We start from the raw sequence: 70,371 nt of genomic DNA on the forward strand, positions 1-70,371 counted from the left end.
ACAACATGTAATAATACTGTAGGAGGTTATAATTGCACATGTGCAACTGGCTACATTTCCAACAATGGAAAAGAACTATTGAATTCAGGACAAGGAGTTCAGTGTACTGGTAAGAAAGTTTTAGACCTTACAAATTTATTGGCCATCTAGTGCTTCTGCTTTTGCTTAATGACCCAGAATTGACATTGGACAGTGTTATGATTAAATATTTAATTTTATTATTAACTTTTTATGAGAAGTTTTAAGTTACTAAATGAACATTTCGTGCTAATTCAAAGCACAAAATGCTGTGTATTAGTGGTGGGGATTTTCCAGTGACTTGCTGCAGTTTACATTAATAGGGCGCGCGTTAAACAGACGAAACAGAGAGGTGAGCGAGACAATATTCAGCACAAAAACATTCATTGTGCTGAAATATCTGTTGTTTAACATTCATATTTAGGTTTAAAAGTGAACACGACGTGCAAGTAATTTATGAGAGTAGGAACTGTGAAGGGACAGCAGTGTGTAATTGTCAGAATATAAATATCAGTTGCTTTTATAGGATAAAAAATGACTGACTGTGATTAAAGAGCATGTGATGTGTGTTCCTACTGTGATTTTATTCATCTTTATTATCTTTATTGTTTCAGTATTCACTATATAACTTACAGTCATTAACACATTTATTAAAACTAATTTATATAAGGTTTTTAACCAGTTTTGTAAGGCTTGTGCCACTGCTGCTCTTAACTAACAATGTTGGTAATTAACTAAATCATTTTTTTAGCTTTCTGTATTGGTTAGATCTCCAATATGCTTAAGTTTTTTCGTAACAGCTTTAAGATATTTTTAATGCTATAATATATAATTATTGCTGTTATCTGTGGAAGAAAGGCAGAAATAATTGTCAAGTACATTATAGTGTTTTTTATTCAGATACCTAATTAGTCGAAAAGTACATAAACAATGCCAGAAAGCATGTGAGCTGTTATCAAAGGAAAAGGCCATTTTTGTTATTATGTTAATAAATACTATTTAGTTGTTTCAGTTTGTTATTTGTCCAAAAATTACAATAAAATTTTTATTATATTTTTTGACAGATTCCTAAAATATTTCTGTCTTACGACAGGTGGTCTAATAAATTAAGTACTGTATGTTTTCATAGCATTCAGCTGGCACATTTGTTTTAAGGACATCGGGCAGAATGTGCAATGGTGTGTTTTTGTCAGTAAAATTAAAATAAAGAAAATAGGGTGTTTAATCCGATTAATCGAAAAAATAATCAGCAATCTAATCGATTATAAAAATAATGGTTAGTTGCAGCCCTAGTTCATCTCATTTCAGACATCAATGAATGTGAATGGCAGTGTTGAATGTGGTCCTAATACAACATGTGTTAATACTGAAGGAGGTTATTACTGCACATGTGAAGCTGGCTTTTTGACCATCTGTTTGATTGCAGTCTTAGGTCAGAGTTTTCAGTTGACATGTTTTTTTTTATTATCTGTCCCTAAATTACAGACAGAGATGAATGCAGTGATCCCAGTTTTTGTGGAAAACATGCATCATGTCATAACACTGCTGGAGGTTTCTACTGCATCTGTGAAGCTGGATTCAGACTAAAGTCAGGAGGAACTAACTTCACTGATACAAGTGAACTCTGTGAGAGTAGGACTAATTCAAGTTTAGGTTCGTTTTTGAGAAATCTAAATGCTGTTTTGATGTTGTTGAAGGTGTATGTGATGTTGATAAATCTATATGTGGAGCAGAAGACTGCAAAAACAGTAAAAACGGTCATGAATTTTGTTTATAGTTTTGTTTTGTTTGTTTTTTAGATCTTATGTCTGACGTATTATTAACTGTGATAAAAGCATCCCAGGTACAGCATAACTTTTACTGGATTACTGTTACAGAATACTTCTGTCATTCATAATTACCCAGAATTCTGATTTCTCTTTTCTGTTTTAGCCATTTCCAGAGTTCACAAATCTGGCCTCTTTGATGACCAACATCAGTCAGATACTGAATCAGAGTGAACCTGTCAGAATGAAGGACTTTACAAAACTAGACGGAAAAAGATTTTTGCAGGTGAAAAATCAGTCCGATTTGTAAATTAGTTTTATTGCAAAAATACACAAGTTTGGCTAAATATATAACCTTGTGAAAAAAGCACATCAATTAAAAAAATAATAATAATTTACATTATTTTATACAATAATATTTGCAGATTATATAATATTAATTTTAAAAGAAGTCCACTTAAGTGTACCTACAGAGGTTTTCATGACTGTTTCTTAACACACTTAAGCAAAAAAAAGTGCACTTTGTGATGTTTAATTAAATTTTCTATTGTCAGAAAAATGAACAAAGACATAAAAATATGACATTAGAGTTTACCATAAATGCACTTAAGTTCAATAAACTCAGATGAGTGCTTATACTTAAACACTGCCTCGATCCACAAATCTCTCTCATTTTCCCCACTCATACAGGCATTTCAGAATGCTCTCGATGATCTGCTTCGTGGTGGCTTCAGTGCTGATAGTGCTAAGGTCTCAGCGTTGTTTAGTATTGTGGAAAGCATGCTAAAACTGATAGGACATCAGCAGTCAGAAGGCCTGACCAGGAGAGAAAGCGCTACAACTGGTAAGACCAAAATATTACATGTCAGTATCATACATCCACTTCACTGAATTCAGTCTTACATTTGTAATGTGTTTTTTTTTTTTTCATTTCAGATGTGGAGCTGTTAGTAATGAGGGGCAATTCTCCACCTGAGGGTGATTTCATGATGAAAACTAGTGGAGCACAATTAACCTCCCACTGGGAAACAGCAACAGGAAATACATACCTCGGTATATATTCCTAATTTATTTAACAGAGTAAATAATAATAATAATAATAAAAGTAACTTTTTTATTATTCGACAGTATAATACATTTTTTACTGTCTTTGTGCATCATCCAGGCTTCACGACTACAGCTCTGCTCAGCTACAAAGGTCTGGAGGAATCACTCAATGGCTTTTTTGACCATTTAGAGACACAGAAAAATGAAACTTTCAAGATCAATTCAAAAGTAGTGACCGCCACTGTTAGCAACAAAGAGACAAACAATCTAACGACACCAGTTAATTTCACATTTTATCACTTGGAGGTATGGAACAATTCTCTCAATGCACCACATATAATGTGTTTCATCATTATGATACACTATCAATTAACAATTCTTCACGTAGATTTCCCCCAAGGAAAAGAATGAGAAGCAAAGGCCTGTGTGTGTGTTTTGGGATCCTGAGCTGGACGGGGGCGCGTGGTCAACGCGGGGCTGCACTACAGTGAGCTTCAGTCCCGATCGGACCAACTGCTCCTGTAATCACCTCAGCAGCTTTGCTGTACTTATGGCTCTCTATGATATTGGGGTTTGTATTCTTACTTCTGTCACCAAAACTTGAGCACATCATAAAAGTTCAACTATTAAGACAAAATTATTTTTTTTTTAAGATAAATATTATGGGCCAGTTTGGGACAATTTAGCATTTCTACGGGTGATTTACTAACGCGCAAATTACAGAACACAGATGCAACATCTCATTTACATATCAACCAATACAATAAGTGCAGTAAAAACATAAAGAAGCCCTAAAGAAGACATAAAGAAGCCATAGTTCGTTGAAAAGAAACGGAGACCAAAAATGAAGGGTTTTGCAAGAAATTTGACGGAGCTGGTATTGCGTAACTCCAAGTTGAGGATCCCAAGTGGTCTTTTATTTCCTGAAGTACCAGTAATACTATTAATACTACTATTAAAAATTCTAGTAATTAAATATTTGCTTAGTTATCTCCCTCTAATTTGTTGTAGATCATTATGCTAGCTCAGATGTTTAACATTAGTCTCATCATGTTCCTTCATGCGCAAATGCTGCCTTGCAAAGTCACTAACTCGCTACCTAAGCTTGCAGACGCAGCCAATGATATAATATAGGAGGATAGCCATTCAGGATTGTGGGCGAGGGTCAAAGGTCACACCCTGAAAAACTGCAATGACTTTTAATGATATGTGCAGTGCAACAGAGGAATAAAATGCATGCAGCAAAAGACAGAAGAATACTTAACGTGCTCAAACAAATCTTTTAAGGAGACTCTTTGTTTTCTCTTTAAATAGGATGTGTACGAGCTGCGTGTGATCACACTGGTGGGACTGTCGCTTTCTCTGATCTGCTTCCTCATCTGCATTGTCACGTTTTATTTCGTGCGATCCATCCAGAGCACACGCAACACCATCCACCTGCACCTGTGCATCAGCCTCTTCATCGCCTACTTTGTGTTCCTCGTGGGCATCTCCCGCACAGAGAATAAGGTGAACTGCAGCTTCACACAGGGTCAGGTTTGTCCGGGTCTGATAATAAACATCCTGAGTGTTCATCACTTCCTGTCCTTCAGGTGGGCTGTTCAGTCGTTGCAGGTATTCTGCACTACTTCTTCCTGGCTTCCTTCTGCTGGATGTGTCTGGAAGGAGTGCAGCTCTTCCGCATGGTGGTGCTGGTCTTCAACACAACGCTGAGACCCGTCTATATGTTTGCCGCTGGTTATGGAGTTCCTGCTGTAATCGTGGCCATTTCAGCCTCAGTGAACGCAAGTGGATATGGCACCGAAGAGTAGTGAGTTTTAGACATTACTGATGTCTTTGCAGATGCTAATTAGAATTTCAGGCTGGTTTCTGATGATATTAAGATGTTTTTCTTTATCTGTAGCTGTTGGCTCAACATTAAAGATGGCTTCATCTGGAGCTTTTATGGGCCAGTTTGTGTCATAATTATTGTAAGTACCTTTTAACATGGCACTTTCCACAAATTTGTACTTTTAAACAACATAGTGTATGCTATTTTTGGAAAGTGCCACATTAACAACCATCAAAAATCTCATAAAAGAAATCTAAAGAATGACAGATGTTGTTTAAACTTAACGTTTTGTCTGTTCGTTCCAGGTGAATGTACTATTCTTCCTCATAACAATATCGAAGCTGGCAGAAAAGTTTTCCTCCCTCAACCCAGACTTAGACAGTCTGCACAAAATCAAGTGAGAAACGTTATTAAGCCCTCGCTACCAATCCAAGTTTGAAATAATTATGATTTTGTTCATGTTTTTGAATGACGTGTCTTATGCACTTATGCTTTTAGTATTTGAAGCAGGTCTTTATCTCCACCTACAGGGCATTTACGATTACTGCAATCGCTCAGCTGTGCATCCTTGGCATCATGTGGGTGTTTGGCTGTTTTCAGTTTAATGAAAACACTGTGGTAATGTCATACATCTTCACCATACTAAGCAGCCTGCAGGGGGTGCTGATGTTCATCATGCACTGCTGGCTCGCAAAACAAGTGAGTCCTGTTTATCTCCTTACAAAGATGTGGTGACAAAAATTGCCAATTCAGCATATTAACTTATTACCACAAAACACAAGATGCATCTTTTTAAATACAAATGCAAACTAATCTAAAACAAAAACACACACACCAACAATGTTTCTATTTTTGGGGTGATTTCTGCTATATAAAGATGTGAGATCTTTCAGAGAGTATTTGCATTAGTTGACTTCAAAGTTCATAAACACAGACTAAAAGCCGCTAAACTCTCTTAAACACATTTGTTATGATCATATTTTCATGAACGTAACAATGCACTTGCTGTTGTGTGTGACTAATGTCTCTGTGATTTCCTGACAGGTGAGAGAGGAGTATGCCAAATTCCTGTCCTGTATCTGCACACCACACAAGAGGAAATATTCAGAGTTCACCTCAAACCAATCAAGCAAACCGCAGGTAAACTGAGTCTCAAAGAGGAGCCGGTCAGCTCTTGCTAAGTGAATGTGTGCATGCTAAAGGAATAGGAAAATTCACCCTCAGGCTGTCCAAGACGCAGATGAGTTTGTTTCTTCATGGGAACATTACATCACTTCCTCACCAATGGATCCTTTGAAGTGAACGGGTGCCTTGAAAGAAAACAAATTCATCATTAAAAGTGTTTTACCATTGTTTCTGCCTAATATATCCTCTGTCCATAATATTACTTTCTATTGTGGACTGGTATTTTGGCGTGTAATGACACTGTTTAAGTTCAAATGCCTTAATGATGAATTTGTTTGGTACAAACATGCAGCTTTTCACTTTGCAAGATGCTAACTAATAAATCAGAGTGGAATGGATTATTGTGATGTTTTTATCAGCTGTTTAGACTCTCATTCTGACGGCACCCATTCACTCCATAGGATCCATAGGTTAGCAAGTAATGTAATGCTAAATTCTTCCAAATCTGTTCTGATGAAGAAACAAACTCATTTATTTATATCCTGGGTGGTCTGAGGGGGGATACTTTTTCAATAAACTTTCTTTTTTGGCTGAACTATTCCTTTAAGATTTTGAGATTATTAAATGTGTTTACTTGCTGCTTTGACATGATCCTCAATCAGGTCATGAGTTGAAGTGTACTCATTACAATAATTACACGGATGTCAGAGATCACATACTAACTGCACGCTCAGAAGGAAAATAGCTTTTCTCATTTGCAAGTTTCTAAATGCTTAAGAAGAGAGGTGATGAACACTGAAGCAAACTGAGCTGTGTGTTTTCCAATAATAATTATAGTTGTGACTGTGAATATAAATGAGCTAAACAAATCATCTGACTGCCTGCACTCTTTTCACAGGCCTCCAGGAGCGATACTCACACTGGTGAATCACACATTTAAGAGGTTATTTCCACAAGACCATTCAATTTTCCATCTGTTTGCAAGTTGGAGTGTCACATTATTTCTCTATCTGCTTACTGTGAAAATATTCATACATTGTATTTGGGGAATTCTGCTTTTAGGGGACCCTTTCCTTCCATCATTTTATAAAGAAAATGTTAACATTTTTAAATGCTTTTAAAGATATCTTTATTTTTCCAGGACATATTTTAAAAGCATCTCTTGTTCTTTTGCAATTGCTCCTTAAACTCAAGAAAATGATGCAGTTTGACGAAAAAGCACAACCTCATTTAAAATCGATACATGACCAATTATGTCCTTTTTTTGTGAGAGTTGTTCATGAAAGCCTTGTTTTTTTTTCAGTTAAATAGTTAAACTGAGCACTGTTCTTCAGAAAAATCTTTCAATTTATCCCGTTCAAAAAGATTTAATACATTGTGTTTCCTCCTAGAGGAATTTTACTGTTATTATTATTTTATGTCTTAAGCTGAAATTATTTATTTTAAATTCAATAAAACTTAATATTGTGTAATATTTTTCTAATTTAAGATTAATGTTTTCTATTTACATATAATAAGCCGTTATGAAGCTGTATTTTCAGCATCATTCCTCCAGTCTTCAGTGTCACATGATCCTCAGAAATCATTCTAGTATGATGATTTGATGATCAAGAAACATGTTTTATCATTGTCAATACTGAAAACTGGTGCTTGCTGCTTCATAGATTTGTTTTCAGGACTCTTTGATAAACAGATATTTCGAAAGAAATATATACGTTTTAACATTTTAATTATAAATGTCTTTACTGTCACTTATGGAAAATATAATGTGTCCTAGCAGAATAAAAGCATTACTTTCCTTGTTTTTTAATATGTTTTCATCAGTAGTGTAAATAACATCCTAAGAATGTTTCATAACATGCTTTTAAAAGTTTTTATTGACTTTTTATTTAAAAAAAAAAATGATGTACAATTTACATAAAAAAAAAGAGGTTTGATTGAGGTTTGTCCCATGATGTTCATACTTCTGAAAATGCTTTTGTTTTCCATATCATTATTCTCCATAAACTGGTTCCTGGTTTGTTCTGAATATTTAGTTACGGTGAAGCTGAGTGATACATTTTGCACATGAAGCCTTCATTTTCTGCACTTTTTCTTACAGTCGCTATTTAATGCTTATTGTGGTTTTTTGATGTTGCAGAGTTTTTCATATTAAAATGTTTACTTTCATTCCCCTCACGTCTCAGATGTCTGCTGCTTCTTTAAATTAGAGTCAGAACCTGCTTTGATATGCTAAATTTGTGAAAGTGCTTGCAGTCCTATTGTGGTTCGGCTGAATCTACTGGTACTAGTGAAACAGGATATCAAAGATTGAAATATGAGTTAAGACATGAACTGGTTGATGTGGCTTTTGTTCTGTAGGCTTCAAAACAAACGAGGGCTGAGTTCAAACAGAGATAAATCAATTTATCCAGATTGTACAGCAATGGGAGATTTATATTGCTATTTCCTCCACAGTGCAAAAAGAAAACAATACTGGTTTCACATTAATTTAAACAGTACAGTAGCTTATATATTATTATTCACACTGGGATGCAGATAGCAGTAGCTTTTTTATACCCATATTTAGTATGCAAGTGCAATTTGCATGCTATCATTTTGTATAATTTTGTAATGATAAGGATAATGAATCAAATATGTGACCCACTTTTTGAAAACTCAGCTAAAGTATTTTGTGTGTGTGTGTGATTTACTGTTTCTACAACAACAACAAAAATCATCCTTCATAAGATTCTGTGAAAATGTAGCCTTCATATCTTTAATATTGACTGAGTACGGCCATCCTAAAGATTGAAGTTATGGTGAAATTAATGGTTGAAATCCAACTTTGATGCTTGTTATCTCATAATAAGAATTTGAGACTTTAGCCTGGATTTCACAGAGACGGTCACATACAGTATGTAGCTTTCAAATAAAAAATACCGGTACTAGTTAAGTTTGCAAACACACTGTTAATGGCTGACATCTTACTGTCCAGGTCACTTTCTGGTCACTAACTCAGAGGAACCATGCCATTTATCATAAATTTCAACGGTCATTCATAAAAATGTTCTGTTCCACTGAATATAGAAAGAAACACGATATAAATTAAGTTCTGCTTCAGTAGTCATTGTGTATTAACACTTCTGCTGCAGGGGAATCATAAACCAGATCGTGACATTATTATGATTCACACAGAGACACAGAGCAATGGAAAATAAATAACAGAGAATTGGATTGAACTTTGCGGACCTCTAATGACTCTGTTACAAAGAAAACAAACAGAGAAACAGAGACATTTGAACAGGTAGAGGTTTATCTTAATTATATTTGTTCTCTCTCACTTCCATTATGAACTTCATAATTGCTTTAAGGGACGATGTGCCGACTATCTGTGGAGATTCACTTACTCAAAAAGAAGCTCAAGGATGACCAGGTTTAAAAGAGTTTTTATCTTATTTACTCCCAAAACATTACATAGCAGCTACCACACTTACTCCTGGTTTTAAATAAATAACAGTAATAAGTTCATGAGGTCATGAGAAATCGAAGAAGAGGTTCAAAGTGGGCCCACAGTAAGTGGTCCAAGATTGCTGCCATGTTCTTCAATAGTTTATTAGAAAAATACTTTTTTTAAATAAACATAATTGCTTTGGTTTGGGTGTGTGTAATTCACATTGTAGATCATGTATCATCAAGTTATAAAATCTCCAGACCAAAAAGAGAAAACCGGAGGTGGTCTGGGTAAGGTTGGCTAGTGGATCCATTTGTGGTTCGATTTCCTCATGATTTACAAAAGCAATGACTTCTCTGTACACTTTGTATGGACCAACATAACGGTAATGCTCGAGGTTGAATTAAGCTGTTTACTAGTTGTATGTTTTTAGGTATGTACTTTATTATTATTATTATTATATTATTATTATTTACTGCTATAATTACAGACATTTCAGTCTCTTGTTACTTTTTTTAAAACTAAATAAACAAATAAACCAACTGTTAAAGCTGCGGTAGGGAACTTTTGACGCTCTAGCGCAGTAATTCTTAAAGTGAAAAGATGACCTAAAACTCTCCTCTTTGGAGCCAGACATTCAGAAACTGATGTGTGATAAGCAGCACCACCCATCTATCTATAATAATCCTTAACATTTACCAATTGTAACCATACCAGCTCTTAAAATCTGTCCCCTCCACTGGAAGCTTCAGGTCTTGATGCTGCATCATATAGTGCAACATTGTACCAATAAACTGGTACTTGTCGCTCAGATGTTGTTGTTGTTGTCATTATATTTAGAAATAATTGTTGCCTACTGATGAATGCATGAAAACAATTGCATGAAAAAACTACTTTTTATTGGTAACACTTTAAAATAAGCTCATTGGTTAACACATTGGTTAATATTACTTAATGTATTAACTAACAAAAACTAACAATGAACAGTAGATTAACAATAGTTCACAGTGCGTTAACTAATGTTAAAAAAACAACTATTGATCTTAATAGTACATTAGTACATGGTGAAATTAACATTAACATCTATAAATTAATTCTTAGTTCATGTTAACTAATACAGTTATCTACTATTAACTAATGAAACTTATTGTAAAGTTTTACCTTTTAATTAATAAAAGAGAATAAGGTAACAGAGTGTGGATCTCCCCTTTATATTTTGTTTTGCCACTAAGTATTAGCTATTCATTATCAAGTTTAGATTTAGATTGCCTTAAAATTGACATTCTGCCATGATTTAATCACCCTCATGCTGTTGCATATGGTATTATTATTTCCACTTAAAACACAAAAGGGAAAAAGTAACAGTGTTTATAACATTTTCTACACAAGGGCAATTCATAATGACCACATATGTCAAACTCCAGATGGAGAGGAAGTAGACATCCACACAATTTATGAAGTATATTTAAAGTATTCTGGGTTCAGTTACAGGCATAGTTTTTAATGCAATACTAAATTGTATGTATTTATAAATATTCATGATTTTCACCATTACACTTAGTTGTAAATAAGTAATCGCACATATAAACTATAAGATTATGGAAATGTATGACTAGGAGTAACAGTTACAATCCAACAGTGGACTGATTAAGTAAATCATGAGCTCATTTTTTTTATCACTTCATCTTTTTTAATGTTGCTGTGTACATTAATTAAAATGATGTAAACTGTCTTGTGGGAAAACTAACCTAATGAAATGCATGATTTATGCATATAACTGAAATGCATGACAATTAAACACTACTGTACTGTTTACAAGTCATTTCCAGATATTTGGGATTTCTGCCACTGATCCAAATTTCTGAAGGAACTGTTCCTTCATCAACCTCGTCCCATCTGCTTGGCAGAGAGTAAACACACTCTCCCCTCTCTCATCAGACCAAAAAGTCTCCTGGCCAAGATTTAGGAGCTCGTCATACCCCTCAGTACCTGTGACAATCATATGCGGTGGTGCCTCTTCAATTATTTTATTTTTTTATATCTTCCTCCTGGCAGTTCTCAGTTTTCACTCCATGGGAGCCAATCTTGGAAAAAGATAAATAATAAGTTGGTCTAGGTGTTGTTAAATCATTTAAATTTTATGTTAAATACAAATCAAAGTATATTTTGACGTGCTTTTAAATCCAAGTTTACAATTGTTTAGTTTAGTAGTTAAGAAAGCTATTGTAATGCAATTTTGGACGGACAGATAGACAGACAGAACCTTTAAAAGGGTTTCATTTTATTAATTGTTTTGATTTGGTAAAAAATTGTGCTGCATCTGTAATTTAGACATAAGATCTCCATTAAACAATCATTTTGCAATAAAAGAATTGGCAACAAAGCAAATAAAACAACTCTTCTATAATGACAGTTTAATTTCCTTTTTTTTACCAGGGTATAGAAATAATAACCAAACACCATTTTTCTGTTTTTTATCTTTACGTTTTTTAACAATTATTTGTATATATTTGTCTATGAAATTTCAATCCCCCTTTTTTACCAAAGTAACAGCTATGAATCTTCTGCTATGCATAATGACTAATGCATGACAAGGTATCTGAGACTATTCCTCCATTCTTCAGATTCAGATGTCTATGCTAACGAGCTCTCCTCATCAGATCGTCAAACAGGTTTTATATGTTTAATTCAGAAGGATGAAAAGGCATGCCATGACCTCTTTAAAAGTTGAAGACTAGGCCCACTTTGCACATACTTACAACATTTCTGAAGAACACTGTACGTTTTTGTCGTCTTACCCATGAAAGCCTTTGTATTTTTTGTCCAGCTGGACTCTAGAATGTTAAAGAGAAAAACAAAGTATACAGAAGAAAATGAATTAAGCAAAAATAAGCTTTGCCAGTCTGTAAAGATAAAAGACAGAATATCTGATGTTCCTTCTGCAACACATTCAAGCGATAAATTCTTTACTCTGGCATCAAAGCCCTTAAGAGTAATCTCATCTACAGATCAGGCAAAACAGAAGAGACTAAAACTAGCAGAAGTTTCCAATCCATGTATATGTGATGATACACTGTCTAATATAATTTCATTATAACAACAAAAAAAAACATTACATACCATTATCCAGTTTGTCTGTTTCGACTGAGTCCATTGTGGCTGATGTCTTTTTGTAGGATGATGCCTTTTTTTGTCTGAGTCAGTTTTACGTCTGAGTTTGTTTCGTCTGAGTCCGTTTTGTCTGAGTCTGTTTCGTCTGATGACTTTTTGTCTGAGTCCGTTTCGTGTGAGTCCGTTTCATCTGATGCCTTTTTGTCTGAGTCCGTTTCGTCTGAGTTTGTTTCGTCTAATGACTTTTTGTCTGAGTCTGTTTCGTCTAATGCCTTTTTGTCTGAGTCAGTTTCGTCTGAGTCTGTTTCGTCTAATGACTTTTTGTCTGAGTCTGTGTCGTCTGATGACTTTTTTGTCTGAGTTTGTTTCATCTGAGTCCGTTTTGTCTGAGTCTGTTTCGTCTGATGACTTTTTGTCTGAGTCCGTTTCATCTGAGTCTGTTTCGTCTGATGACTTTTTTGTCTGAGTCTGTTTCGTCTAATGCCTTTTTGTCTGAGTCTGTTTCGTCTAATGCCTTTTTGTCTGAGTCAGTTTCGTCTGAGTCTGTTTCGTCTAATGACTTTTTGTCTGAGTCTGTGTCGTCTGATGACTTTTTTGTCTGAGTTTGTTTCATCTGAGTCCGTTTTGTCTGATTCTGTTTCATCTGATGACTTTTTGTCTGAGTCCGTTTCATCTGAGTCTGTTTTGTCTGAGTCTGTTTCGTCTGATGACTTTTTGTCTGAGTCCGTTTCATCTGAGTCTGTTTCGTCTGATGACTTTTTTGTCTGAGTCTGTTTCGTCTAATGCCTTTTTGTCTGAGTCTGTTTCGTCTAATGCCTTTTTGTCTGAGTCAGTTTCGTCTGAGTCTGTTTCGTCTAATGACTTTTTGTCTGAGTCTGTGTCGTCTGATGACTTTTTTGTCTGAGTTTGTTTCATCTGAGTCCGTTTTGTCTGAGTCTGTTTCGTCTGATGACTTTTTTGTCTGAGTCTGTTTCGTCTAATGCCTTTTTGTCTGAGTCTGTTTCGTCTAATGCCTTTTTGTCTGAGTCAGTTTCGTCTGAGTCTGTTTCGTCTAATGACTTTTTGTCTGAATCTGTTTCGTCTGATGACTTTTTTGTCTGAGTTTGTTTTGTCTGAGTCCGTTTTATCTGAGTCTGTTTCGTCTGATGACTTTTTGTCTGAGTCCATTTCATCTGAATCTGTTTCGTCTGATGACTTTTTTGTCTGAGTCTGTTTCGTCTGAGTCCGTTTCATCTGATGCCTTTTTGTCTGAGTCTGTTTCGTCTAATGCCTTTTTGTCTGAGTCTGTTTCGTCTGAGTCTGTTTCGTCTAATGACTTTTTGTCTTAGTCTGTTTCGTCTGATTACTTTTTTGTCTGAGTCTGTTTCGTCTGAGTCCATTTTATCTAATGCCTTTTTCTCTGAGTCCGTTTTACCTGAGTCTGTTTCGTCTGATGCCTTTTTGTCTGAGTCACTTTCATCTGATGCCTTTTGTCTAAGTCTGTTTTGTCTGATGTCTTTTCGTCTGATGATGCCTTTTTGTCTGAGTACACTTTATTGTGGACACCAAAAGGACTGGTGTCATTTTCAGCTGGTTGTCTTTCTGGCTTTGAAAACACCTTTTACATTAAGTTTTGATTCGCTTAGCCGCATTCACACTGCCATTTTTAACACCAAACCTAAAGATCCTTAATAAAAGGCTTTTATAACATATAATGTGACAAAGTTTACCAAAACATCCATTACAGTGCTGTGTGCTGGGCTAAATGTGCTTGTTGTTTGTGCATACTTACGATGGTATTTTGTAGTAGCTGAAAACTCACAAAGAACTTAGAAACTGATTAGGAGGCAGTAAAAACAATGGCAGGAATTTCCCCGCTGCACACAAATGAAGATCTGCTAAATGTACTAAACTATAATGGACCACATTGTGACAGGTATGCTTGAAAACTCTTCCCTTTTTAGAGACATTTTCAGGGTTGCCTCACACATTTTTTGTTTGTTTGTTCATTTTGAATCTTTAGGTTTGGTCTTAAAAATGCCAGAGGAAACACTACGCGAACCAGGACTAAAATGCTTCATTTCCTTTTTTGGTTCTGAAATGACACACAAATCAAACCTGCCAAGTCTTCTAGGTTTTGATGTCAATAGTCCAGCACTGTACTACAATTTATTTGTTAAATATGTCTCTACATGTTCTAGCACACTGTAGTAATAAAAACCGAATAATACTGGAGATTTTCTAGAAACAATTTAGAGATTTAATTAGGGTGAATAAATGTACCAAACATTTAATTATACTATTTGCTTAAGTAAAAACATTCAATATATTGTATGTTTTAATTAAAAATTATTTACTGTAACATATAAATTTACTTGAAATCTATATTATTACAAAATTCATACAGATTTATTTTATACGAATCCATTTCCTTTTACACAAATATATATAAATTTAATTATTCAGCAATATTTGTATGCCGTGTTTTATATCACACAACCTGTCCATGTTGCCCAAAGCCAAGTTTTTTTTCCAGTGACAGATGGAATAAATAGGTATATATATATATAATGCACATTAAGCATTGTTTTGCTAACGTGACCCAATAAGAACAGACATGCTGCATATTTTTTCCCAGACGAAATACTCAAGCATTTGAAGAAAAAAAAACAAAAAAAAACAGCAACTATTTCTATTTCAATCACTTTTAATATACTGTGGATATTAAGTTTGAAACCTAACTCTAGGTGTCATTAAGTATAACAATATACAGTATGTATTTTCTGGAAAAGGAGCAATGTACCATTTATCTCATAAGGGAATACAGACATATTTAAATCATATTAACACTGAGCCGAGGGAAATTACTCTCATTGTGTTTCTCTATATAGGCAAATCAAAACCACAGGTTCTCCATGATGTGGACAAAGACTTTTAATATCTTGTTCTCTCTGGACAAAAATTGGATTGCAGCTTAGTGATTGACAGCGGGAGTTTATATATTTAATTTGTTCAAAAATATATAATGTACACCATAATGACACATCCAACACCTGACAGTTAAGCTGTGACTCAAAGTTACTTTATATGCAACCTCAGCATTGAAAATCTTGAGGAATGTGTTCCTTTAAAAGAAAAGGTTTGAAGAAGGTGGAGAGAGGAGAGATAGAAAACAAGGGATGAAGGTGTCAGAGAGAGAGAGAGGGGGCTGTATTGCTCAGCGGCTGTAGATTGATAAGGGGTAAAGCTGCCTGGAGCACATGAGAGAAGTGCTGCCTCTGCTGATACGCACAGGAGAAACAGACACAGGGACGCTGGGTGAGTCAAACAGACATTTCTTCATTGTTTTAGCACTTCATTTCATATGACAGAGCATTTTGGTGAGGTTTTTGAATAAAGCAGAATAAAAATTTTTTACGTATGATACATTATCGGTTTCATAATCACCAGTATTTTTCTACAGCTGTCACTATGGCTTAATGCCATCAACACCAATTACACTGATTAAATGAGAGCCAAATCCATTCAATTGGACTTAAAGTTGATTTATTTGAACACAGCGATCATCCAGATATCTTGTTATTGTATAAATCAAAGTATAAAGGATTTTATTCATTCTAATTTATTACTAACAATATAAGAAAAAAAATCATGTAAAAAATGTTATATGGCTCTTCCAGTGTTTAGTGGCCAAAAGATATTGGGATAAAATTGAGAAAGCAATGTCAAAACATACTGAGGTCACCTCAAAATGAGTTTAAAACTGTAAAATGCAGTGGCAATGTACCGTCTCCAAAACGAAACTAAACCATAGCCATTTCAAATGAGCTAAATGTTCTTGAAATTCCTCTTAGTCGGATGGGCTCTCAGTGACCTGTTATACTGGCTTCCTGCTGAGGCTCTTTAAAGCCCTCACACTTCTCAAAAAGAAAATTGTTGCTCTTTGTTGGTCATCTGATATCAATCATCCCTCACTGAAGTCACTGTGATCGGCTCAATGTTGCCCGAGATAAGGAGAATGAAGATTTAAAAGGAGCAAAAGATTTAAAAATGAAATGTATGATTGCACAGAGGGAGAACAAGGTGTAGGGGACAGTAAGAAAAATCACAATTTGCCAAGTTAGAACGGGTGCACTGATTACTCCATTATAGCCGCACAGCAGTTTCAATTCAGTGCATTGTGGAACAGCATGTCATTATTGTGTTAAAAAAAGAGACTGCCCTCTCAACTCTCCCAAGTCCATTTTTTAGAGTACACCTCCATGCGATATTATCCCATCTGTCTGTCTGAAAGAACAAAACATCATTTCTGGGTTTCTGATGACTGTCAGTAACTGTTGGGTAAATGTGCACCGCATTTTCAGAGTAAGGGGAATGCTGTGACAGTCATTTTGTCACAGTAAAGTTGTAGGTACATTGGCAAAATGCTACCAAATTACTGTGGAAAAATGCTCTACAAGGAGGGAGAATCTCCGCTCCCCCTAGATTATACATCCAGGGTGTAATTAGAAATAGTAATATAAATAGTATCAAGGTTTATAATGTTTAATGCATTTGACGCTGTGAAATTATGTCAAAACAGAAAGAAAAAATGTGCTCAACAAGACTTTAGGGCTTTTTGTGCCTGTAACATTGTGTATGCAATGAAAAATGTTTTTTGCACTTTACACTAAGGTTTAATTTCCACAACTTTAACATGAACTACCAATATAAAATACTTTTAAAGCACATCTTAGATCTTATTAATCCAAAGTTGCATCTGTTCATATTATTTGTTGGACCTGAGCTAACATTAACCAATCCAAACTCATGTTAACTAATGGACCTTAGTAAAGTGTATCCCTTAAATATTTTCAAAATGTTAGCATTTAAAAAATGTAATGTCTGGTTTTGTCATCTAATGCTTTGTTTTTTTTAAACCTCTGCTATTAAGCTGGTTATAAATCAAAAGGTTATCATGCTGATTTGGTCATTTTAAACTATATTATATCACAATTTTACAAGTCAGAACAGCTAGAAATTGGCCCTTGAGATAAAAACAATTTCATTCAGTGAGGCAGCATATATTAAAGGTGCCAGTGTTCTCCTCAAGTATGACTGCAGTAATGAATATTAATGTAGACTTCAGCAGTGAATACAGAGTCTGAATTGCTTTTTTTGAATGATTCTGCTTACAGAAATAGTAGATGAAACCCTTCTTGCTGACACACAGTTGAAAGCATCCCTGAAGAAGCATCCCTGAAGAGAAACGTTCATCGCCGCTTGCTGTGACCAAACTCACCTGTAAGGATTTCCTCACTGTCACAGCATGGAGAATCGTTTCACCTCTTCCTTCCCTGTTTCATGCCAGAACTCTAGAGACTACAATCTCACAACCATCTGTCCTGACAACCAAACTGTAAACTCAACATCTCCAGCTCTGCTTAACCCTCCAGCATTTGGGATGTCCTACTTCACCATGACCCTTGGGGCGCTGTCTAACCTAATTGCATTAGCGATCCTTGCCCATTCCTACGCCCGCTTACGCCGGCGAGCCAAAGTACCGTTTCTACTGCTGGCTTCAGTCCTGCTGGTAAACGACCTGGCTGGTCATGTGATCACAGGGGCTTTGGCGCTTCACCTCCATCTCGGGAGGGTGAAACATCACAGGGTGGCAGTAATAGTGGAGCCGCCACAGGTCTACTGCAAATTATTTGGCGGTTGCATGGTGTTTTTTGGCCTTTGCCCTCTGCTGCTTGGTAGTGCGATGGCTGTGGAGCGCTGCATAGGTATAACACAACCTCTCCTGCACCCAACGATTGTCACCATGACACGCGTCCGCCTCACCGTGCTGCTGATCACCTTCACCGCCCTCGTTTTGGCAGGACTCCCTCTGCTAAACGTGGGCGATTACAAACCACAGTTCCCTGGCACTTGGTGTTTCTTACCTGTTAACAGTCTGCTCTCCATCACTGATGCAAACCTCGCTTTGGCTTTTTCCACACTGGGGCTTGTAACATTGACTGTCTCTGTTGTGTCCAATACTATAAGTGGGCTGAAGTTGTTCCAGGCAAGGTTTAAGGACCGATGTGTTAAGTCAAGCATCACCCGGAGACATGGATCATACTCATCTTCGCCTCTGCACTCCCTGGATGTGGAGATGATGACGCAGTTGGCCGCGATAACAGTGGTCTCCTGTGTTTGTTGGAGTCCATTTCTTGTAAGTGCACAGTCAAAAGTAAATGAGAATCTATGAAATTTAGGTTAAAAATGGCACGGTATACTGTCCATGTCCAGAAAGGTAATAAAAACATCATCAGAGTAGTCCATGCATGTGACATCAGAAGGTCAGTCAGAATTTGTTGAAGCATTGAAAAAAACATTTTGGTCCAAAAATTACACTTTATTCAGCATTGTCTTCTCTTCCGGGTCTGTTGTGAGCGCGTTCACAACACTGCAATGAAGTGATGTCCGGTTTGCGAACGAATCATTCGATTTAACCAGGTTTTCATGAACCGGTTGAATTGTTTGAAACGGTTCGCGTCTCCAATAAGCATTAATCGACACATTACTTAAACTTTTTTAACGTGGCTGACACTCCCTCTGAGTTAAAATAAACGAATATGATACAACCGGTTCTTGACTCGAGAACGAGTCAATCGTTCGTTTGTTATCTGGCTCAGCTCAGTGTTCATCTTCAGTTCTCTCTTCACATCAGTTCAGTCTGTGTACTGTTTGAGTAAATGAATTACTCCGGGATATTTGTTTGTTTAAACTCAGTGTTAGCCACATTAAAAAAGTTATCAGCTTAAGTCATTTGTTGATTAATGCTTATTGGAGACGCGAACCGTTTCAAACGATTCAGTTCGATTTGGTGAACTGGTTCAATCAGTTCACTAAGAAGCACCGGTTAAATTGTATGATTCAGTCATGAACCGGACATCACTTCACTGCAGTGTTGTGAACGCGCTCACAACAGACAGAGAAGAGAAGAGAAGACAATGCTGAATAAAGTCAGAGTTTTTGTTATTTTTGGACCAAAATTTATTTTCGATGTTTCAACAAATTCTAACTGACCCTCTGACGTCACATGGACTACTTTGATGATGTTTTTCTTACCTTTCTGGACATGGACAGTATACCATACACACAGCTTCAATGGAGGGACCTTAGAGCTCTCGGACTAAATCTAAAATATCTTAAACTGTGTTCCGAAGATAAATGGAGGTCTTACGGGTTTGAAACGACATTAGGGTGAGTTATTAATGACATAAATTTAATTTTGGGGTGAACTAACCCTTTAACTTATATTTACAATTTTGAAAAAAAAAAAAAAATTCATTAATTGACATTACAGTATGTTGACTGATAAAACACAGCCCTGTTGGGGAAAAAAACAGCAGAAGCATGGCAGCTGGTTTAAGCTGGTCCTAGTTGGTCTTGAGCTGGTCCTGGGCAGGAACTAGTTGCTTAGGACCAGCTTAAACCAGGTCATGTCCAATTAAAGACCAGCTCAAACCAGCTACCCTGCTAAAAACCATGGTCAGAATTAGTGGCACCCTTGGTAAATATGATCAAAGAAGAATTTTTTTAACAAATATCATAAATATAAATCCTTTTACTGAACTAAAAGACTTGAAAATAGGGGAAAATCTCATTATGACAAATGTTTTTCTCAAATACAAGTTGGACACAATTATTGGAACCCCTAGAAATTCTTATGAGTAAAATATCTGTGAAGTATATTCCCATTCATATTTACAATTCTGAGCAATCCAGGGTGATTATGAACATGAAATTATCCAGACATGGCTTCCTGTTTCACAGGAATATACATAGGAGGGAAACCAAAGTCGAAATTCTCTTGATCATCCATCATAATGAGAAAAAACAATTAATATATTTCTGATGTGCAGCAAAAGATAACTGAACAATCAACATAAAATGTTACAAATCTGCCTGGAAGAGGACGTGTGTCTATATCTGTCAGGGTTTTGGTAAGGGAGGAACTCAGGTGCAGACAGGAATCGGGTACACACAGGATTTATTTGACAAAAAGGGAAAACAAAAACCCACGAGGGGGAAAACAATACCTAGGGTAAGGACTAAATAACCAAACAAGACAGGGCTGACCAGATAAAGACACTAAACACTAACTATAAACAAACACTCACGGTATACAGGCTACAATCACAGTCACAAGCGTGGAACACATCTGAGAAACACATAAGAATCACATAAGTAGTACAATGAACCGACGCAAGACAGAGCACACTAGGAGATCTAAATAGGGGAACTAATCAGGCTTCCAGACGCTCCTCAAGGGAACATCAAACACGAGACATGACTGACATGACGGACTGGGACACCGACACAAACCAACAAGACATGACAAATAATAACAAAGGCAGACATGAATACACGACGGCAGGGTTAGGGTGACAAATCAAAAAAAACAAACAGGGAAGGGGAGGAGGCGGGACCACAAAGTTCATGGGGGACAGACCAGGGTGAGTGGGTGGGGCAGGAGTTTTAGGAGGACAGGACGAAGGCTGACGACGGGGGGTACGGGCAGGTCTGGGTGGTGAGGGGCGGGGAGGGGTCTCGGGACAACTGACAGGGGACATGACAGGAGCAGACAAGGGACGCGGGGCAACAACATCTACTGGACACGGGGCAACATCTACTGGACACGGGGCGACAACATCTACTGGACACGGGGGGACAACATCTACTGGACACGGGGGGACAACATCTACTGGACACGGGGGGACAACATCTACTGGACACGGGGGACAACATCTACTGGACACGGGGGGACAACATCTACTGGACACGGGGGGACAACATCTACTGGACACATGACTACATCAGCAGGACACGGGGCTACACTCACGGGACACGGGGAGACGACATCTACGGGACATGGGACCACATTAACGGGACCACATTAACGGGACACATGACTACATCAGCAAGACACGGGGCAACACTCACGGGACACGGGGAGACGACATCTACGGGACACGGGGCCACATCAACAGGACACGGGGCCACATCAACAGGACACGGGGAGACAACGGCTGGACACTTAGGACTTCTGGGGACAGGGTCAGGGGACAAAACAGGACTGACGGGGACTTCTAGGATTTGGACAAGACGGGACAAATAATCAGAGAAGGCTTTAGCAGCCAGGACAATTGGCATCTCCTTACGAGATGAGACAGACTGTACAAGAGTCTTTGCTGCAGAGTCGGCCGCGGCTCTCTCCTCCGCTCTCACGACTGCAGACTTGAATACGGCTTTCTTCTTTGCCGGCTCGGGCACGCCAGCGCTGCTCGCTGCTGGCTCGGGCACGCTCACCGCTGCTGGCTCGGGCACGCCAGCTCTCGACGCTGCTGGCTCGGGCACGCCAGCTCTCTCCGCTGCTGGCTCGGGCACGCCAGCTCTCGACGCTGCTGGCTCGGGCACGCCAGCTCTCGACGCTGCTGGCTCGGGCACGCCAGCTCTCGACGCTGCTGGCTCGGGCACGCCAGCTCTCGACGCTGCTGGCTCGGGCACGCCAGCTCTCGACGCTGCTGGCTCGGGCACGCCAGCTCTCGACGCTGCTGGCTCGGGCACGCCAGCTCTCGACGCTGCTGGCTCGGGCACGCCAGCTCTCGACGCTGCTGGCACGGGCACGCCAGCTCTCGACGCTGCTGGCACGGGCACGCCAGCTCTCGACGCTGCTGGCACGGGCACGCCAGCTCTCGACGCTGCTGGCACGGGCACGCCAGCTCTCGACGCTGCTGGCACGGGCATCCAGCATTGCCTCCTGTCCGCTGAGTTCCATTCGGGTCGGTTCATTCTGTCAGGGTTTTGGTAAGGGAGGAACTCAGGTGCAGACAGGAATCGGGTACACACAGGATTTATTTGACAAAAAGGGAAAACAAAAACCCACGAGGGGGAAAACAATACCTAGGGTAAGAACTAAATAACCAAACAAGACAGGGCTGACCAGATAAAGACACTAAACACTAACTATAAACAAACACTCACGGTATACAGGCTACAATCACAGCCACAAGCGTGGAACACATCTGAGAAACACATAAGAATCACATAAGTAGTACAATGAACCGACGCAAGACAGAGCACACTAGGAGATCTAAATAGGGGAACTAATCAAGACACGACAGGTGGCACAGATGGGACAATCAAGACACGACTAGGTTAACAAGGGGGGCGGGGCAAGGGAACGAGACAACACAAGCACATGGCCCAAAGGCAAGGCCATGTGCTTGTACACAAAACACGGGTCTGTCATGATCCTGCCTCAAGACTAGGAAAAATCAAGGACACGAGGGCAGAATCATGACATATATCATCCTAATGCATGGCGAGAAGGAGAGTTTGAGTGGCTAAAGACTCTCCAAGGATCACAGCTGGAGAATTGCAGAAAATAGTTGAGTCTCAAGGTCAGAAAACCCTATATAAAAATAACCACATGTTGTCTGGGAGGATTTCAAGAAAAGAAAATGCTCTCACCCAAAAACAATCCCTAGCATATTCTGTTGTCAGACACGACTGGAACTTCAAATGTTACTGGCTTCTATGTCAGAAGTAAAAAATTTGCTTTTTAGCAACAAACACTCAAGGTGGGTTTGGTGCACACAGGGATAAAAAGTATGGGGTACTTTTTATCGCTGTGTGCACCAAACCCACCTTGAGTGTTTGTTGCTAAAAAGCAAATTTTTGTGTACAATGAAATATAGCTGTATTTTTTATGTTGTGGGCCCATATTTCTACCGGAGGTCCTGGATATCAAGTTTAGATGCTTGGTATATTTGATTCTATCAAATACCAACAGATAAAAAATCAAAAAGAGATTCTTTATTTCATAATGGGCCATGTTTGGATCTTCTAACCGGACAATTATCCAAAAACAAACCTTACAAGCTTTACGGAAAATGAGAGGAGTGAACTGAAGAGGAGAAGCATCTCTTGTCAGGTGTTCTCTAACCTCATCAGGCATTATAGGAGAAAACTCAGAGCTGTTACTATACCAAATGGAGGTTTCAAACAGCATTGAATAAAAGAGGGCCGTTAATTGTGTCCAATGTGTAATAGAGAAAAACGTTTATGTCATAATGATATTTCCCCCCATTTAAAATTCTTATTCTCCAATGAAAGGTTAGATTTAGGTGAATGTTTTAAATAAAAGATTAAAATGATTAACAATGCAGATTTATTTTCACAGCCTTCTTTGATCGTATTTACCAAGGATGCCAATAAACTAATTCTGACCATGACTGTACCTGCATATGCTGGTTTATTCAACAGAGAGTTATTAATCATGGTAACACATGAAAGTAAAACAAAACAACCAACATTGATTTAACAACATAAGATGTAATATAAACCCTAATGTACATAATTGATGATAAAAAATAAATAAATGAATAAAAAAGAGAGGAAAGAGATAAATGTAGTCAAATGTCAAGTCAAGTGTCACACAGGGAATTTGGTTAATGTCAATTTAGGTTGTTTCACTCTAAATTATATGATTACTTGTTCTTTTGTCTTTCCCACATTAAAAAATACTAAGTAATTTATAGGAAATACTAGCGGTATTAGAGTGTTTTTGAACCACACTAAAGTGTATTATACTGAACATATTATAGTATACAACACTTTGTAAAATGTATGCTACAGCATACTGTAGTATTAACTATAGTGAACTGATAAACTGTAATAAATACTGTAGTATACATTAGTTTTTACTACAGTAAACTGTAGGGTAATATAGTCTAATATACCCTATAGTTGTAGAAAACTTGGGTACAGTATTGGGTAGAGTAATTTGTTTATAGATGTTATCTTACCACAGCAACTATAGAATTAACACAACAACTTCAATTCATTCAAGTAATTTACTATAGTATGGTTAAAAAACACTACAGTGCTTACTAAAGTATTTTGTCTTGTGGTTCACCATTTACCAACCATATTGTGCGAAGCAGAAGTAGGCCTAAGCTATTTTCTGTGCAAATTCCAGACTTCTCACTAAATTAATGTAAAACTATTTGTGTTACAGAACATTATATATTCATTAAAATATAGTGCTGTAAAACAATAAATCCGTATTAATCGCATCCAAAATAAAAGGTTTTGATATTAAATACTTTTAAATGTAATTTAAATTATATAAATATATACTTGACCATATTGTGTGAAGCAGAAGTAGACCTAAGCTATTTTCTGAGCATATTCCAGACTTCTCACTAGGTTAATGTAAAACTATGTGTTACAGAACAATTCATTAAAATATAGTGCTGTAAAACAATAAATCCTTATTAATCACATCCAAAATAAAAGGTTTTGATATTAAAAACTTTTAAATGTAATATTAATTATATAAATATATACTTGTAAAATATATACTGTATAGGTGTGTATTTATTAGTGCTGTCAATCGATTAAAAAAAATTAACTAATTAATCGCACAATTTTTTAAAATTAATCGCGATTAATCGCGATTAATCGCAATTAAAAGACTGAAACTTTTTGGATATGTAAATGTAAAATGTAAATAATTAATGTAAACTCAAGACAAAGAAACTATTTAAATTCAAAATATGATTGTTTATTGGAATTTTTGTTTAACTTGTAACACAGATTTTCTCATGTAAACAACATACCTGCAATAAACCATCAATATCCTCCAAATTAACTGTTGGCTTGAAAGCCATATTTATTACAGAAATAAAAACACAGGCATGTAAGTACCATTTGAATTTCAAAACAATCAATGCCAATAATAGACAAAAATGATTTCCATGTTGAATTCTAAGTGGACTGCAAAAAAATTCCAAAGTATAGTCATTGCCAGTGCTTTAAGTGGGCCGGTATGCACTGGTACTCAGTACGGCCACTTCCAAATATAGCTCTTGAGCGTACCGCCACCTCTCCATGCGCCCAGAACGTGCTTGTAGCATACCGGTACGCTCATTTGGACATCTGTTTTAATAGAGGTTTTAATCTTTTTGCCGATTTTCAGAGCGCCCTTCACAATGCTTCCTAATTCATCCCACCCAGAGCAGAAACTACATTACCCATTCACCCTTAAGTTATACAAGTGAATAGCGCATGTGTCGCTTTTCCCACTGTTAAGTGTCAACAACCGGAGAAGGTGTGTGAAACTCGTTGTGAGTTATACTAAAGCAAAATCTTGAGTATTTATTGTCTGATAAACATTAAAAACTGTCTGCGGAGGTTGAGTCGTCCTGCAGCCCCCGCTGGCTGTTCAAGTTCTAAAAAAATACCGTAGACGGCAAGGCACAAATTTAGATATTCATTTATCTAATTAATCTAAAGTCTATGCACAAAGACAATATGATCTTTTTGTCCCCTTTTTGTTTTAAAGCTTGATGAAGAGTGAGAGCGCAAGTTGCTGCAGCTGCGAGGAGGACAGTGATGCACGCGTACATGAGTGATTGACAGTTCGCGGCACTGTGTACAAAAAATACTCCGCTACACAATTATTTCTTTATTTTCGTTTAAGCTTATTAACGTTAGCGTTACAGAAAGGTCTGATTTACACACTGTTACAGTCATTGTTTTTTTTTTTTAAACAATGACATTTGAGTTCATGATTTTAATGTTTCTTGTGGCAGACTGAAGAGTAGTAATCCGGCAGAGTTTTATACTGAAACTTTCCGTCTAAAAGTCCTTCCTTGATCTTATCCATATTTCTTTGCACGTTGAACACACATAGGCCACAACTGGAAATAACAAAAACTGCAACCGCGTTAATTGCGTTATTTTTTTTTAACGCGTTAAATATTTCAACTTAACCGAATGCGTTAACGCGCTAATTTTGACAGCACTAGTATTTATATATACATAATAAATATACACAGTACACACGCATTATGTAGGCTATACAAAAACTTTTACTTTGGATGTAATAATCGTGATTAATCGTTTGACAGCACTATTAAAAGAATATGATTGAAAAAATACCAGTCTGATTAAACGAGCTACAACTAACAAAAGCAAACGACACCGAATACAGGAACATTAACAAGTTAAAAGGTTTATAATAGTCTTTTGCTGTTAAAAAAATACAGGCTACTATCCCTTTTCACATTGTGAGGCGTTGTGTATTTAATAAACACTTAGGCCTATGTGTCACTTCATTTGTGATTTTCTAGACTGTTTGACCGTCTTCCTCTTCGTTTCACAGATTTACATCCTCATATCCGTTAGCAGGTTTTATGAAGGGATCCGAAGGCCGAGGCGTCCGTGTGAGAAGATGCTTCTCTTGGCTCTTCGCTTGGCGAGCTGGAACCAGATTCTGGACCCGTGGGTCTACATCCTCCTCCGGAGAGCGGTTCTGCGCAGACTGCTTCAGCTTCTGCAGCCGGACAGACTCGTGTTTACACACAGCGGCTCCTACGCAGACTCACACAGGAAGAAAATTAGTTTACACTGATCACACACCTGTTTACACTCATTTCAAATATGTTTACATGTGGTCACTCACCAAAAATATATGAAAGGAAGCATTTAAAGAATTTGCTAAAAAAAAAAAACTGTTTGAAAATTATTGTTTTTCCTTGTAAAAGAAGCAATCTTTTAGTATCTCTTAAAACATTATTCAATAAAAGGTTCCTTGAGAGAGAACACTTTCATCACTGTTTAAGTACATCTTTAAAAAGTTATTTTTGTAATAATGTCAGATTTTTGTTCTTATTTAAGGTACTTTTGATATCATTTTAGGAATTATTTATTAATAAAAACGTGTTATTCTTTTAAAGTAGCTATAATATTTATTATTTTCAACTTGGTCACTTATTTAGTAAGAAATATGCTGAAGTGTACTTCTTTTTCACAAGGGTTGAGTTTACAGTTTACAAAAATGTGTATAGTAACCACCATAATAGTTATAACAAAATAAAGAAAATAAATGTAAAAAGAAAAAAAACTAATCCCATTCATCTCAGTGGTGAAGTATGCTACAACCTTGGCTTCATTGGCATTTATGGAACATCTGCAATTTTATAATCCCTCAAATGCCCCACAAATGTCCTCTACATTATGTTTCTTTTATTATAATTTTCTTATGCTACTTTAAAAAAAAAAGTTTACAATATATTTACAATATAATTATAATTATATCTATATATGGTTTAGTTTTCTACGTTGGTACTTAGCGAATGATTACTCTTTAACGGGTGCAATTACTTGAGCAGTAAATCTGTTATTTATTGTCACAAAAGTTTGTGCATGAAAGTTACAGTGCTGTCGATGTCTCTATGTCTACTTATCAACCTGTTAAATGCATTCTGTTGATAAAAAAAACACTTGATGTCTTGATTTTCTTTATTTTCTTTTTTTAATAAAGTTTAAAAACAATGTCGCGTGTGTGTTTCACGTTAAGTATAAATAAAAAAATTGCAAACAACATGATAAACCGCGAACTACCCGTTCATGAATGACTCGACGAGCTCCACGCTTTTATTGTGAAACACCCTTTCCTTTCCTTTCAGCCATTTTGAACAGCTTTCTCACCAACTCCGGCTTCATGTTGCTCCAGACAGCCAGTGCTTGTTCGTAAACACATATTTTGTCAAAAAGTTGCTGCATAGGAAGTAAAGAGACTTGAAGAATAGTGTATTTCTGAATGTAACTGACTATCGCAGCGAGTCACTCCCACCCCCACCGCTCGGGGTACTTTCACAGGGGTCAGTAGTTTGGACAAAACTGTGGTCAGTCAACCTCTAACTGCACTGCAAGGTCGTCTCATGTCTCCACTGATCAGGGCTGACTGAACTGTATCTCTCTCTACCATAGGTAAGCTCTCATGACTGTGTTATTGCGTTATGATCCCACCATAAACAATCTGTAGACACACATGTCCTCTGAATACTGAAGTGGAGCCCAGCTGTGTTTGTGATTGAAAAGTGATGTACAGCATGGACCTGTTTCAGGATGCACTATGTGGCGAGTGGCTCCCTGTCCTTCGGTTCCCTGGGCCTGCTCCGTCTGTTTGGGGCATCCTGGTCCTGGAGCCTCGCAGCAAGTTTGGGTGTTTACTTAGGAACAGGAGGCTGGCGGTACCTGTATGTGGTGGTTCGTACGGCTAAAAGGGACATCAAGTGAGTGACTGATATTTTGGATTTACAAATTGTTCCCTGCTGGGATAAACAACAACAAGCTAAACTGGTTGCATGGTTTTATCTGGTCTTCAAGCGTGGTCAGAAATGGTTTACAGGCTGGTTTTATAAGGGATCTATCCACTTCTTTAGCCATCAGGCTGGGTGACTACTACGGACAAAACCTGACTGGCACGTTTTTGCTGGTAGACCAGTTTAAACAAGCAAATACCAGACGACTAGCATATGCTGGTTTTAGCTGTTTGTTGTTGTTTGATTGTTTGTTCCATGAAACTTTGAAATTAAACCTAGACATGCAATCAAATTTGACCCTATCCATTTTTTTAATGCATGTCACTGGTCTTATTGTAAACAGTTCATCCGTGCATAATAATGTTCTCTTCCTGTTGCAACATCCGTTTCGTGCCAACTTTAAGTGGTTGGCAAATCAGAGCAGGTTTGGTTATGAAACCAAAGAATCGCTGCCTGTGTGTGTTCACATTAACATAATCCCGGTGAACCTGTTGTGAAATAAGCATGGGGAAATCTTTCCTCCTCATACAAAATTCTCAGTCTGGATTTCGGGTCCAAAATTTAGCAATTATTAATTGAGACTTCAGAGCTATGAAAGATGTGAATATTAAACAAGTGCATAGCAACATAAATGACTAGTGATTCACTGTATTATTTTCAGCCTGCTTGAATAACCGATTTCTCCTCCTCTTGTCCCATCAGCGGTCTTTATGTGCTGATGAGGGTTAAACTGGCATTATGGCATCATATTCGAAACCGAAACACCATACCGTCCATCTTCGCACAAACCGTGGCTCGGCACCCAGACAAGCCTGCGCTCGTGTATGAAGCCACTGGTGAAACGTGGACTTTCTCCCAGTTAGATCAGATCTCCAATGCTGTGTCCCACTGGGCACTGAGCCAGGGCTGGGCCGCAGGAGACGTGGTGGCGCTCTTCATGGAGAGCCGGCCGCTCCAGGTGGCGCTCTGGCTGGGCCTGGCCAAAGTAGGCGTAGAAGCCGCGCTCATCAACTTTAACCTCCGACGGGATTCGCTCCTACACTGCTTGGGGGTGTCAGCATCCCGAGCGCTGGTTTTCGGAGCAGAGCTAGTAGACGGTGAGCCTATGACCTTCTCTCTAACTTTTACCTGGATCATGCAACTAATTAATTCCACGTGCCTCTCTGTGTGCATGCAGCTGTGTCTGAAGTGAGCTCCTCTTTGAGCGAGAGCATGGTGCGGTTCAGCACGGGAGACCTCAGACCGGACCAGATGGACGCTCTGAAATGTCACCCCCTTGACTCCATTCTGGCGTCTGCCCCTCGAAACCCACCAGTCTGTGCCGTGTCCAAGGGCTTCAACGGTGAGTTCAACAGCATTACAAGGTTTTAGCTGTAGAGCAGAGTTGACGAACACATGGGTCATGGGTCGGATACGGCTTGTGGAGGAGTCTTTTTAAATTTTTTTATTAAAAGGGTCATGAATTGATATATCAAATTTTCCTCAAAAACATATTATCGAAAGTAACTCAAAACTTCCTTGTTAGTCCAAAAACAGCTTTTATTGAAGCCAAGCAGACTCATTTCTTACTACAAGGATTTAATTATGCAGTCAATATTGATACAGATCAACGCATCTCCCTCTCTTGCACGTGTTTGGATCACAACAGGTCACTTGGAATAAATATAGATTTATATATAGATTTTCCAAATGTTGTGCAGCATTTAGGCATGGAAGAACACTGTCTTTGCATGCCTTGAACACAAGCTTTGCAAACACACTTTTATTAATAAAAAAAGGGACAGGACTGTAATGCTGCAACACATAAGTATGAGTATGAGAAGTATGAGAGCTGTGATAAATTGTTTTGATATGTAAGGTATTGATAAGTAAAATAAATGCATTTTGGTTTATTCATCATGCAAGATCAAGCCATTAACTGAATATTCATATTTACATTGTACTTAAGTCAAACTGATAAGTAGTAAAATAACTAAACCTTAAAAACCATATAGACATTTTTAAAAACAAAAAAAATGGCAAAACACATCAAAGTTACTAATACTTCAAATAAAATGAAAATGCAAGCAGAAAATGTAAAATTAAAATTTAGTTCAAAATATTAACAAAATACATTTCATGTGTCAATGCTGTTAAAATAACAACAATAGCTGATATTGACTTGAGCTGTCAATCACTTCAGTTCAGTGACAGTTCTGCTCTCACCAAAACTCCTGTTATAATCACTGAAACCATCTCCAAAAGTAATCTCATATTTACATTACATTGTGTTCAAACCAGTTTCAAAAACAGGGTAAAAAGGCTATTTATTTTCCAATTATGACTGTGTTTGATGTGCCAATGTGGACCTCAGGGAATATTATAAAAAAATGTTATCAATTCATGACCTCTGTAAATGGGTATAATGTATTAAAAATTAAAAATTTTAGCTACGGAAACACAGATAAACTGTAAAAAAAATTCTGTTGCATGTAAACCCAAATCTTTTTATCCTACAAGAACACCAAGTTATTCCCCTTTTAAAAAGCAGCATGCACAATTAAAATGAGTTTGACACTCGTACTGTAGAGCTTCAAGTGAATGGATCAGGTGGCATTATCATCGTCTCTTGTGAGCACATTACTTTGACTATCAGAGCACTGGAGTGTTACATTTATTCCATGTCTTGTGCTTTTACCATCTCTGCTGCTGCAGTTTTGTAGCAAAATGTCTGTTGTGGGCCATTATTTAAGATTTTATGAAGGTAAGTTAGAAACTTCTAGACAGTTAGTGTAAAGCCATTACAATGGACAGATGGTATTAGGACCATGTAAAAACTGTGTCCGCTTATCCTGGTGGCTAGTTGTGTTTATTTTCAGTTATTAGTATGTAAAGTGTATTTTTGATGTCCTCCCTTCCGTGAGAAAGTATTCCAGTTCTCCGAGACTGCATTTGCCCTCTATTCATTACAAAATATGGTGGATTACCTATTGCTCAAGTCGTAATAAGACCACTTCAGAATGTGCTGCTGGCAGAGTTGTTGGTTTCTTTGCATATAAGCCCAAATCAGTGACAAAGTTTGAGTAGCATATTAATTAGATTTTTAATCTGCAAGTCACAGAGATCTGTTAACTCAGATAAATGTATCCACTGTTCTGAAGTGGTCCTCAATTCTGTCAACAGCTCCTTCGATGATACAAGAAAATAATCTAATTGAAGATAAGTGTCTGCGTGAGAAAAGGCAAGCGTCAGAAAAAACAGAGACAGAAATATCTGAATGCCAGCATAGCATAAATTTAGAATGTTTCAGATTTTCAAAATCTCAGAATAGAACATTTAGAATGTTTCAGAATTTAAAAATCTTAGTATGGCATAATTGCACTGTGTTCTGTTCAGCATAGCCAATGCAAAATTCAATATGGATATGTAAATCGTGCACTAGATATGAGTATTTCAGTAGTTGATACTAATAGCAGTAAAATTTCACGTTGTTTTTGTTTTTATTATAATAAGTCAATTAGAAGTAAATTAGGTAATAAGTCAATATTATTCAGCCAGACTGCTAATAGTTAAGACATGTTGATACATTTAATTCTGTGAGTATAAAACAATGGAAATTACTGAATTAAGCAAATATATTATGAAATGTTCATCATATGTTTACCCTATTAAACGTATAGTGAACTATATCCTGCGCACTACACTGTAAGCAGTAAAACAGTAATCTAAGCATCACCTATGTCTCATCACTGATTTATATTTACATTACATCTGCATTTATTCATTTTTATCATTTTTTTCCCCCTTTCTGTCACAGATCGTTTGTTCTATATCTACACGTCTGGCACCACAGGACTCCCTAAAGCTGCTATAGTGGTGCACAGCCGGTAACCTGCTCACAGACACGTCACATTCATAAATCTCAGAGAGGAATACTATTAGGCTCATTTTTGAGTTTTCATAAACTTCTTCTGTTTCCAAGATATTACAGGATTGCTGCCTTTGGGTACCATTCTTTTCGAATGCGGCCAGATGACATCATCTATGACTGTTTACCCCTCTACCATTCAGCAGGTATATTGTACATATGACAGACAGCTGCTGACATTATAAGCTTTCAATGAATATGTCATGAGCTGTTGGTTTCAAACTGTTGCAGATTGTACAAACAGCTCAACGCATGCTGTGCGTCTGTTGAATTGACTCTTTTACAGGTAATATTATGGGGGTGGGCCAGTGTCTGATTCAGGGTATAACTGTGGTGGTCAAGAAGAAGTTCTCTGCAAGCCGCTTCTGGGAAGACTGCATCAAATATAACTGCACTGTAAGTCACTTTTATTATGGTAATTAATAACAAATATGAATGCCCTAGATTATGAATATGATCATTTTAAGCATTTTGTAACATTTTCACTATTTACATATAGTTAAAAAAAATCTTTATACCATTTCCAACAAAGATTTGAGAAATGAGAAATTTATATTTGGGACCCTGTACAACAAAACCAGTCATTAAGGGTATATTTTTCTGTATTGAGAAAGATTCAGAAAGCCGAATAAATAAGCTTGACTAATGATTTGTTAGAATATGATGATATATGGTTGAGATACAACTATATGAAGATCTGGAATCTGAGGTAAAAAAAAAAAAAATCAAAATGTTGAGAAAATTGCCTTTAAAGTTGAACAAATTAAGTTCTTAGCAATACATATTACTCATAAAAATTTAAGTTTTGATATACTTATGGTTGGAAATGTACAAAATATTTTCATGGAGCATGATCTTTTCTTAATTACCTTAATGATTTTTGGCATAAAAGAAAAATCATTAATTTTGACCCAAACATGTATTTTTGGATATTACTTCAAATAAACCCCAGCGACTTTGGAGTGTACACACCTTTTAAGTCGATGTTGCTTTAAAAAAAAAAAAAAATTAAATAATAAAAAAAAAAACATCATCTTTCTCTTAGGTTTATACCATTTGAAACTGAATTAACCTAAAATAAAAATGCTATTTTACCTCCAAGGTAAAATTTTACCTCCAAGGTAAAATTAAAAGTAATTAGCAATAAAAATGCTAATTACCTCCAAGGGTCCTCTCTTTCCGGCCAGTTCTGTTTGTATGGTTATCTTTTCACATGATGATAGAATAGCATTCTGCATGTTGGTTATTTATGCATTTAGCAGTCTTGATATTCAATGCCAGGTTTATTTCACAAATAGATTAGAAAGCAGGCTTAAGAAGAGGATAATTTGTGTGTGTGTGCGCGCGTGTGTGTGCGCGTGCGCATGTGTATGTGTTAAATGCATTGGTTTAAGGTTGGAGTGGTTAAGGGCTTGTGAAAGAGGTGTGTCTTCAGCTGCTTTTTAAAAAATGTGATGGTGTCAGCAGTTCGGATGGAGGTTGTTAGCTTATTCCACCAGAGAGGAACAGAGAGGGTGAAGGTTGTGGAAACTGAGATTTTATATAATGGATCAATCAAAAATATCAAAATGCATTGTAATATACAATAGAAAACATAAGAAAAAACAAGCCATTGTTTGAATGAAATGCATTTTTAATGTTCTTTTAAATAATACATCCAGTACATGATTTGTTTATCTTAATGTATCTTAATGATTAATTGTTAATGAATAAGTGAACTGAGTAATAAAGAATATAATCATGGATGGTTCGTACTCTTACAGCAGGTTTTTTTTTGCTCACTTTCTTGCAGGTTGTGCAGTACATAGGTGAGATTTGCCGTTACTTGCTGTCTCAGCCTGTGCGCCCCTCTGAGCGACAGCACCGTGTGCGTCTAGCCGTGGGAAATGGGCTGCGGCCGAGTGTGTGGGAGGCTTTTATGGAGCGTTTCGGAGTGAAACAGATCGGCGAGTTCTATGGAGCCACCGAGTGCAACTGCAGCATTGCCAATATGGATGGCAAGGTCGAGTATCAGTGTTGTTCTGAGAACGTTGAATATGCAATTATCCATTGTAACAGGTAAATGAATAGTAAAAACTCACTCTGAACGCTGCAGGTTGGGGCTTGTGGTTTTAACAGTCGCATTCTGCCAAACGTGTACCCCATCCGGCTGGTGAAAGTGAATGAGGAAACCATGGAACTGGTTCGGGACAAGCAGGGACTGTGTGTGTCTTGCCGACCTGGTGCGTTCACAGCCATGTACTCTTTGATTTATATGTTTCCCAAATATAAGTTAATGAACTAGGTTTCACATCATTTTAGATCTAATCCTTCTAATAGAAATCTGATATACGGTGGCCTCAAAACATATTTGGACACTTGAAATGGGTCATGAAATAGATTTTTTTTTTAATTATTATTTTACTTTTACTATAGGTATATAATAGTTTTTTTGCACAATGAATATGTAAAAAAAAAAAAAGATTATTTTTCACACTCATTCTGATCCTCTCTTTAAAGTGAATTGTTTTAAGGGGCGTGTCCTTTAAGGGGCGTGTCAGGAATCAGCCACTGTTATAATTGGATAACATTATAGCACAAGAAACGGTATCAACACCCCCTCGCTATGGCATGTGAGTGTTTTGACAACATGATCAAAAATAAAATGCTTCATGATCCAGTGTAGACAAGTGTTGTAATTTCTGTTTCCTTTTGAAACAGCACGACACTCACATTCAGCGGGATCAAGTGTCAGCCATTAGATCCAAAATTAGCCATTTTTGGAGCTTAATTAAATAAATTCTTTGTTTATAATGAGGAGGGCATTTTAAGTAATTAAACTTGCATGATGTTTTAATGGTACAAGACCACTTATATGCCAAAAGATCAAGGCAAATTTGATTTCTGATGTCATGACCCCTTTATAAGTGTATTAATGTCATTGCGTTACGTAAATTGTCAAACTAAATGCCATTAAAAAAAATTCCAAATGGCATTTATTTTCATTTGTTAAAAAATAAATAAAAAATAAGCACACTTATCAAGTTAAAAGGGTTATTATTTGACTCCATCAGACTAGAAAAATTAGCATTTTGCTCCCTCAGACTTCTTTTGTTCTCTTATCATAGGTTTTTCTCTTCGTGTTTTGACTTCCATTCACAGGAGAGCCTGGGCTGTTGGTGGGGAGAATAAATCAGGAGGATCCTCTGCGTCGGTTTGATGGGTACGCTAGTCAGGATGCCACCAGGAAGAAGATCGCCTACAATGTATTCAAGAAAAACGACTCTGCATATCTGTCAGGTGCACCTGTAACACACTGCAAAGAAGTGTCAGTGTCTAGAAGTTTCTAACAGTGTGAAAGTTACCGCTGTGGAAAGTGAAATGAAAAGTTATTTCAATGTACTCAGTTATGCTCGAAAGTTAACATTACCCTTGCAGAATGTGCAAAATGTTAATAATTGAAACAAAATAAGAGTGATCCTAAAAATCGCATGTTATTTTTTATTTTGTACTGTTCTAAGCTATTTCACATAACAGAGATTTACATATGCTCCAGAAGACAAAATAATGACTGAATTTATACAAATGAGCCCATTCAAAAGTTTACATACAAAAGTGTGGCCTTCTTGAGCATCCGTACATGTCTCCACCTTTTGTATGAGTCCCTCAGATGTCCTCAGAGTGAAAATATGGATCTCAAAATCATACAGTCACTTTTAGAAAGGGTTCAAATATGCAGAAGATGCTGGAAAATCAAAAAATATGCAAGACCTGGAGGATTTTTCTGAAGAACAGCAGGCAGTTGAACTGCTCAGGACAGACAAAGGACTCATGAACATTTATCACAAAAATATAAAAACAGACATGGATCATCCAGGAAATGACACATAGTAATAAGATTCCATTTTTATAATTTGTTTTTATAAATTCTTATTATTTTGAATTCTGGAGCATATGTAAATCTCTGTTGTGTGCAATAGTGTATTCAGGACAGTAGGACCTACTAAATAAAAAATAACTTTCATGATCCCTCTTATTTTGTTTCAGTTCTTAATATTTTGCACATTCTGCAAGGGGTATGTAAATTTATGAGCACAGCTGTATATGACTAATACGATGTGAAGTTCTGACCACGACGACTCTCAATATTATAAAGACTAGTCGACCTCCATTGAGTATGATAGTGAGGATTGTGTTCTTCTGCTCGTAAGCTTATTATTTGCTCCAGACACACTGCTGATGGGTCCAAAAAAATCCAGTTTGTCACATTATTCCATAAAACATTCTGCCAAAACACCACAGGTCTATCCAAATTATTTGTAGCATTAGCATACTGAAGTGTACTTTTTTGTTTTGTTTTTCTTAGTCAAGAGATAATTGTTATTTTTCTTCAACACCCTCAAAGGTTTTGTGTTTCAGCACATTTTAAACTTAAAAATTAGCTGTTTCACTACGCAGTACACTTATTGTGTTGGTATGGTGTCTCTTAGGTGATGTTTTAGTTATGGACGAGCTTGGATACATGTACTTCCGGGACAGGAGTGGTGACACGTTTCGTTGGAAAGGTGAGAACGTGTCCACTACTGAAGTGGAGGGAACACTGAGCAGCCTGCTCGGACAAACTGATGTAGCAGTGTTTGGAGTAAACGTACCAGGTGAGACAGATAAAGCAGATTTTGTTGTCCTAAAATTCACAGGACCCATGATTCCATATGTATACGTCAGATATCATCATATACAGTGTGTGTGTTTTATAGGTGTGGAGGGAAAGGCTGGAATGGCTGCCATTGCTGACTCGACAGGAAACTTCAACTGTAATTCTTTCCTGAAAGAGGTTCAGCAAGCTCTTCCTCCTTATGCACGGCCAATATTTCTGCGCATCTCCCCATGTGTAGATACCACAGGTGAGGACAGATCACCCAGATGCTATACGGCCTGGAATCCATGACATATTAAGTATTATGCCATATTTGCACGCAAGCAATATAAAATGTGAATATCACAATGATTAATGTGCTTTTATTGAGCTATTAAGCTTTTCATTAAGAAAACTCACAAATTGTGAATACGAGAGCATTTAGACAGAGATATTTGCTTTCTTCAAAGGATTGATTTCTCATCATCATTTAAAAAATATCCGCAGAAATCCCAGCATAACATTTCTCATATATTAAAATATTTGAGTAAAAAAAATTCAATGTTTCTCTTAATAACTACATATTACATAGGTAAAATGTAAAGAAATTACTAAATATCATTGTGCATTATGTTGTTTATTTAAACTCGATTTCTACTGAACTTTTGGTCATGGCATTGGTCATATTTAAATAAAATATATAATTACTCATTTAAAAACAAAAAAAAAACAAAAAAAAAAATTTTTAATTTTTTTTCTTCTCAAATAAATGTATGGGTCACATTTTTTTTTTTAATATTATGATTATTAGGGCTGTTTCAATATCAGATTTTCACTGTATTCCTAATTTCAAATTTTTCTGTCATGCCATGGACATTTAATCTCAGAAAGAAAAGTATAGGTCATATTATTTAAATAAAATATATTTACAATTTTTTTTTTTTAAACCTTAATATTTTCATGTTGACTAGATTAGGGTTTTATAACCTTTATCAGAGCCAGTTTGCATCTTGAATGGGTTTTTTTTTAATCTACCTGGCTACAGTGGCCGTTTGTTTAAAATTATGAAGAAAAAAAAATCATCCTTTTCTAAAATATTAATATGCATGCTGCGAGCTGATTTCCTACTCTAAACTCTTCGCAGGAACATTTAAAATTCAAAAGACCAGACTGCAGAGGGAAGGATACGATCCACGGCTCACAGCTGACCAGATCTACTTTCTGAACTCCAGAGCAGGCCGTTACGAGCTCGTGACCGAGGAGCTGTACAACGCTTTGGAAGAAGGCAGGATATCCCTTTGAGACAAAGAAGAGACCTACCTGGTCTTCTAACCTGTGACAGCTCCCAGTGTTACCATGGTGCAACAGAACCCATTCAGATTTCTTCTGCTAGTATTTAGACAGTTTTTGCATTTAAATTTTAGTTTAAATTGAAAAAAAAAAAGCTTTTGAATGGGTTTCTTCAATTTGGTAGCAAGCTGTCTTCACAATGACGAGCTGAATATCTGATATGCAATAGATGAGACAGTGAGAGAGAATTATTCTAGTTTGTTATTCTGATTTGATGGTAGCATACAGGTGACAAAATATATGTGCACTCCCAATTTAACCAGTTTTTTTTGTGTTTTTTTTTAAACACAACCACTTAAGCCAACAGGATGAAAGATACAATACTCCACTGTCTGGTTTGGACACTGTAGACCAGGCGTGGTGAACGTCTGTCCTGTAGAGTTTTGGTTTAACCCTAATCAAACACACCTGCACAAGCTCATCGAGGTCTGAAGGTTCACTAGGACGCTACAGGCAGGTGAGTTTTTATTAGGGTTGGAGCTGAACTCTCCAGGACTGGAGTTCATCACCGCTGCTATAGACTTAAATCAATACCTTTTGAGCCTGAAAAGATGATAATGAGTGTATTTTAACAGACTTGAGCTTTTTACTACATAACTGTTGTTAAAATGCCTAACTCCAAAGTGACTTTTAGAAAGCTGAAAGATACAGCAATATCATTGTAAAGAGCCACAATAAAGTGCCTTAGATTTTACCTCCTCCAAGATTTACTCATGTGTGATATGACAAGATGAAATGCCTCACACTGACAAGAGAACAAAGATGTTTTGAAAACTAAAACCATGTAATCACATTAATTTACTTCAGACTTCTGACTGGTTAAAAGAATAAATAATCGTTTTTACTACAGACTCCTCTTTTCTGATTCTAATGTCCTGACATAAACATGACATTTTTGTTAAATGTATGGGTCATACTTAAATAAATGATATAATTACCAAATAAATAAATTAAATAATTCTTATTAGAGCAGTTACAATTTCAGATTTTCACTGCATTTTTCTAATTTTATTATCCTGAGCCTGACATTTAAATGATATTTAATGTATATTAATAATATATTTTATCATTTTCACTGCACTCCTTATTTTCATCTCCTTGTGTTGATGTTTACTGTTTCCTGAATCTCACAAAAATTGTGCTTAGGTCATATGTTAAAATATATAATAATTGTTAAAAATACATGCAAAGATATTCACATTTTAATAATATAATTCTTATAATGGCTGTCACAATATCTATAATATTTTCGCTACACAATAATCGTGGCCAAAAGAATTCACAAAATACGATTAAATTGCGATGTCTCTTCATCTTCAACTTAAATAAATAACACTCAAAAGATGGATTTTTACAGAATCCAAAAAAAAAAAGGAAAACTGTGTTCAGGTGCGGGTAGAGTACCTATCTTTCACCTGTCATCTCTGATGTGATTTTGTTAGGCAGCAGTAGCAAGACATTGGCTGTTTCACATACTCTCTGAGTGGGCACTTTTGAATAAGTAATTACTTTGCGACCATGAAAAAAAGTAAAATGTAGCATAAATGTAATTTGGCCATACTACCTTTGTCACATTGTCATTCACAACTCCTCTCCTGTGGCCTTATGGCATTGAAAAGTGTCCATTGGATGCACACTTCAGAATCACGCCGGTAGGTCACCTGGGCACTTGTGTAGACTGTAAATTCATAAATCCTATTTATTTCACACACTGTTTTTAGCCTACTATACCAATTATCAGGATGTTTAAAATCCAAAACAAGTGAAACTAAAGGTTATTTCTTATTTCTTAAGTCACCCACACACAACATGTGTAAAGCCGGGCCCACATTGTGCCATTTTTAATAGTCCTTCACGATTGATACTTGTCAGAATGTACAAACATGATGATCATGTCACACTGTGGGATCTCAGTTGTCATTAATGTCAGACTTTATGACAGTCAAGACGCATTAAAAATGAATGTGTGCAAGAACGCAAGCTGCATTTCACTTAAGGCTGAAATGTTTCTGGATCATTGCTGTCTATGGCTGGATCAGAGAGCTCTAGGAAATGAAAACAGTGGCACCACCGGGGTTTATCACAGCAAAGACAACATATCGTTTGAATTCTGTGAGCAGAGGACAGGAGAGAATGAGTTTATGCAGCTATAGGAAAGGTAGGAGAGGTCACTGCAGGAGTGCGCACCAAATCTTCTGGCACTGCCAGAATTTCATAAACGAGGTCAAATTTAATCGTGACAGCCATTATACAGCTGTCGGTGAACGTGTCAAACCAGCAATCAAAGACAACAGATTTCAGCCTTGGATTATAGGAATTTTTTTGGATTTTTGAAATTTGTCTAAGACGACCAAATAGTGGCCAGATTCACTCAGTGTGAGCCGGGCTTGACACGAGAGGTGAGACTTGAGGAAAGAGACGCTGAGAGGCACGTTCTTCACCTCAGTCTGTCTTAATAGAGATCCACGCTGGCAACACTTTCAGTGGGTGCTCCTTACAGGCGCTGCAGAAGTATGGGAATGCTCTCGAAGTGATGATGTCCGTGAAGGTGAACAGAGGCGTTCTCTCTCGTGGGTCGTAGAAAGTCACCCTGGACCTGTTCATGTCCAATACGACTCTCACCACCTGCGGCTCCTTAGTCATAGTGAGCGGGGACCATGGGGCAGTACAGGCCTTATACTCTCCGTTTCGTAGCCTAATGGTCCAGAATCCCTCTGCAGGGGTCAGTACGTGCTTTCCCTTCCGGCTGATGGATGCGCTTGCAACTCCAATGACCCAGTAAGTGTTGTTTTTGACCTCCACGTCCCAGCTGTGTCGCCCAGAGCTGAAGCCCTCGTAGCCCAGCACCTCTGCACCTATATCGAAGCGCTCAGGGTTTTCTGGGAGTTTAAAGGTCTGAGAGCAGCACTGTATTGTAGTCAGATCCTCCGACAGGAGGAAGCAGCTTGCCGCAGTGTTTGGATCAAGAGTCACTGGAGCTGCAGCAAAGGAATAGTTTGAAAGGTAAAATACTAATGTTTATATTTATATTTAATGGCATCTTTAAAGCAACTGTGAGTAAGTTTAGTTTTTTTGTTTTGTCTTTTATGGGTCCTGATAAATGTGCAAATGACTTGGTGGTTTGATACTGAATTTACTCACTATATCGAATGGTTTCCATCATTCTTTCCCAGACTTTAAACTTTAATGAGCCTAGATGTTTGGCTACATCAAGCAGGGAACCTGTTATCATCTCTGGGTCCTGGGGAATACGCCAGGTTCTGTCAATATAGCACAGAATACAGAGTTATTCTGGGACTAGGTCACAGAGCAAATTATACTTAAGATGAGGGGACACAGGAGTACCTCTTTATGGTGTCTTTATAATTCTAGGTTAAATGAAATAGAAGCAGATTACTGAAAGTGCAGCATATGAATAGTAATTTGTGTTTTAAGTCATTCCTTTACGTATGTTCACCTTGAGGAATGGGATATCCTGAGATCTCATCTCCTGTTCAACAATTCTTATAGTGTTGTTAAGTGAAGAGATGTCATTGTCCAAATCTTCAATCTTATCATTCATCATCTGCCTTTTCTGATCCTCCTCCTGCTTTAGCACCGAAAGCCTGGACGCCTCCTCGTGTCTCAGGAACTGGTGCAGTGCCTCAAACTCCTCTCGTATCTGCCTCTCTGTGTTCTCTGCCTGACTCTGTAATGAGAACGTTATCATTTACTTTTTCTGAAATGGGTAATTGATTTTTCTCTTTCTATAATTGTTATTTAACAAAGCCGATTCGAAATTAAAATACCTTAATATGGTCTATTGCTTGCTCACAAGTGAGTTTTGCTTTTTGGAAGAGCTTCAGTTTATGCTGAAGTGGTTTCAAAGCATTTTTGAGTTCCTCCTGAATACAAATGATAACACACACACAAAAAGAGTTAGTAATCACTAGATGTGCCTGTAATGAAACTCACCTGTTTAATTATTCATTTAAACCTTTTTGAACTTTTCTGTTAAATATCTTTGGGACAAAAACAAAATGTGAAGACACCAGCATTCACAATAAGAATAATGGACCCTTATCACAGCCTTTGATGACTTTTTATGTTTATTTTTATAAATGTAATGTACATTTATAGGATTGTGTTTCATAACCCTGGAACTTACTCACGAAAGTCTAGTCAATGATGCTGCAAGGGATTCATAATGCTCCTGAACTGCTGTAAATTAAATCTTTCACTTTATATTTTATCGTTTCACAGAAAGGCATGGTTTATTTTGCTTTTGGGAGAAAAGAGTGCAAAAGTAATAATTTCTAACTCTAGAGAAGTTCACCCTGCTATAGTTTATAGGAGTTTTCCAAACTTCAAAGTGTGAAAAGGGTTCATTAGGAGGAAAAACCATTAGAATTAAGTCTTGACCAAGGATGAATTACAGCCCAGAACAATGGGATAAGAATTGGACATCCATGAACCCCACCATTTGGTAAAAGGTTCTTCATTAAAATCTTCATCACACTAGAAAAACAAAAAGGTTCTATTAAGAACTGTTCACTGAAAGGTTCTTTGGGAACCCAAAACAATTCTTCTGTCATCACTGCGAAACCCCCATTTTTGGAAACTTTACTTTTGAAACAGTTGTTCAAACATAACTGTGGGAAATAAATCCATCCATTCATTTTCCAAACTGCTTGTCCAGCACTGGAGTCTATCCCCATGTTTTGAGAACCAACTTGGATGGACTGCAATCCCTTCTAAATTCTAACCAAACCAGACCTTGCTTAGCTTCTTAGATCAGGCCAATGTCATAAGATAAATATTCTGACATTTTAGTGAAACCAAGATATGATAATGTCTTGTTACCCTTTTCAACTCCCTGGTCTAATCAGAATGATAAGATGGGGCCTTGTAACCCTAATCCGTCCTTGGTCTTGACCTTAAGAGATTTTTAGATTCTGAGGATTTTTTTTTTTTTTTAGATACTAGTGTATACTTTCACCATCTCTAAACTAAGCGCATGGGCATCTGGTTTCAGCCCTAGCAGGAGGCCTCAGCCCTAGCATACTGCTATTAATAGTCTGATAATGAACCCAGCTACGTATCCATAAATACAATTTCCAAGGACCTAAAGAGAAGGAACGGTTGTCCAAATGGTTATTCTCATGAAAATGTTTTTGGTTTCCTTCTTGTCCTTGAATTGAAGGTACAATTGTTGAAACTATAGATTAGAATCAACATTGTATCTAAACAATGTCAAACAGTGATGCAAGTGACCATGTAGACATACCTTGCAGTCATGTGAAGCTTCATTTAAGGGATATAACCTGTGACTCTTGTGGTTGGCAGATGATTTGCATGTGCTACAAGTGGGTTCCAGGTCCTCCAAACAAAAGAGCGTCAAGGTCCCGCCATGCTCCTTGCACGCAAGAGGGTCATTTTTGCAGTGCTCCAGAAAGCCCTCGCAAGTATTTTCAAGTGTGGTGTTGACTATGAGCTCCCCCATAGATGATGGCTGAAAGCAAAGGGGGCATTCGCAAGATCCTCCACCATTCCACAGGCTCTCCAGACAGAGTTTACAGAAGCGATGTCTGCAAAACAGCACTACGGGCTTTTGTAGGATATTTCCACAGATGGGGCATGACAGGTCTTCTGCGAGATGTGACTGCTTTGAGGCCATTGCTCCTTTGAGCCCTTCATTGCCCAGTTGGGTCACAAGGGGATACTATGCCCTCCCTCCCACTTAGATTACCCTTGGGAGATCTGTCTTCTGATTGGCTGCAGTATTTGCTCAGAAAATACTGTACATCACTGAGCAAGGTCTTGGCCGACACATGATATCTACTGATGAATGCCTAAACATTCTTTCTGTATATTATGTAACATCAAGCTCCTGGAAAGCGATTTGAACCCGGCACTGACGTAAGAGGAAACATGTCAAGATTTTCTTTGGAGAAGATAATGTATGCCACCTCATAAGAATAATTAAAAGGCAGGATAAATAAACATAGAACTGGCAAGAACAGTGGTGTGGAAAACGTTTTTGCACCCTCCTGATTTTCAGTGTTACTCTGAATATCAGAGGTACTTCAACCGAAACATTTCCATGAATCTTCATAACACCACAATAAAGTTAAATCTTTCATGCATTCATTAGAGATGGATATAAAACATTCAGCGCTATTTGTAGTTAATGCTGCTAATGGAGCTGTAACCAGTATCTGGTTGCACCCCCATTAGCAGCAATAACTGCAACCAAATGTTTCCTGTAGTTATTTCTATGGAGGAATTTTGGCTCACTCCTGCTTGCAGAACTAACTGCTTCAGCTCAGTGACATTTGTAGGTGATGTCGCGTGAACGCTGTGCCTTATATGTTGCCACTTCAACCACACTTCGTTAGGGTTCATTCTGGAATATGTCAAGACCATTTGAGAAGTTTATTTTTCTTTAGGGATCATTGTTTTGGACCATAACCCAGCCAGGGTTCACCTTAAATTTAAAACCAGCGTCTTTACATTCTCCTCAATAATTTTCAGGTACAGAGCAGAATTTATCATTCTTTCAATGATGCCAAGATGTCCAGTTACTGATAAAGCTAAACATTCTCAACCCATCAGATTATAGCATCACTGCTTTTGACCAGTTATTTTTATGAAATGCAGGCTAGAGAGGTTTCAAGATCTTTAGAAAATGCTCTAGGGTTCTTGGTGACTCCCAGAATAATTTTGTGACTTGCTCTTGGACATGTTTTGGCCAAACAACCACTCCTTGGAAGATAAGCTAACTATTAAAGGTGAACTATTTATAAAAGATTATTAACTATTCCAAACCATATACATTTTGACAATATGATTCTGATTGTGTTTCAGTGGATGGTAAACAATGTGCGAGACTTTCGATTCATTATGCTCTATTAGTAAATAGAAGAATATAAAATAAACCTATTTTAAAACAAAGAAAATGCAGTAAACTATAGATGTATTTGAGCTACGAGACAGTAAGTTTATAATAACGAGAATAAATTCAAATAATGAGATAAGTAATAGCAGTTTGTAATGTCAAGCAGCAAAACAGGCTTGCAGCAGATGAGACCTGAAACCTTGCATACCGGTATTCAAGTTATAAATACACACTCACTGAGCCACTTTATGAGGTACACCTTGCTAGTACCAGACAGCACCCCCTTTCGCCTTCAGAACTGCTTTAATTCTTTGTGGCATAGAGTTGATTCAACAAGGTGTTGGAACATTCCTCAGAGATTCTGGTCCATATTGACATGATAGCATCACGCAGTTGCTCCAGATTTGTCGTCTGAACATCCATGATGCGAATCTCCCGTTCCACCACATCCCAAAGCTGCTCTATTGGATTGAGATCTGGTGACTGTGGATGCCATTTGAGTAAAGTGAACTCATTGTCATGTTCAAGGAACATGGGACATAGTGCATTATCCTGCCTGAAGTAGCCATTCGAAAATGGGTACACTGTATTCATAATGGGATGGACAAGGTCAGCAACAATACTCAGGTAGGCTGTGGCATTTAAACGGTGCTCAATTGGAACTAAGGGGCCCAAAAAATATCCCCCACATCATTACACCACCAGCCTGAACCATTGAGACAAGGCAGGATGGATCCATGCTTTCATGTTCTTTACACCAAACTCTGACCCTACCATCTGAATGTTGCAGCAGAAATCGAGACTCATCAGATCAGGCTACGTTTTTTCAATCTTCTATTGTCCAAATTTGATGACCCTGTGCGAATTGTAGCCTCCATTTCCTGTTCTTAGCTGACAGGAGCGGCATCCGGTGTGGTCTTCTGCTGCTGCTGTAGTCCATCTGCTTCAGGGATTGACGTGTTGTTTGTTCAGAGATGATATTCTGTATTCCTTGTTTGGAGTGATTATTTGAATCACTGTTGCCTTTCTATCATCTCTAACCAGTCTGCCCATTCTCCTCTGACATCAACAAGGCATTTTCATACACACAACTGCCACTCAATGGATATTTTTTCTTTTCCTGACCATTCTGTGTAAACAAGATGTTTGTGCTCAAAAAAATGAATTAAATAAATCCCAGTAGATCAATACTCACACCAGCCCGTCTGACATCAACAACCATTCCACGTTCAAAGACACTTAAATCCCTTTTCTTCCCCATTCTGATGCTCGGTTTGAACCTTAGCAAGTCATTTTTACTACATTTAGATGCCTATATATATAGAGAGAGAGGGAGAGAGATAGAGAGAGAGAGAGAGAGAGAGAATCTTGTAAGACTGTAACAAGATTGCAGGTCGTTGTTGACATACTGAGTGAAAAGGACTGGACTTACATTTATTTTACCAAGTAAAACGTAAGCTAGATTACAAAAATAGTGATACAATATACAAGATAAGATTTAGTGATTATTTGCATGCATCGATTAGCTTGTGCAATCTGATGCAGTCTTTATTACATCTCTATCACTGAGCTGTGCTGTGTTTAATACCTTCAGTTTTTGCTCCCTGAACTTTCTGAGACGGGATCCAGAGTCCTCTTTTCAGCAGAGGGGACAATGCATCTCCCAAAACTGCTGACAGCTAATTTCACAGAAGCTGCACCTGCAAGAAACACAGCAGAGGACCGCTGGAACACTGAACACTTCTCCACACACCGAACAAGAAGGGTCTTCCTCTGAGAGCGGCAAATTATCCTCTATTCTCTGTGATTATTTGAGCTGAACAGATATACTGCGTCTTCGGTCCTAAGTGTTGTAGATAAAAAGACCACTGCTCCCTATGTGCCTTTTCATACTCCAGACACTTGACCTTTAGACTTGTCTGGACATAAATGCTCACAGACAGATCTATATTGAGGTCTGAAGTGAAGTCAGCATTTGTTCCTATTAATAATTTCCATTAGCTGTATAATGATGTGCTTCGGGATTTGCCGTAGACCTTAGCATCTTGATGTACAATAAATCAAATGATCATGCTGTATCATGAGCTTAATCTGTATATGGACAGTACACAAAATTATCGTTATCATATGAATTGTGAAAATCATGTGGAATGCAGTGAATTTCCATCACACCTCAGTGTCTCTTCAGAGGATACGCTCTGATTTTCTGGCTCCCTAATTGAAGGCATTGCCCACGGTCAGAAGTCCCCAGAGCAGAAGACAGACAGCTTCTTGTAATGCTGCTCACATATTCTTTACCGTGAGAAGAGGACAGCCTTTAGAGCTTTGTGTGCCTCCCAAACCTGTGAAAGACTAAAAGCCACGTCCACATGGGAGGCACTAGGACTTTGAAAAACCTCTCTGCAGAGTGCAGGGACTCATCAGGGGTTTCAGCCTCCATTTCTTTGAGGTCTGAACACTTTAATGTGTCCCTATAGGACCTACTATATGGTAGCCACATTTGTCTACTACTATTAAAACTCACTTGGATGTGTATACTGCATATTAATCACAGATTATGTGAGTTGAGGTCAAATACAACGATTCTGTTGTTACAGTCTACCCAACTACTGGAGTGGGTTGTAACACTGCTGGGAATAGAGAAATTGCTGAAATAACATCCACACTATTCGATTTTTGCAAAAACATCATTGCAAAACAAAGAAACGTGAACCATTTAAACAACAACAACAAAAAACATATTGAAGTTTTTATAAATTTAAATGTAGCACAAATAAATGCTTGTGTACTGTGTTCCTGTCACATAAGGGTTCAACTATGTTTATGATCCACATATTTTGATGTGAATTTTGCGATATAGAATTAAAACACTGGATGGAAACATCAAGATATGCATAAATTCTTACAAAGTTCACTAAAAAAACATGTGCCTTCAAATTGAGGCAGATAATTTTTTATCTAGTAGGAAAACATGCCCAAAACCTTGATATGCAATGCAACAACAACAACAAAAAAACTCATGTGACTTAGTCTCAACAGAGGGCGTGATGAAACTGGACTAATTGGGATCATCATAGCGGTTGGTAACATTTTTGTTATTTTTTTCTGTTACACCTATCTGCAAAGTGTAGCATGTAGGGTTGAAGTTAGCATAAATACAAAGCATGCAATTAAACAAGAGAAACAACTTCAGGTCATTTAAGTTAAATAATTGTATCCACAACTCAATGGTTCCTATGCAAAATAATAATAAGAAGAAGAATAATATATTTTGGTTATAAAATATACAAATTTGCTAAAAGTCACATTCAGTTTCTCCTGGGAGCTCTAAAAGAGTGTATGATATTAAATACAGTACCACAGCTGTTTTGCAGTTACATCTAACCCCGTGTTACAACAATCCCCGGTCTCACCACACACTTTTTGTTGCAGCGCCCGGGGAGCAGCGGGGGGTTCAGTGCCTTGCTCAAGGACACATAAGTCGTGGTATTGAAGGTGGAAGACAGTGCTTTTCATTCACTCCCCCCACTGACAATCCCTGCTGGTACTGAAAATGAATAGCCCTGATAGAGAATAGAGTAGTCAAAGTCTCTTATCAGCACACAACCGGTACAAAGATATAGTTAACTCAGCTGGGTTAAATAAGAGAGACAGCTGAAGTGAGCAGTGCAGGGAGGCTCCATGAACAAAGGTTTGAAATCCATTGCTATTATACTGTCACCCAGTGGTCATATTGATGAGTCCCTAAAATTAGCCTATGATAAGCCTTTGTGATAACTAAAAATGTGTAGTTAATTCTAGCCAAACATATATTTTGCTTTTGATTTATGTTTTTTATTTTAACCATCAAACGTGTTAAGATTAAACTGTTAAAAACAAATACTGATGATCCTCTCCTGCCATATTTGAATTTTTATTTTTATTAGCCTCACTGGTCTTTTTTTTTTTCCTGGATGATATTTCTTTATTTTTCGGACAGTAACCACTGTTCCCTATCATAGGTCACTTCGATGCTGCGGTGACGTCACCACGTATGGGAACACCTCTGGTGTGACGAATGTCTGAAGCCCTATACCATCCCGCCAATCCTATTGGCCAAATGGCGCATAGCACCACCCTGCGCATGCGCGCGCATGATATACCTGGGTGCAGCGCGCCATTTCGCTCAGATTTCATTCCTTCAGGAATAGCGAATCATCTGTGCCCTATCGTCTCGCGTTCTCCAGCGATCTCTTCGAGCAGTGTTAACTCCTCTTCGCGGACGCGATGAGCTTTCGAAAATGTAAGGAGCCATGTACCAGGTACATCACGGCGGGGGACACTCATGACAGGTGCGTAGTATGTCTTGGTTTACATCACGCACAGGCGGCGCTTAGCGGCCTTTCTTCCTGTCCCCATTGTGATGGCCTGCGGCTCAGAGTACTGCGCTCCAGGGTGGAAGTTTTCTCTAATGTCGCCCTCGAGTCTAACCCCCGTCAGGTCACCTCTGCGACTGCCGAGGCAACGCACGAGGCGAGGGCCTGGGGTGACACGTGCGACATGGATTTTGTGGACAGCGCAGCGCTGGAATATTCTCCACATCGCTCGCTCTCCCCTACCCTGCTGCAGAATAAAACTTATACTGAGCCCGTCGTCTTCTCTAATGAGGATTTACTTCCCACACCGGAGGCATGCACCGCCATCTCCTTCGGTTGTGGACGCTATGACGACGATGTTTTATCCACCGCGGCCTCGGGGTCTGAGGACTTCGCGACCGACACTAGCCCTCTTCCTCCTAGCGGACAGGAGAGGCGTGTTTCCCCCTCCTACAGTGAGCTGTTGGATGTGGTTTCTCGTGCGGTGGGTAAATTGGGGCTAGACTGGGAGGTTGACAAGGCCGAGGCCCAACCTTCTTCCAAGCTGGACGACCGTTTTTTAACCAGTCGGACACCTACACAGCCCCGGAGGCCTTTGCCTTTTTTCCCGGACCTCCACCAGGAGGTTTCGAGGTCCTGGAAACAGCCATTTTCGGCGCGGATTACTAACGCCGCGGCCGCGGATTTCGCCACCGTTTCTGATATGGCGAACCATGGCTATACTATGATGCCCCCGGTGGAAGAGACTCTCGCCGAACACCTTGCGCCTAGTTCGGCCGCGGCTTGGAAGTCTCGCCCCCTTCTTCCTTCGAAGGCGTGTCGAGTCACGTCTAGTTTGGTGGGTAAATCCTACATGGCGGCTGGTCAGGCGGCTGCGTCGCTCCACTCTATGGCGGTCCTTCAGGCCTACCAGGCGGAGTTATTGAAGGAATTGGATGAAGGTGAGGGCATCACACCGGAGGCAGTTAAAGAACTGCGTAGAGCTACGGATTTGGCGCTACGCGCTACCAAACATACCGCTCGTGCAGTGGGCCGTACTATGGCCGGTTTGATTTCGGTTGAGTGCCACCTCTGGCTTAATCTCACCGATATTAAGGAGAAGGATAAATCTTTCCTTATGGATGCCCCTGTCTCCAGGGATGGATTGTTCGGTGAGGCTGTCACGTCAGTAGTGGAGAAGTTCAGGGCAGCGAAACAGCAATCAGCCGCTTTCCGCCAGCTGATTCCCCGCAGACCCAGGGAGGTCGAACGCCGGCAAGCGCCCGCGCGTTCTCGCTCAACCTCCTCTCACCGCCAGCGAGCAGCCTCTCGAGAGGAACCTACACCCATGGCGCCTCCTCGTAAGGACTGGGGCCCTAGGGTTTTTCCTCCGGCGCATCAGCGTCAACGTAAGCGTTTGAACCTGACCTCGACGGCTAAAGCCTCTCGTTCTCGGGTGCCGAATAGCAGCTCCTGATCTTTTTGCTGCTTGCCAGGGACTGTGCCCTCCGCTAGAGAGCGCTGTCGGACCGCTTTCGCGCATCCCACACTCTCATTGCAGTCCCCATGCTCAAACATTGATTGTCTCGCCGCTAACAGCGCCTCGAGCAACATTGGATCGAGCTGTAATGACAGACGCTCCCTCAGACACTCTGCGCAATCCTGCTTTCGGAGTTCGAGGGACGACTCAAGGACCCTACTCAAACGGCCCGTTTATGACGGCTCACACAGCCGCCGCTTTTTCGCTAGCGGCAGAGCCCGATGTTCCATCTGTTGGCCTAATTCCTGCCGTGGACACGTTTCAGGATTATACTCAACGGAACGCAACGACTCCGGCGCATACGCTTCCCCGGTGCACGAACACCACGGGTTTTTCGTGTCCGGTCGTTTTAACGCGTATGACGGCGTTGCTGGGAGCGGAAGCTTTGAAACCGTTAATATTGTTTCGGGCCGCGTGGGAACGCTTGCCCGGCATTCCTCAATGGGTGTTACGCACGGTTTGTCACGGATACACCATTCAGTTTCGGAAAGGCCCGCCTCCTTTCCGCGGAATTCTTCCCACTACGGTGAAGTCTACGGAAATGGCGGTGCTGCGACAAGAAATGTCAGCTCTGCTGAGCAAAGGGGCTATAGAAGAAGTACACCCCTCTCAGATGGAGACAGGTTTTTACAGCCGTTATTTCGTGGTACCGAAAAAAGACGGCGGGTTACGACCCATTCTGGATTTACGCCGTCTGAATCTTGCACTCAGACCGAGCAAATTCAAGATGTTGACGGTGAAAAATATTCTGTCTCAGATCCGACCAAGCGATTGGTTTATTACGATCGATCTGAAGGATGCGTATTTCCATATTCAGATCGTCAAGAGACACAGGAAGTTCCTCAGATTCGCTTTAGAGGGCAAAGCGTATCAGTACCGCGTTCTTCCCTTTGGCTTGGCTTTAGCGCCCCGTACGTTCTCAAAGTGCATGGACGCAGCTCTGGCCCCGTTGCGGCTCCAGGGCGTTCGTGTGTTGAACTATTTGGACGATTGGCTGGTGCTAGCGCAATCGCGGACTCAAGCACACTCTCACCGGGATCTTGTGCTGAATCATTTAAACAGCCTGGGCTTACGAACAAATTTCAAGAAGAGTGTTTTAACTCCCTCTCAACGGATAACTTTTCTTGGAATAGATCTGGACTCTCGCGCGATGACAGCGAAGCTTTCTCTCCCGCGCGCTCAGTCGATTGCGTCATGCGTGCGGCACTTCAAAGCGGGTCGCACGGTGACGGTGAGATTGTGCCTCAGGCTCTTGGGTCTAATGGCAGCAGCATCCCCCGTGATTCGTCTGGGATTGCTTCAAATGCGCCCTTTTCAGTGGTGGACGAAAAGGCGGAATATTTCACCCCGTTGTCTCCCGCATCGCACGATTTCGGTGACACGGCGGTGTGTGATGTCGCTGAAAATTTGGATGTCAACCGAATTTCTCCTGTCAGGAGTTCGATTGGGAATTTATGCTTTCCGAGAGACTGTCACGACGGACGCGTCTTTGACTGGTTGGGGAGCTGTGTGTCGAGGGCGACCAGCCCACGGAGTGTGGACAGCGGCTCAGCGCGGCTGGCATATAAACAGACTGGAATTACTGGCAGTTTTTCTGGCTCTCCAGTATTTCTCGGATCTGCTGATCGGCCGTCATGTGCTACTCAGATCAGACAACACAGCGGTTGTGTCTTATCTGAACCATCAAGGAGGATTGCGCTCTCGCCCCCTGTGCAGGCTGGCGAGGCGTGTTCTTCTGTGGTCTCGGGACAAGTTTCTCTCGATCCGGGCCATTCATGTCCCCGGACGATTGAATTTCGGAGCGGATCTGCTATCCAGACAGGCTCTGGAACAGGGAGAATGGCGATTACACCCCCAGACGGTGGATCTTTTATGGCGGATATTCGGCAAAGCGAAAGTGGATTTATTCGCATCGAGCATGACTACGCATTGCCCGCTATGGTTCTCCCTACGCTCCCCATCGCCCCTGGGCGTGGATGCGTTAGCTCACAGCTGGCCCAAGACCAGTCTGTATGCTTTTCCTCCGATTCGTTTGATCCCAGCGGTATTATGCAGATTACGCCGGGACAGAGTGGAACAGCTGCTGCTGGTGGCTCCGCGATGGCACACGCAGCCGTGGTTTGCGGATCTGATCAGTCTGCTAGCGGGCTCTCCGTGGGAGATTCCCATCAGACAGGATTTATTATCACAAGCACAGGGGCTGATTTGGCACCCGAGGCCAGATCTGTGGAAACTGTGGGCGTGGCCACTGAGCGGAGTGCGTTAGTATGTCCCGGTCTTTCTGCTGAAACTACTGAGACTATATTGAGTTCTAGAGCAGCTTCTACGAGACGCTTATATGCTTTCAAGTGGAGACTGTTTACAGCCTGGTGTGGTAATCATAATGTGGATCCAGTTTACTGCCCAGTGGCTTCAGTGCTGGAGTTCCTCCAGGAGCGTTTCTCGGATGGCGTTACACCAGCCACTTTAAAGGTTTACGTGGCAGCCATTTCAGCTTACCACGAATGCATAGGCGGTGCCTCTGTGGGGCGTCATCCATTAGTTTCTCGTTTCATACAGGGTGCGCGACGGCTGAGGCCTTTCCGCCCTGTGCGAGTTCCTTCATGGGATTTATCCATTGTGTTGTTAGGTTTATCAGGGCATCCGTTTGAGCCCTTGGAGACCGTATCGGATAAAATCCTGACATTGAAGACACTTCTTCTCATGGCTTTATCCTCCCTCAAGAGAGTTGGGGATTTACAGGCTCTTTCTGTTTCACCCTCATGCATGGAATTTGCACCAGGCTCTGTGAAGGTGCTGCTGCGGCCCAGGCCTAACTATGTTCCTAAGGTCGCATCTAACCCTTTTCGCTTTCAGCAAGTGGTTCTGGAAGCTTTTTCACCTGCCGAGGCCGGGTCAGGAGATCTAAGTCTTTGCCCTGTGAGAGCTTTAAAGACTTATGTGGATCGCACAGCTCCTTGGCGTGGTTCTGACCAGCTGTTTGTCTGCTTTGGACATAAAAGTAAGGGCCATGCAGTTACAAAACAGCGCATGTCCCATTGGCTGGTGGAGGCGATTTCTTTGGCCTATGAGGCGCGCGGACTCGCTTCGCCCTTAGGGGTTAAGGCTCATTCCACTCGAGCTGTAGCTTCTTCTCAAGCTTTTCTCAGTGGCTCTTCTATGGATGATATCTGTGCTGCGGCAGGATGGTCCTCACCGAGCACTTTTATCAAATCCTACAGTCTGGATGTGAGGATGGCCCCTGGCTCCCGGGTTCTCTCCGCTTGAGCAGTTGCTTCCTCGGATCTCAGTTATCAGGTACGTCAGGCGTTTTGGTATATCGTTCCCATACGTGGTGACGTCACCGCAGCATCGAAGTGACCTATGATAGGGAACATCTCGGTTACGTATGTAACCTTGGTTCCCTGAATAGGGAACGAGATGCTGCGGTTCTGGCCGTTCCGTACCTTGATAACTCTTCATCTTCAGTCATGAAATCTGAGCGAAATGGCGCGCTGCACCCAGGTATATCATGCGCGCGCATGCGCAGGGTGGTGCTATGCGCCATTTGGCCAATAGGATTGGCGGGATGGTATAGGGCTTCAGACATTCGTCACACCAGAGGTGTTCCCATACGTGGTGACGTCACCGCAGCATCTCGTTCCCTATTCAGGGAACCAAGGTTACATACGTAACCGAGATGTTCATTTCTTTCTTCTTTTTTTAATTCACAAGAACATTTCTAAAATCTTTTCCTGGATCTAATGTCTTTCTTGCTGCAAATCTCTTAAACTCATAAATAGCCTAGTGAATAACAAACTTTTTAAAGACTACCCAGCAAACACAGAACGTTAGTTTTTGGTTCCCGTTTGCTTATTTTTTGGGTAATCAAACGTTAAGTAAACTTTTTTTTTTAAGTTATATTTTTTGTAACCATAAAATAATGTTCCAAGAACGTTCTGTGGTGGTTATTTATATATGACCTTTCATACTAATTACTTTTGTTTTCCTTTGCTCTTTATACATTCCCCTTTCTTTTTACCCTTCGTATTTCAAGTGCTTCTTTATAATACATAATAAATGGAGGGACTTTTTAACGTTTGCCTAAAGTTAAACAAAATCCAGAAAATAATAGGCTACATCATCCTGATGTTCACCTTTTTTAGATCCTTTGATTTGAAATATTCTCTGATCTATATCGCTTCGAGACACACTAAAGCTAATGTCAGGGGGAAATCTATTACAAACCGGAAGCTAACGATATTCTGATAAAAGCCGAGGACTTCTTTCGTAACACTTTATTTCCGGTTTTTGCACAGTATCAAGTTGCAGAATTTGGAAACATATTTTTTTTTCGGTGACTGGCTTAAAAAAAACCAGTGTTTCTTTTTTCGTGCATGCTCACAAAAAATCGCGAGTCTTAAGATGTCAAAATCAATATCATTTCGGTTGCAAGTAAGCTCCATAATGGAGATAATGACCAAAACGGCTATTGAAGAAATATGCAAAATTGTTGACAGCGATTTTGCGTTTTTACGACAAGAACTGTCTCGGGTCATGGGTGAAAATACGGTTCTTAAAGACCAAATGCTCTGTCTCGGGAGCGAAAGGCATGAAGAAAGCACGCGCATCACAAAGGAAGAAGCGCGCGCTGGCTCAAAAATATATCGTTCTATTTGCGTTCAAACCGAAGATGGTAAACCTTTACTCAGTAGTTCTGTCTGAAGATGTTCGCCGGACATTTTTATCCATGTGCACTACTATGGGTGTAATGTAGCCTATATGCATATTTCACCGCTTACAGGAGCGCAGCCCTCCATCAAAGGGATATTTGGAAAGGAGTGGTGTTCCAGTTTGTGGGATCGGAGGAACGAGTCCAGAGAAGACGAGCTGGCGATCGATGTCGACCTGTACAGTGTGTCGCCTCATGAGGTCCCCTTAATTCCCTTTTAGTAGTTCATCACGAAATAAAACTTGTGTTTTATAAGCTGTCCGTTTGCAAGCTGAATCTATGAATTTAAAATAATGGCCAAAAGATTTGCATGCTCACAATAAGAGGTGCAAAAATCTGAATGCATGCGTTATACACTGCATGTGTAAAGGAGTAAAAAATAGTTGTAAATGCAAGAATTGCAGTTGTGATTTAATGCCGATTTTAGGAGCAATTTACAAAGGGAGCATTAAATAAGACTCCAGTGCAATAACCTATCAAAATGCATGTTTTTACTGCGACTTTTTGTTAAACTTTATTTTAATTGTTTCAGTGTAATTATACATTAAAAACTGAGTAATATTAATTAACTACATTTGGCTTAGTTACTTGCATGTAATTATGCATAATTTATTATTATAATGGTAAGTAGTAACGTAACTAGGATACCTTAAAATAAAGTGTTACCCACATTTTTAAATGGTTCTATAAATTTTACTTATGGAATGGCCATAAAAAAGGAGGTGTCCCACTGCATCATCTGCCCAATTTGAATTGTAGTTTTAAAGTCATTTTTTGGGGTGTGTTTAATTGATTTAATTGACAATGGGAGATAATACATAATGCATTAAATGTTTAAACTTAAAAATTTAGTACTGTACTATTGGTAGCACTTTATTTTACAGTCCTGTTCCTTATGTACATACAATGTACTTATTCTAGTAATTACAATAACTATGTAATAATAACTAGGCACTAACCCTGAACCTACCCCTAAACCTAACCCTACCCCATGTAGTTACTTTGTATTACCAGAACTTTCTTAGATAAATACACTGTAAGTACACTATAAGTACATGTAAGTACTTATACTTGTCTAGATCAGCCGTTTCCAAACATGTCCTGGAGGCCCTCCACCACTGTACATTTTGGATGTCTCCTATATTGGAAACACCCAATTCATTCAGCATGTGACTCTCATAGTGCATTATGGGTATTCTCTAGCTTCAGACGTGTTCAGTGTAAATAAGAGGTTATGGGACTCCAAAAATGTGGTTGAGAACCACAGCTCTACATCAACGATTCCCAATCCTGCTCCCAAAGACCCCCCAAAGAGCTTTTTGAGTCTTTAGTAATGAGCTGATGAATTAAATCAGATGTGATTAATTGGAGAGACTATCTAAAATGTGCAGTGTTGGGGGTTCCTCGGGACCAGGTCCAGGCAAATCACTGTTCTAGATAATTTTCAAGGTTGTTAAAGATGACTCTGGACCGGTATAAGTTATTTCTACAAAGAAATAGAAAAACAAAATGTCGCTTTCATTTTGCCTCATGCAGCACAAAGAACAAGAGCAATCCAACCTGGTCATAATCAAAGAAGAGTGTTTTGAGGTGGACACTTACCCCAGTTATACAGGTAATTGTTTACTTCTAGCAGATCTTTAATTAGTGTACTTTAATTATTTTGGATCATGCTTAAAAGAATGATTTGCTTTAAATTATTTTAAATACTCCCGACAGGGAAAACACCGCTAGCTTCAAGAGGACAGCCAACATCTTCTGTATATGAGCCTCTGGCACACTTAAAAAGTTTTGATAGCCACTTTGAGTCTGGTGAATTTTCAGAGCTATCGGAAACACAAAACACATCCTCTGATTCATCAGACAAACACTCTAGGAAAAACTATATTGATAATGCTGTCGACCAGTTAATAGCACCAATAGAGGATCCATTGGAATTTGATGGTCACTCTATACTCAACCAATTTTCAGTAGAACATAATAGTGAGTTTTCCTCTGAGATTCAGGAGGATGAAGAAGCACAGGAAATACATGAGGATGCCGCAACCATGACAGAACATTGCCAAAAGAGAGTCAAGGTGCAGAAACCGCCAAACAACTTCATTTGCTACGACAGCGGGAAGGTGTTTCTTCGGCAAAATACTGCCAAAAAGCGTCTCAGAAAACATCGATTTCCAAAGTTGAAACCAAGCGAAAAGTTCCGTTGTGAGGTCTGCGGGAGATGCTTCCATTCCAACACCAATCTCACCATTCACTATTTGGTCCACACAGGGGAACGGCCCAATAAATGCAGTTTTTGTGGAAAAGGCTTCTCCCAGAAAGGAAATTTACAAGCTCATGAACGCATCCACAGAGGAGAAAGACCTTTTGGTTGTGCCACCTGCGGAAGGAGTTTCACCCAGAAAGTTAGCCTGCGTAATCACGAACGTATCCACAGAGGAGAACGACCTTTTACTTGTATAACCTGCGGAAAGGGTTTCACCCAGCAAGTCACCCTCAAACAGCACCTCGTTGTCCATGACAGAACGGGTAAACAAGTCAGGAGGAAATCAAGGAAAAATCACCGTGATATAAGTCATAGCTTTATGTAGCAAACGTTTTTTTGTTACTTCTAAATTTGAGATCGCAGTAGCTGTTTAAAGGGAAATACAAACAGTGGAAATGTGAGGTTGGAGCACCTTAAAAAGAATGTCTCTTTGTGTAATACTGTAGTAGATAGTAGCAGAAATATATAGTCTGGTATGGCTGTGTATAACTCAGTGATGTAGTTGTTGTCCCACCAACTAATCTGTTTCTTCTGTTAAACCAAAAGCACGGCCTTTAATATGGTCGTTTACATCTGGGGCCCGTTCTTCGTACCTTGCTTAATACATCTGAGATGATTTGAAAGATGCAAGATCTTCTAATGGTGATAACTGATCTCTGGCTTATTTGGTTTTTCAAATTAATTCTGGATTAAATTGTCTAAGATTACTGCACGTTCTCATGTTCCCAGAAAAGGGCAGATGTATCGTTTCTCGTAAACCACGATCAGCAATGTAGCGATTGGTTGGCGGCAAGACAGTGTCAGTTCTGCTTAAAATATGCAATCTAATCTTGTTTACATGAAATAAAACTAATCCAGAGCAGGTTTAAGTTTAGGGATCTAAACAAAACAATCCAAGATCAAGCGATGACGTCAATAATCAAATCCAGCTAAATGGGTTAGCGATGTACGAAGAAGAGACCCCGGGCTAAACTTTGAAGTATTTTGAAACAAGTCTCTTCTGCTTTCAAAGGCTGCATAAATTTGATGAAAACTACAGTAATATGTTGAAATATTATTATAATTAACAATATCTGTTTTCGATATCCATATAATAAATATTTTTATTTATTTCTGTAAAATCAAAGATGAATTTTCAGTCTTCAGTATCACATGATCCTTTTGAAATCATTCTAATATGCTACACTTTTATTATTTGAACAATAATAAGAAATAATGTTATATAAAAATGTAACATTGACATTAAAAGTAAAAACTTTTAAACTAAATGTTTCTTGAGCAGTAAATCATCAAATTAGAATGATTTCTGAAGATTCATGTTACACTGAAGTTTTGAGTATGATGCTGAAAATACAGCTTTGCATCATAATAATAAAATACAAAAGATATTAAATTGTAACAATATTTCACAGTATAACTGTTTTTACTGTATTTTTTTATCAAATAAATGCAAAAAAAAAAAAACATTAACTGTATATTCCAAACTTTTGAATGGTTGTAGTCTTGAATATATCTGGATAGTACTTTTGAATATTTATAGTGTAGAAATGAAACACCACCAGAGGTGAACACATCAATAATTAAAGGAATTTCCGGCAGTCTTAGTACACAATGTAACTACAGAAGAGTCAAGTTTATATAAGAAAAATATAAAAACTATTTGGTCATTTTTGAGCGAGATGCTAACGGTCTAATCAGATTCAATCATCCATGCTAAGCTAAGTTAAAAGTGCTACCACCAGACCCAGAGATCAGCTCCGAATGGAGTGTTCAATAAAGGTTTTATGGTCTGTTTTTTTTTTTTTTTTTTTATCATAAAGTATGTAAAGCAGGGCTCCTCAAGTCTTGTCCTGGAGGGCCAATGTGCTGCAGAGTTTATCTCCAACCCTGATCAAACTCACCTACCAGTGATTTTCTAATGATTCTGAAGACACTGATTAGTATCCTCAGGTGTGTTTGATGAGGGTTACAGCTAAACTCTGCAGGAATGTGGATCTCGTGGTCCAGTTTTAAGGATCCCTGGTGTAAAGTAACACTACTTGATCTTTCAGAATGCTGTAATTTCAGTAGTATGTAGTTTGTACAATGCTTCTAGAAGTTTGAGTTATTCCAAGTTCAAAAGTCAGCTAGATTGCATGTGTAAACAAACAAAAAATACTATGTGTATTTTCAGCCAAGCTGAATAAAAAGTGCTTTGCATGATTTTACTCACTTTATGTCAAGTTTATTTGAGCATGTTTGTTTATCCCTCGGTTCAAATTAATATACACATCGAGATGGTCCTAAATGAAGGGAACTCAATGCACACATGCCTCTGTATAACACTTTTCCAAATACTGTTGAGGGACTTACATTTCTGTGAACAAACATGAACATACTTGCCATTTTTAAGGATTCATATTGCACAGTAATGTACACTCTGCTGTAACAGCAACTTTAATACAGATACTATTCAGTAATGGTTCACATCAGTATGTATTAGTTTAAACGAAGCACTGGTGTGTATTGAAACCCTGTTTGTACGCGTAGCTTTTACCACACTCTGAGCAGCTATATGGCTTTTCTCCGGTGTGGCTTCGGAGGTGTACGTTTAGAGAGCTCTTCTGAGCAAAGCTCTTTCCACACTCCATGCACGAGTACGGCCTCTCTCCAGAATGAGTGCGCTGGTGTATTCGGAGGTACGTTTTTTGAGCAAATCTTTTACCACAAACTGTACAGACGAAAGGTTTTTCTCCGGAGTGCGTTCGCATGTGTGCTTTCAGGTAGGTCAGTTTGTTGAAGGTTCTCCGACAGAATACACACTCAAACCTTTTCTCTTCTGAAGTATTTGTGTGGTCGTGTGCACTATGAAAAGTTGGCTCTGTTGTGATGTCCTCATGTGTAGAGATCGTTCCATCAAGAGCTTGTTCTTCAGCTGGTGTCTGGTGCACGTTCGATTGGACTTGGTCATCTGAAGGTACCGTGTATGTGATAAAATCTTCAGAGTTTTGGGCGACACATCTTTCATCACTGGTCATTGCAGGTCCTGCAATTCAACAAATGACACAAGAACATGTAAGGAATAAATTGACGAAGGGCCTTTGAATTATTAGATTACTTTGCATAATTTTTTTATGCGAAATGATATGGAACTGTAATGCGGTCAAGAGGGCTGCCTGGAACTCCGTTCGCCGTGCATTTCCCAGAAAATAATTACACACCTCAGAACGTTTGTCAGCCAATCAGATTCAAGCATTCAACGGCCCCGTAGTATAAGTGTAATAAATGTAATAAAGAAGTAAAAGCAACTGTTATAAAGTTCTCACTCCACAAACCTCTCGAACTGGAACTTTCATCTTCCTCAGGGTTATTTTTCCCAGAGCAGTCTTCAAATGTCTCCTCCTTAATCATGATCATATCTGGCTCTTCATCCAGCAAATCTACTGGCTGAAGGGCAGAATGTAAAAGAGATAACTAGTTAACTGTATTCTGACTTTGATTGATTTACATCAACATCAGGATGTGAGACCAACCTCTCCTATGATGACTGGAGAGTCCAGATGTGTGTCCTCCGGCTCACCAACATGTGACTCCTCGTGTCTCCAGTAGTTCATGCACCATTCCTTCCCAAAGACATTGTCAATTGCAGGGCGACGTCCGGCTTCTGTATTGGTTACTTCATAATGCAAGAATAATAATGCATTTTATTGACCTTGCATATTCAGCACTTTTTGCATATACATCAACAATTCTGCCTGTAACGTTCTAGTAATCCTGTGTTTGATCAGGGTTGGTGCTTAAAAAAAAAAAGTGGACCTTGAGGGCCATAGCTTAGATTGGATGCTACAAAAGGCTAGTTGTTAGGTTTTTAGGGTAAGTTGTTCAAGGTTATGATTCTCCTGAGAACCAGAAAAAAAAAAACCTTTGTGAATTTAGAATTGTTCATGTCATTACATCATTAAAATATATATATATATTAGGGGTGTAACGGTTCACAAAATTCACGGTTCGGTTCGATACGATACACTGATGTCACGGTTCGGTTCGGTTCGGTTCGGTTCGATACGTTTTAGATACAGCAAAATGTAAAAACATCTCAACTTTTCAGAATGCCGCAAGCGCACCGCGGGTCATGTGACAAGAACCAACCAATCAGCTTCATCCTTTCCCGTAACAACGTTGAGAGCTCAGCCAAGATGAAGGAACAGCTGATCGTAGTTGTATATGGATTGCAATTTTGAAATAAATTTAGTAGCAGAGCTACTGCAAGCGATTTTTAGAGCTGCAAATCCATTTATCCTTCGCTGAAATTTCCGCGTCTCATGGAGAGAGCACGTCATTGTTGCTTAGCAAAGACAGACGCCTCATGAGCGCTTCTGCCCGAGCGCTTTGGAAAGGAGGAGAACGACATACCGTTGTTTTTTTATCCACCACTCTCTTGCCATCACCATTATAGCTTAAAGGGAATCCAAAGTGCACCCAAACACCAGACCTGTTGGTTATTGGGGGATCTTCTCATTTCTAGTCTGTTAAACGCATTGGCTATTTTGCAACGAGCCTTCAGCGCGTACTGAGTGAGCGAGCGCCTGCTGAGTAGCCTAACATAAACATATAAGATGGTGTTTTTTCCTTCTTCGGGAGTGTCAGGGGCGTTGCCTGTTACGTTGTTTGGGTTATTGGGTTACCTTGTTGAACGCATATCATTATATTTCTATCTCTCTCTTTTTTTTTTTTTTTTTCCAAATATAATTAATTACTCCAACGAACCGTTCGGTATACATAATGCGTACCGCGTACCGAACCGAAAGCGTCGTACCGAACGGTTCAATACGAATACGCGTATCGTTACACCCCTAATATATATATATATATATATATATATATATATATATATATATATATATATATATATATATATATATATATATATATATATCCCATAGTCAACATTTGAAATGATTCTTAACCATGTTATAAAAGCTATAGCCTAACAAAATTATTTAATATACCATTTTGCTTTATGTAATATGTGTATAATATCCATACACTGGTTTCCCATTTATCTAGAATATAGACTGCATGTAATTTGCATATTAGTCTGCTGTTGGGATAACATATTGAAAAAGTGTAATAATGTGAGTAATAATTGGCCCGATTTTTCAAAATAATATCTAATATTTCATAAGAACACTTATATATATTATTTATTTTCCTATTCAGTTGTTTTGTTTCCCAAAATGTGAAATAAAAAATACTTTAATCCTGGTGTCCTCTACAGTGGACATGTATGATATGATGTCCTGTTTCATAAGAGGAAGTCATACTTTGATTTGCAACCCCATTACATTTTCCTGAGATGTTGATTTAAGACCAACAATTTGAAAATAAATCAAATTTAAATTACAATTAACAAAATATTAGCATGTTTCCATGAATGTGCTCTTTACAGGACATCCTGTATGACGTTGAAACTGGGACATGCGAGGTCTTAGAGATATTCACTAAAATATAATGTCCTCTACATAGACAAAAACTCCACAGCTGGGTCCCAGCTCAGGATATGAAGAAAAAAAACAAACAAACAAAAATGTAATAGTTGAAGAAGAAGCAGATGTGTTTTTTGTGAACTAAGGGAATGAACAAAACATCTTCTTGATGAACGAACTGAATGAACTCGTTTGTAAACTTGTTGATTTGCTGACACAAGGACAGGTAGAAGAAAAACGTTTGTTCCGTTTTTAATAGAAATGTATATAATGTAATAGCCTAAATAAGACTGTATCGGTTATGAATGACTCTGTGTGTTTTCCAGCGAATCGGTGAATGAGTGAATGATTCCTTGATTCGCTCATATATCAACAGACAGTCACTGTTACTGATGTAGCCTAAAGAAAGTCTCTGGATTCATTTATTTTGGTTAATGACTCAAAAAGTTTCCGTTCATTAAGATGAACTACTATTTACTGCAGAAATAGTCCCCCTGGCCCCTGGAGTAAGGTTAAAGCTTTATTCCAGGGCACAATGATGAGGACCGCCCACTGCGGGCTTTAAACCTACAGCATAAATCAAAACACAGATTCATTTATCGTGCATAATAGGTAAATCACCTGTAAATCCCGGATGACTGATCGGAGCTCGTGTCCCGTTCATCTTTCCAGCGCTTTTCCGTGCAGACTGAACTTCATTCTCCAGAAAATGACACTTCTGTTTCAGAGATTCATTTTCGTTTGTACAGCGTGAAATCTCTAACCGCAGCAACAAAGAATTCTCCTCGAAAAGTTTGCCTATTTCATCAACAGCTGTTTTCGCGAGCATTTCAATTATGGATGTTAGCTGCGTCTGAAAATCACCAGTATTCATGATGTCCGTTGTTTACGGGACCATTTATCAGTGATGTGTGTTTTAAACACCCGGCCTTCGATCTGACTGTCAGTGTAGAGATGCTTTTATATTCTCAACATGCAATGGTACTGTATTCAGTATATTTCTTAGAATAGAATCATAGCATATCTAGCATTTTGGACAATAGGATCATGGGATGAATTACCGTATACCACCGTATAGAGAGCTCGCATGAATTAGACTTTCTGATTGGTCGTATCCAAAATGGTTCTGGCCTACCTTGTCAACTGTTCCTAGGGAAGGTCTGTTCATTTGTGCGAGTGTTCCAAATGGAATTTTACACACACACACAAATTCCATGTCAAATAGTGAGTGTTTTTGTATAACGCTTAACTGCTTTGTGGTGTCAAACAAGCCCACCTTATCTCTCTTTGATATCTGGGACCCACTTTATATTAAGTGGCCTTAACTACTATTTACATTTTAATTAATAATTTAGTACAATGTACTTATTGTGTACATACATGTTTTTACATTGTACTTATATTTAAAAAAAAACTACTTGTAATTACATCTGTATTTAATTTCTGTAATTACATTTATAATTACACTGTTGACCCATACTTTACACCTTAACCCACCCTTAAACTTACCCATACCTCCAACCCTCTCCCTAACCTTACCCCATCCCACCTCAATAGCAGCAAAAGTGTTTTACAATACAATATGAACACAATAAGTACATTGTACTTATTTTTTTATGTAAGTACATAGTAGTTAAGGCCACCTAATATTAAGTGGGACCGATATCTGACAAGAGTCTGTAGGCTATGGCTCTTTCACCAAATTTATTTATCATCTGTCAGGCAAGTTTTACTAAATATCACACTTCTCCTCAACAAACACTAGTGATCTATGTAAAATAGGTAAGCATAGCTTTCAGGTACGAAGTACAGAAAAAGTTTAAATTCACACAACTAAGGGAAAACTCACCAGGTTTCATGACGGGCTGGATCCGTGTGCAAAACATCTTTGTTTTTCGGGTTGTCTCTGTACATATTTTTGTACTTGTTCATTTAAAAGAGCAGTTAAGACTTCCATTTTTACCAGTAGGTTACTGCAATTACAGAACTGTTTTGATTACCTACAGTAAACAATACAAAAAATCTTATGTAATCTACTTGTAGCTATTGTATAAAGTGGTACCACAACATTATAGTGTCACTGTAATCATATTATTCCTCAATTAAAAAAAAAAAAACACATTAGTTGATAATTTTTTTTTTTATTGTTGCATGAATGACTTAAAGGAACGTAATAAAATATTTATAGTATAAACATTCCAGCAACATTCAAATAGAACAGTGTAAGTGATAAAGTAAAAAAGAAGGTATCACAATGTGAAAAATTGTCACTTCATGGGATACTCCACCCCAAAATGAAAATTGTAAAACTTTGTTTGTCTTCAGAACACAATTTAAGATATTTTGGATGAAAACCGAGAGGCTTGTGACTGTCCCATAGACTGCCAGGTAATACTGTCAAGGTCCAAAAAAGTATGAAAGACATCGTCAGAATAGTTCATCTGCCATCTGACGATGTCTTCCATACTTTTCTGGACCATTACAATATAATTTACTTGGCAGTTAATGGGACAGTCACTAGCCTCCCGGTTTTCATCCAAAACATCTTAAAATTGTGTTATGAAGACAAAGTTTTACGGGTTTGGAACAACATGGGGGTAAGTAATTAATGATAAAAATTTCATTTTGGGGTGGAGTTTCCCTTTAAGTAGTAACTCATCATAATAGTAGTAGAAGTAGTATACAGAGCAGGGTCAGGATGAAGTCAATTCTGAAACACATGAAAAAAAAATATTGTCAGTTGTTACTTACAGAACACCCCTTATAACTCATTACAGGTTTACATTTAAGTGTTTAAATCACATACTTTTAATAACAAACGACAAGTTTGACAAATTTTATAAAAAAATTTTCAACTTCATAAAACCGCTCACACTTACTTAACTTGTTGTTTTCCACTCGAATTCTGAAAGCCTCTGCATGAACGTAGCAACGCGGGTATTAAAGTTCTGAGGTTTCCTTTGGACAGCTGAACCCGTCCTTCGGCTTGTACCTGATTTTGAGGTACATTTAGTCCCCTCAGGATTAATCCTTACGAAGAACCTAAAGAACAGTAGATACATTTTTAAACAAAACATACATTTTGCAAGGCCTACAACTATTTCAGTCACCAAAACACAGTTTAAAAGGGGTTATAAGTATGGCTGGTATGGTACACAGATGTCATGGTTTAGTATGTACCTCAGTTCAGGGGTCACGGTTCGATACGATTTCAGTAAAAAATAAAATAAAATAAAAAACTTCCAGACAGTACTACAGACAGTAGTACAAATGAAAAAAATATTCCACCTAGATGTGAAAATACTAAATATTATTACATTGTTAAATATATATAATCTGCAGTACATACATACAAGGAATAAATTCTTTAAATATACAGTACAGACCAAAAGGCTGGACACACCTTCTCATTCAAAGAGTTTTCTTTATTTTCATGACTATGAAAATTGTAGAGTCACACTGAAGGCATCAAGGGCTATTTGACCAAGAAGGAGAGTGATGGGGTGCTGCGCCAGATGACCTGGCCATCACAGTCACCGGACCTGAACCCAATCGAGATGGTTTAGGGGTGATCTAGACCACAAACAGAAGGAAAAAGGGCCAACAAGTGCTAAGCATCTCTCGGGGAACTCCTTCAAGACTGTTGGAAGACCATTTCAGGTGTCTAACCAGGCATGTGGAGTCCATCCGTTCACCTTTTCTGCGTCACACAAAGACACGGTGGTTGGAACCAGTGATCTCAAATTTGTGCTCATCTGGTCTAATGTCCATTCCTTGTGTTCTTTAGCCCAAACAAGTCTCTTCTGCTTGTTGCCTTTCTTTAGCAGAGGTTTCCTAGCAGATATTCTACCATGAAGGCCTTATTCACACAGTCTCCTCTTAACAGTTGTTTTAGAGATGTTTCTGCTGCTAGAACTCCGTGTGCCATTGACCTGGTCTCTAATCTGAGCTGCTGTTAACCTCCGATTTCTGAGGCTGGTGACTCGGATGAACTTATCCTCCGCAGCAGAGGTGACTCTTGGTCTTCCTTTCCTGGGGCGGTCCACATGGGAGCCAGTTTCTTTGTAGCGCTTGATGGTTTTTGTGACTGCACTTGGGGACACTTTCCAAGTTTTCCCAATTTTTTGGACTGACTGACCTTAATTTCTTAAAGTAATGATGGCCACTCATTTTCCTGTACTTCGCTGCTTTTTTTTTGCCATAATACAAATTCTAACAGTCTATTCAGCAGGACTATAAGCTGTGTATCCACCTGACTTCTGCACAACACAACTGATGGTCCCAACCCCATTTATAGGGCAAGAAATCACACTTATTAAACCTGACAGGGCACACCTGTGAAGTGAAAACCATTTCAGGTGACCAAAGCTTATCACATGAAGCTCATGAAGAGTGTGCAAAGCAGTAATAAAAGCAAAAGGTGGCTACTTTGAAGAACCTACAATATGACATTTTCAGTTGTTTCACACTTTTTTGTTATGTATATAATTCCACATGTGTTAATTCATAGTTTATATATATTAGGGCTGGTAATTAAACATGTTAATTAGATTAATTGTGGAGAAAAATAACCCGTTATGATGATCCACTTCAAGTCGAACAAACCTAATGATTCAATGAACCATTCATAAAGAACCATTTTCTTCACTCCTAAATGAATCAGCCGTTTGAATGAATCAAATGAATGAATAAATGACTCGATGACTTAATCATTAAGACATTTAGTTTTAGTTTATTATTTAGTCATAATAATAAAATTTGGAAAATAAATTATTAAAGTTATAGTTCACCAAACCAAAAATGACAATTCTGTCATCATTTACTCACATGATCCAAAAAAGAAGCTATATGTAATAAATTTTATCAAAGAAAGTTTTACTTTCTGAAACCTTCTTTTTGTAATCTCTGTTTGATGCTTTTCACAATGACTTTAAATGATCTTTTGGGAGTAATTTCTCCAAATTTGATGTGCGATTAATTCGATTAATTAATCACCACATCATGTAATTAATTAGATAAAGTTGAATCGCTTACCAGTCCTAATATTATATATATATATATGTGTGTGATTGGATGAACATTTTATGGTCCTACGCCTTCCACATATGATAAAAATGCATTTAGACCACTTTACTTAGAGATTGCTATCAGGATGTGAAGGGACTTTCAACCAGCCCTGTCAAATCACCTACCCTGCATAAAAGAGATTCTGGTAAATTATGTATAATTTATAAACAAACCAATAAGCTTAACTGTTAGTTACAGTGTTTAATTAGTCACCATAAAATTGCAGGTCGGATTTCAACACTCACCTTTGAATGAACTCCAGGGTGGTGCTGGCTGACTCCTCGTACTCTATGTTAAAAACGTAGAAGCACCCAAAGAAAACCGACAATGCCGCTGCAAAGTCCAGCTGGTCGTCTATAGTGTGTGTTACTCTGCCCTCAATACTGACAAACCACTTGGACGAAGTCAGCAATGTCTCACCTGAAATATGAAAAATTAACTATAAATTAAACTATAAATTAATGTCCAAGTAAAAAACCTACCATTTGTAGTGTAGCATTGTCTTACCAAGCATGATGAGCCGGGGCGTTGCTGGTAAGCTCATTTCATTTTCGATGGACGTCTTGGTAGAGTTTTCCTTAAAAGCAGAACATAAAACCATTTGAACACTCAAGCTCTGTCAAAACCCATTAAGAAACTTAAGTAGAACTGTAACATTTGATAGTTACTGACATCTGCTAAGATGAACACAGCGTTGTCCTTTTCCTTAAAGTATTTCATCATTAACAGGATGGCTGACATAGCAATCTTGTTATTATCTGTTGCATTGGCATCGTCGATCTCACTTAGCATGCTCTGGATCTCTCCGTTCCACTTCAGTCTCTGTCTGCTGAAGTAGTTCAGTATTCTCTTGGATTTATCAAAAAGTGTTTCATTAAAGCGGCTTCTGATGTCAATCCCGGTCAGGATTTTGAAGTGCCTGCAGAGACCTCTTTCGGTGAACAGGAATGGCCAATGCCCCTCAATTTCACTGATGGTAGGAGGTGGGCACGAATTGATCATGTGACGCTGGTAAACATACGTCTGCTGCATTAAGTCATCTACATTGGGCAACTCGGCAGCTTTTGGCCCTGCAGACTGAAAAATCTCTGCCACAACCTTCCTTTTCATTTCAAGAGATTCTGCCGACTCTCCTTCTGGGATGGAAGATGGCTGCCAATTAATACATCCGTAACTGTCCACTTTACATCTGACTTTTGTCCTCATTAAGTTATCCTGTTCTCCATCTCTTTTCATTGATGGTCTTCTAGGTCGACGAATCCTGTGTTCCATAACATCTCTATTCACATGTTCTACCCTAGTTTTTAGTTGTCTTTGTAAGCAACTGAAGCCATTTCCTAGTTGTTCTCCTTCCTCAGAAATGTCTCCGAAAGTCAGGGGATATGTACACACAATGTTTCGTGCCACTTCCCCACAAGCGGCTAAGTTTGGGTTTGGACAGTGGGCCTGCATGGCTGCCACCACAATCCTAACAAACTCCCTCCTCGGTCCTGGTCGAGCCCTCTCTCCAGTGGACGTGGCCTGGGCGAGAGCTGTTGGCATGCGGTTCCAGGGAACCTGGAAACTTCTGAGCCAGTTGGACTTGATGAATGAAGGAATGAAGGGCCGTTCAGGAAGGGACTCGTTTGGTGATAACGGAGTAAGCGTCGTCTCGTTAGGTGTTCCATCCACTTGACCGATGGATTCTTGGGGGATCATTAAAAGAGATAAAGAGAAACTGAAATATGTTGATGTGCCAACAAGGTACCTTCTTCAGAGGCCTCAACCATCATTTATCA

The 70,371-nt window shown here is 38.7% G+C and overlaps 7 protein-coding genes across 9 annotated transcripts in view; 4 read left to right on the forward strand and 3 right to left on the reverse strand.

Annotated features, from left to right (window-relative positions):
• LOC113075214 (adhesion G protein-coupled receptor E1-like) overlaps positions 1-7,965 on the forward strand; it is a 10,569-nt gene extending 2,604 nt beyond the window's left edge. The window contains exons 4-18 of one of the 3 annotated variants that reach the window (XM_026247875.1): positions 1-109; positions 1,504-1,671; positions 1,818-1,861; positions 1,951-2,070; positions 2,475-2,628; positions 2,721-2,837; positions 2,950-3,137; positions 3,220-3,402; positions 4,146-4,340; positions 4,424-4,641; positions 4,735-4,801; positions 4,968-5,059; positions 5,193-5,361; positions 5,707-5,802; positions 6,686-7,965. The exon at positions 1-109 is cut by the window's left edge and continues 44 nt beyond it. In XM_026247875.1, coding sequence (XP_026103660.1) covers positions 1-109; positions 1,504-1,671; positions 1,818-1,861; positions 1,951-2,070; positions 2,475-2,628; positions 2,721-2,837; positions 2,950-3,137; positions 3,220-3,402; positions 4,146-4,340; positions 4,424-4,641; positions 4,735-4,801; positions 4,968-5,059; positions 5,193-5,361; positions 5,707-5,802; positions 6,686-6,727 — 1,962 coding nt within the window. In that variant the 3' untranslated portion in view covers positions 6,728-7,965. The remainder of the gene's footprint in view (positions 110-1,503; positions 1,672-1,817; positions 1,862-1,950; positions 2,071-2,474; positions 2,629-2,720; positions 2,838-2,949; positions 3,138-3,219; positions 3,403-4,145; positions 4,341-4,423; positions 4,642-4,734; positions 4,802-4,967; positions 5,060-5,192; positions 5,362-5,706; positions 5,803-6,685) is intronic. The other 2 variants (XM_026247876.1, XM_026247877.1) reach the window with 2 other exon arrangements.
• Positions 7,966-15,561: 7,596 nt separating this feature from the next.
• LOC113075219 (prostaglandin E2 receptor EP1 subtype-like) lies at positions 15,562-27,696 on the forward strand. Its single transcript, XM_026247882.1, has 3 exons — positions 15,562-15,628; positions 17,488-18,509; positions 26,517-27,696. Exons 2-3 carry the CDS (start codon positions 17,619-17,621, stop codon positions 26,763-26,765), a joined length of 1,140 nt encoding a protein of 379 aa, XP_026103667.1. The 5' UTR covers positions 15,562-15,628; positions 17,488-17,618; the 3' UTR covers positions 26,766-27,696.
• A 159-nt stretch (positions 27,697-27,855) lies between these two features.
• On the forward strand, positions 27,856-39,177 carry LOC113075217 (long-chain fatty acid transport protein 1-like). The gene is made up of 13 exons (XM_026247879.1): positions 27,856-28,126; positions 28,264-28,431; positions 29,164-29,558; positions 29,639-29,803; positions 32,258-32,327; positions 32,423-32,514; positions 32,655-32,764; positions 34,161-34,370; positions 34,464-34,590; positions 35,510-35,647; positions 36,838-37,002; positions 37,105-37,251; positions 38,128-39,177. The coding sequence occupies exons 2-13, from the start codon at positions 28,265-28,267 to the stop codon at positions 38,283-38,285; spliced, it is 1,944 nt and encodes a 647-aa protein (XP_026103664.1). The 5' UTR covers positions 27,856-28,126; position 28,264; the 3' UTR covers positions 38,286-39,177.
• LOC113075218 (zinc-binding protein A33-like) lies at positions 38,608-44,674 on the reverse strand. The gene is made up of 6 exons (XM_026247880.1): positions 43,600-44,674; positions 42,122-42,217; positions 41,791-42,021; positions 41,679-41,701; positions 41,475-41,593; positions 38,608-41,311 (listed from the first exon to the last, which is right to left on the reverse strand). Exons 1-6 carry the CDS (start codon positions 43,987-43,989, stop codon positions 40,776-40,778), a joined length of 1,395 nt encoding a protein of 464 aa, XP_026103665.1. The 5' UTR covers positions 43,990-44,674; the 3' UTR covers positions 38,608-40,775.
• A 10,575-nt stretch (positions 44,675-55,249) lies between these two features.
• On the forward strand, positions 55,250-59,227 carry LOC113075220 (zinc finger protein 813). The gene is made up of 4 exons (XM_026247883.1): positions 55,250-55,759; positions 55,868-55,995; positions 57,332-57,410; positions 57,515-59,227. Exons 1-4 carry the CDS (start codon positions 55,489-55,491, stop codon positions 58,384-58,386), a joined length of 1,350 nt encoding a protein of 449 aa, XP_026103668.1. The 5' UTR covers positions 55,250-55,488; the 3' UTR covers positions 58,387-59,227.
• A 220-nt stretch (positions 59,228-59,447) lies between these two features.
• Positions 59,448-64,689, reverse strand: LOC113075221 (zinc finger protein 1 homolog). The gene is made up of 5 exons (XM_026247884.1): positions 64,662-64,689; positions 64,148-64,244; positions 61,574-61,716; positions 61,376-61,487; positions 59,448-61,086 (listed from the first exon to the last, which is right to left on the reverse strand). The coding sequence occupies exons 2-5, from the start codon at positions 64,188-64,190 to the stop codon at positions 60,545-60,547; spliced, it is 840 nt and encodes a 279-aa protein (XP_026103669.1). The 5' UTR covers positions 64,191-64,244; positions 64,662-64,689; the 3' UTR covers positions 59,448-60,544.
• A 965-nt stretch (positions 64,690-65,654) lies between these two features.
• The window catches only part of LOC113075223 (uncharacterized), a gene marked incomplete at its 5' end in the record, with an annotated part of 8,718 nt that continues 4,001 nt past the window's right edge, over positions 65,655-70,371 (reverse strand). The window contains 5 exons of the mRNA XM_026247886.1: positions 65,655-66,236; positions 66,406-66,568; positions 68,839-69,013; positions 69,101-69,170; positions 69,266-70,278. Coding sequence (XP_026103671.1) covers positions 66,406-66,568; positions 68,839-69,013; positions 69,101-69,170; positions 69,266-70,278 — 1,421 coding nt within the window. The remainder of the gene's footprint in view (positions 66,237-66,405; positions 66,569-68,838; positions 69,014-69,100; positions 69,171-69,265; positions 70,279-70,371) is intronic.

The sequence above is a fragment of the Carassius auratus genome, unplaced genomic scaffold, assembly GCF_003368295.1.
Source record: "Carassius auratus strain Wakin unplaced genomic scaffold, ASM336829v1 scaf_tig00016457, whole genome shotgun sequence".
NCBI classification, from domain to species: Eukaryota; Metazoa; Chordata; class Actinopteri; order Cypriniformes; family Cyprinidae; genus Carassius; species Carassius auratus.

Coding starts and splice junctions, on each gene's coding strand:
- LOC113075218 (XM_026247880.1), bottom strand. CDS start 43,989: ATGGCCTCAAAGCAGTCACATCTCGCAGAAGACCTGTCATGCCCCATC. Junction 42,022..42,121: donor AAGCAATAGACCATATTAAG/GTATTTTAATTT, acceptor TTCTCATTACAG/AGTCAGGCAGAGAACACAGA. Junction 41,594..41,678: donor TATAAAGACACCATAAAGAG/GTACTCCTGTGT, acceptor CTATATTGACAG/AACCTGGCGTATTCCCCAGG.
- LOC113075217 (XM_026247879.1), top strand. CDS start 28,265: ATGCACTATGTGGCGAGTGGCTCCCTGTCCTTCGGTTCCCTGGGCCTG. Junction 29,559..29,638: donor CGGAGCAGAGCTAGTAGACG/GTGAGCCTATGA, acceptor GTGTGCATGCAG/CTGTGTCTGAAGTGAGCTCC. Junction 37,003..37,104: donor GTTTGGAGTAAACGTACCAG/GTGAGACAGATA, acceptor TGTGTTTTATAG/GTGTGGAGGGAAAGGCTGGA.
- LOC113075221 (XM_026247884.1), bottom strand. CDS start 64,190: ATGAACGGGACACGAGCTCCGATCAGTCATCCGGGATTTACAG. Junction 61,488..61,573: donor CTCCAGTCATCATAGGAGAG/GTTGGTCTCACA, acceptor TCTGCCCTTCAG/CCAGTAGATTTGCTGGATGA. Junction 61,087..61,375: donor TGAAAGTTCCAGTTCGAGAG/GTTTGTGGAGTG, acceptor GTTGAATTGCAG/GACCTGCAATGACCAGTGAT.
- LOC113075219 (XM_026247882.1), top strand. CDS start 17,619: ATGGAGAATCGTTTCACCTCTTCCTTCCCTGTTTCATGCCAGAACTCT. Junction 18,510..26,516: donor TTTGTTGGAGTCCATTTCTT/GTAAGTGCACAG, acceptor TTCGTTTCACAG/ATTTACATCCTCATATCCGT.
- LOC113075220 (XM_026247883.1), top strand. CDS start 55,489: ATGTCAAAATCAATATCATTTCGGTTGCAAGTAAGCTCCATAATGGAG. Junction 55,760..55,867: donor TTGCGTTCAAACCGAAGATG/GTAAACCTTTAC, acceptor CACCGCTTACAG/GAGCGCAGCCCTCCATCAAA. Junction 57,411..57,514: donor CACTTACCCCAGTTATACAG/GTAATTGTTTAC, acceptor TACTCCCGACAG/GGAAAACACCGCTAGCTTCA.